The sequence below is a fragment of the Haliotis asinina genome, chromosome 1 (assembly GCF_037392515.1).
Source record: "Haliotis asinina isolate JCU_RB_2024 chromosome 1, JCU_Hal_asi_v2, whole genome shotgun sequence".
In the NCBI taxonomy this organism is placed as follows: Eukaryota; Metazoa; Mollusca; class Gastropoda; order Lepetellida; family Haliotidae; genus Haliotis; species Haliotis asinina.
In genome coordinates this window covers 102,787,152-102,859,240 of record NC_090280.1, presented here as the reverse complement: position 1 = coordinate 102,859,240, position 72,089 = coordinate 102,787,152, and the positions used below count along the sequence as shown (strand labels likewise).

At 41.9% G+C, this 72,089-nt stretch overlaps 2 protein-coding genes across 2 annotated transcripts; one reads left to right on the top strand and one right to left on the bottom strand.

The window, feature by feature from the left end:
* Positions 1–15,115: 15,115 nt before the first annotated feature.
* LOC137257357 (cytochrome P450 4F4-like) lies at positions 15,116–43,986 on the bottom strand. The gene is made up of 12 exons (XM_067794686.1): positions 43,708–43,986; positions 42,878–43,025; positions 41,202–41,374; positions 40,483–40,607; positions 39,413–39,475; positions 37,065–37,188; positions 20,744–20,888; positions 19,777–19,906; positions 19,141–19,336; positions 17,883–17,965; positions 17,190–17,255; positions 15,116–16,696 (listed from the first exon to the last, which is right to left on the bottom strand). Exons 1-12 carry the CDS (start codon positions 43,870–43,872, stop codon positions 16,585–16,587), a joined length of 1,530 nt encoding a protein of 509 aa, XP_067650787.1. The 5' UTR covers positions 43,873–43,986; the 3' UTR covers positions 15,116–16,584.
* A 243-nt stretch (positions 43,987–44,229) lies between these two features.
* Positions 44,230–66,089, top strand: LOC137257350 (leucine-zipper-like transcriptional regulator 1). Its single transcript, XM_067794674.1, has 20 exons — positions 44,230–44,489; positions 47,256–47,318; positions 47,997–48,053; positions 49,380–49,459; positions 51,257–51,365; positions 51,616–51,754; positions 52,402–52,541; positions 52,995–53,141; positions 53,456–53,621; positions 53,861–53,953; positions 54,750–54,836; positions 55,119–55,230; positions 55,438–55,502; positions 56,088–56,204; positions 56,621–56,780; positions 57,407–57,585; positions 58,156–58,305; positions 58,793–58,846; positions 62,760–62,840; positions 63,018–66,089. The coding sequence occupies exons 1-20, from the start codon at positions 44,347–44,349 to the stop codon at positions 63,159–63,161; spliced, it is 2,286 nt and encodes a 761-aa protein (XP_067650775.1). The 5' UTR covers positions 44,230–44,346; the 3' UTR covers positions 63,162–66,089.
* The last annotated feature ends 6,000 nt before the right edge of the window (positions 66,090–72,089 follow it).

Below are 72,089 nucleotides of genomic sequence, written 5' to 3'. Positions count from 1 at the left end.
TTTTGTTTTGTTTTTTTCTAGGACAAGACATAATTACCTTTTTCGTGAACATCTGGCGTCATCGTGGAGTTTCAGTTATCCATCCATTGTTTTCACCGCTGTTAATCCCTTTAAGGCTTAAAGCCGAATCTCCGGGTAATAGCGGCGGGCTATACTCTGGGTTTCGTGTTTCATATGTATGAATTATACATGTGGATGCACTCTGTTTATGAGGATTAGCAATTTCTGTTTACCGAACCGCGGCTCTGGTTTCAAGACGAAATATATTTCACTAGTAGGTTCGATGGAAATATAGCTGAATATAGTGTTTGAATGAAACAGATAGAATGTCCAAATACTCATTCGTTACTACGTATCACAGAATGTTTAATCCCGTCTCAGCGGAAGTACTTATTCGACAGAACACAAAACGAACATGTAGCACAACTCGGTGATGGTGTTCGTATGTTAAGCAAATTGCCCGGGTTCGATTTCTCACAATACGTAATCCGTATCTCCTGTGCTTGCTTGGCTAGAAAATTACTAAAACGGCGTAAAACTATGACAGCTAACAGTCTGGGAGCGAAATAGTCCAGTGAGATTGTAAAGGTTTTTAGTTACCCAGGAAGCTTCATGCCTATGACACCTACCTAATTATAGTTATTACACAGACTTACGAGTTTTGCATTGGCTTTGCTCTCAGGGGTATTTGCAGGAAGTTAAAGAGTTTCCTATCCGTATTTTCAACAGGGTACCTCCCTGGCTGATGTTTTACTGGTCAGTGGTCTCATTTACTTACACTCTCGGCCACCTTCCGTCTCGTATCCCCGGTGTCTGTGCACATACGCGAGTGAATACTGTTTCACGCCGATTGCAGCAACATTCCGACAAAATCACGGCGGGTGGAAATATTAGAAATGGCGTCACACACGTCATTATATGTTGTAGTGTGGAGCATTTCGACTCGGGGGTTTTCTCAAAGGTTCATAAATTTCTAAAAACAAGAATGTTCGCAAAGACACGAGTGCCTGCGTGGCCTGGTCATATATACCTAGGAAACCCATCCTGGGAATCCAATCTTTGACGAGAAGAGATCATTGGTCTATCTACTACTAATGAAACAAGCATTAACTTTTGGACTTCATATGTTTTATATGCTAATGTGCAACACCACCCCCACCTCCAACCGGCCCTGCTTTGACGATATATACCTCCAACCGGCCCTGCTTTGACGATATATACCTCCAACCGGCCCTCCCTTGACGATATATACCTCCAACCGGCCCTGCTTTGACGATATATACCTCCAACCGGCCCTGCTTTGACGATATATACCTCCAACCGGCCCTGCCTTGACGATATATACCTCCAACCGGCCCTGCTTTGACGATATATACCTCCAACCGGCCCTGCCTTGACGATATATACCTCCAACCGGCCCTGCCTTGACGATATATACCTCCAACCGGCCCTGCTTTGACGATATATAACTCCAACCGGCCCTGCCTTGACGATATATACCTCCAACCGGCCCTGCTTTGACGATATATAACTCCAACCGGCCCTGCCTTGACGATATATACCTCCAACCGACCCTGTCTTGACGATCTCATCACTTCAAGAGAGATGTACATTTCTAAAACTGATAAGTATCCTTTTGTGACTCTTTCAGTGTGTCCATTGCATGAAAGTATCAAATGAAAAGGAGTCAGAAGCAGACGACAATGAACTACAAGTGCGTTGAAGGAACTGTAGAGCTTAGGTCTAGCTTATTCGGTTTGTTTTTCATAGAAACATGGACATTACATATACATAATTCATATATACTCACCACATCTGGGACGCGCATTAAGAAATCGCGTTTATCGATCCATTCGTGAATCGACGAAGTGCTGGCTGTACACCTCTCTTTACAGTGTAAGGGAGATAATCCCTCTCGGACTCGCAGAACAACGCCGTTCATAATTACCTGCCCCTTGCCCATTAGCTTGACACCGTAGTATATAGATTTAGAACCTTCACTCACACAACATGCACACATTTTATTTCCGTAGTCATTTTATAAGAGGGAAACTTTTCACCAGGGAACTGGCCAATAATGATTGTACTGTCAACCGTTTAAGAAATTGTTTGAAGCACCTTAGTATCTTCACCGCTGTTTCTTGTTCCACTTGTCAACATGAAAGAATCTTGGAGGAATGTTACGACAGCATTACGAAAAGCTCATTACAACAAGCCCTACATAAAACAACACATATACATGTAACGATCTTTTGTGACATTTTAGAAAGGGTTCCCGTGTGTTTGAAAAACATACACAAATTCCAATAATCTCAATTTTGCAGAAACGACGACAAGAGGACATTTTGTGCGGGGAAGTAAAAAGCATCTTAGAGGCACTATATTTTGGGAATGATTGCTCGAGATTAGAAACACAAATAAATATGTTGACAACCTGATCAAGGGGACGTGTGCCTCTGCTTTCCTTCAAAAATTCCTTTGTTTGTCCTGGGGTATAACAATCTCGACAAAATCCGTCCGAAATCTTCCGAAAACTTTCGGGTGTGACCAACCCTGATCCCTGAAGATTGAGGGAATGTTTGCCCCCCTAATTCCGCCGACTCGACAATTGATCTTTATATTTGAAGGTAAGCACAATGACTGACTGTGAGTAATTTGTAAACAAACACGCAGAGTAAAAACAGCCAACTGTAAATACGTGATTTTATAGGTTGACCAGCTTATGTTGGTTTGGTGAATCTAATTAGGACAAGTCTTTGCATAGTTGTGAGTGACACGTAATGTATCGTGTGAGTGAGTCTTGTTTTATGCCAATTTTAAATATTATTAACAATTTTAAGCGGAAGAACCAAAAACATGTTCATACCGATATAAGAAATACAACCCGACGATTAGTCGTGACGAGCTAACAACTTAGCCACTTAGAACTATGGGATAATGACACTGAGATGAAAATTGATAGATCTCAGAAGATTAAAGATTTCGCTTGTAATGGGCACTCGGTATGAAGCCCATTTTTAGAATCCCCCTCCGTGACATTGCTGAAATACTACAGAACACGACCTAAACATAAACTCAGTCATGTGTTGTAGACGAGTGTTCAACGTGTATGAGACGAACGTGTGTGGGCGCAGGTGTATGATTTGTTGGATAACGTTGTACAGCATTCAAGGCATACAGCAGAGATCTTAACGATTCTGGGCCAGAATGCCTGGTGACTAATATTTAGAGCAAGGTTTATTGTCGCCGAGGTATAATGTCATCGCTTCTATCCAGCCAGGTAGTGACTTCAACAATATGGCGAGGTTGATGGGACATATTTTAGTTCGGAGTACCCGATACAGGATCTCAAACCAGTATGAACTAAACGCGACGTAAAATGTGATCAATTCACTCTCTCGGAGATAACAAATTCTGATGAATTCTGGAGCAGAAGCGATTGAAACTACCTGGCCACCGAAGTAAGAGTCGGTTGCCTGTCGAAGAATCGATTTATAACGGTCGCCGTCAGAAGAAACCTTCTCTCACAGAGTTGGTTTCTGAAACCCTCAAGTACGCTCCTAATCGGACCGGAAGTTCAGGCTCGCTGACCAGGATGATGTATGTCATCGTATTAGTAGCAAAGATTGATGCTCATGATGTCAGTCACCGGATTGCCTGGTCCAGTATGTTATTTACAGACCGCGGTCACATGGCTTGAATGTTGCTGCTGACAAAATAACAAGACCTCTTTAAAGGGCTAGTGGGGTAGTCTAGTGGTTAAAGCGCCCACTCGTCACGCCGAACACCAGGGATCGATTCCCCAAATGGGTATATGCGTGAAGTCCATATCCGGTGTCTCCTGCCGTGATATTGCTGGAATTTGCTGAGAGCGGCGGGTACTCACTCACTATTCAGGACAGTGACCTTTACAGAACATTCATTAGATCGATATTACAACCTCAATAGAACAGAAACTTTGTATAACAACCATCGCCGAATCCATTCGTGTTTCCCCCAAGGAACATTGGGCCCATCAGAAAGTCATCAGCATTAGTACTGCGCTAAACCCGTCTCTACAGGTCTCCAATCAGTTAATTATGTACTTAATTAATACCCACAAAACCGCTGATTGCACTGAAGGGCATGATGCGTGAACGCTAAACAAGTCTTGATTAAGGCAGATACGACAGAAAGGTTAGTGAAAGAGATTCACAATGGCAGGAGCAGACCTTGTCCGCCATCATGAGGACTGTGATCTGTGACAAGCGAGTTCTAATCCCTCCAGAGAGGCGACTTGCTGGATGATAATCCACAAAACAAATGCCATCTACACAGACTGTGTCGGTGGTGTTTGACAAGTAAACATCAAATAGCACGCGAGAATCTCGCCAATGTCTGCCTGCCTACCTGGGACCCCTTCCAAAGGGCACGAACGAGCAAGGGCCCCTGCTTTCGACATTCCCAGGTGCAAACCTTTCCGGCTGGAATTCCTGAAGAAACAAAATCAAAATGTCTCTGCTCTACAGGTGGAAGACTAAAGCTTGGAAAAATGCAAACTGTGCTGAGTACATTCCCGTATAGGATACAGCCATGGCTCACGAAGACGGGTTATTTGGTGCGACAGGGTGGGCCGAGAGTCTCGCGCGTAACGTTGCATATATCGGACTGTAGCCACATGCTTGCTGTAGTCGCTTTCAGAAGCCGCACCTAAATGACATTGACAAACACAGGTGAGGGAAATGCAAGGGTTAGTTTTAAAAATAAAGTCTGCTGTTGACACATATTCCCTATAACGGAAGAGAAAGTGGTTGCATTTGATTCCGTGGCTTAATGTTTCGTAAGGGTTAAGTTGTATACCAAATCAGCCAGCCCGTATTGCATCTCGCTAACGTATTAAAGGTCAACGTAAAACACAACTTTTCAGATTCTGATACCTTTAGGTATGCACTTACCGAAACAAATCATCAATAATGTCTATACAACCTATAAAGTTATAAAAAAAACGCAATGAAAAAAAAGCCCGCGAAATCGGAGTTCAAACGATTCACTAAACTTCCCCCAGCGTTGGGGAAAAAAGTGGTTTCAACAGCTATGCTGCCCTGCGCCCATAACGCATGCGCAGTGAATAGATTCGCGGAGCTTGAAACAGTACGCATGCACAGAGTATGAGATCGTGAGCAGTAGTCTAATCTTGGTTGTGTACACAAACAAATAAATAATCTACCCGTTACATAAAAAAAACACTTGTTGACTGTTATAAGCAGCCTCTGTCACAGAGAAAGCTCAATGTCTGGTTTATTGACACCTATAAGTCTACCTGCCTGTCTGTTAAAGACAATATGCAATACACAGCTTCAATCATTGACTATATGCAATTTGGAAAAATAAATCGTGCACCCGAGTTCTGTCTCTGCCGAATTATGCAATTAGGCAGGTGTGATACTTGAACACATGACATGTTTTTATGTCTGTGAGTTGCAAACAAACCACATCAATTTTTGAATGGTGCAAACTGGTGCAAACTCTTGTCAGTTTAAAATCCTGCTTTTGTACTTGGACAAATGACACCATCTCTCCTGAGATGATTTTTTAATTGATCGAACGCAAATTCAGAGACCATATATTTACAAAACCCAACATCTCTGTATACATTCTTTATGGATAACAACTTCTTCTAGTGTATATGGTTTTGTTTGACAATGGTATATGAATCCATACTGAAACTACGCATCAAGTACAATAAAGGTAGTTGTTATCCATAAAGAATGTTACTTTCTTGTGACTCGCCATACTTCTAAAATGCCCATCGAACAGATCATCTCTCTGCACACACAATGAGCCTTCAGCGTATCAGCAAATGAACCAGCCAAAGGGAAGTCGTCGTTACACTTGAGTGCACACCCACCCACTATGACTGGGTTCGGTCCCCCGAGGGCTTCGTTTCGAGGGAAGTAAGCCCAAGTATAAAATATTGCACTTTTGAATCGCGATTGTACGCGTATAATTTTGTTTATTTGTTTTTATAAGCAGCAATGTATATTACACGTCATTAATAAGTGGTACTTGTGTTTAATTATGTTCGATTTTTTGGTTGCATGTGACCTTCAAGTAACGAAATGATGTCCGCGTTAGAATTGATCTAATCCATGCTTGTCGTAAGAGGATGCGGTGGTCAGGCTCGCTGACTAGATGAACACATGTCATCGTGTCAGTCAATATCACTGTCAAAAACAAAATGCATAACCTCTAAAATGTGGCTCTGGGCTAAACTCGTTTACTGACAGGCCTTCGTCGTATGGATTGGAGAGCGAGAAAGAATACTTGCAGGTAAAACAATACACACACACACACACACGCACGCACGCACGCACGCACGCACGCACGCACACACACACACACACGCACACACGCGCGCGCGCACACACACCATTGATTTCTTGTTGCGGAGTTTGGGGGTTGGTTGAAGTTCGGGGACATGTTTGCAGCGTGACGCAATATTCCTTCGCGCTCATAACATCACTCATTGGGTGGGCTGGTTCATCTGGTTCAGACTTGAATACCCACGGGCCAGGTCTCATACACATACGTCTAGGTTATTGCTGCATGTGGCGTTACAGTACGAAACAACTAAACCCAGCAGACCAAGTACAAATATGTATCAGATATTATGGTACATGTGCGACTCTGATAGGTATGTCTATACTCTGTGTCTCCTCGTCAATATACCTGCCAACCAACATCACTTCCTGATTTGTTTACACGCTTGTTTCACATTTCTCCACGAATCACTGATTGGTCTGGTCTGGAAGTATTTAGTATTTTCTGGTTCATTGTTTCAGTGCCTCCAGCAAGCGGACATTTTCTTATTTCATAACCTGTTTCAAAATAAGTTCTGTATTTTTCAGATATTAGGGGAACAGTATCCATCTTTCTCAGCATCCATTCTTCCAAGAATTGCAAACAATCTGATACAACAGTAATGATAGTACATAAGAATACCTGCAGATGTGTATTGTCTGGAGTGAATTGCAAAGATGAGACATATTTTATGTCCGCTTCTAAAGGCCTTCCCGAGGGCCGAAGATAGGTTGTCATGTTCTAAACAGAACACGGTATACACAATGAAGTGTTATTTACTATTCGTTGAATAGCGGGAGCAACGACCGGTTAGGTCCGAAAGAGTCCGAAAGATGGGGTGGGAGGGTCAAGCGGTTAGGGTCGATGACTCGGTGGCCTGTCAACAATCTCCCATGTCGTGGAACTTCACTCGAAATTTTACTCACCGGATTGTCTGGTCCAGACTATATTTATTACAGGTTGATATTTTGTTTGTTATTTTTTCATATTTGCACATTTTTTTCAAAGTACAGGTCACATATTACATGCTGTAATCAACGAACTAGATAACAAATGCATGCTCTTAATATTTTCAAGAGAATATGCAGGGTTCAATTCAAGAGAAGCTATCCTACTTGCACCAGGCGCAACCTGTGACAAGCTGCACCAGCAAAGCTGATCCCTGTTTACATGAATTGTCATAGCCGAGAAGTGTCTATGAACAGCATTGTTTCGGAGCCAGGGTGTAGGCAAAAGAGGAGCTGATGTGTATTTACCGTTAAGTGAAGGTGCTAATATCAGAGTCTATACAGCTATAAACATGATACATGAATATTTCTCTACCGTCTTTGCTTATGTTCAGTGTTAGATTGTTAAGAGAGTGTAATTTCTGTAATATGTATTGTTATTGATTAAGTGACAGTTATTCTTGGGTCACAACGTTCAGTGTTTTCAGTGATAGTTATTATTGGATCACAACGTTCAGTGTTTTCAGTGATAGTTATTCTTGGATCACAACGTTCAGTGTTTTCAGCGATAGTTATTCTTGGGTCACAACGTTCAGTGTTTTCAGTGATAGTTATTCTTGGATCACAACGTTCAGTGTTTTCAGTGATAGTTATTCTTGGGTCACAACGTTCAGTGTTTTCAGTGATAGTTATTCTTGGATCACAACGTTCAGTGTTTTCAGCGATAGTTATTCTTGGGTCACAACGTTCAGTGTTTTCAGTGATAGTTATTCTTGGGTCACAACGTTCAGTGTTTTCAGCGATAGTTATTCTTGGGTCACAACGTTCAGTGTTTTCAGTGATAGTTATTCTTGGGTCACAACGTTCAGTGTTTTCAGTGATAGTTATTCTTGGATCACAACGTTCAGTGTTTTCAGTGATAGTTATTCTTGGGTCACAACGTTCAGTGTTTTCAGTGATAGTTATTCTTGGGTCACAACGTTCAGTGTTTTCAGTGATAGTTATTCTTGGATCACAACGTTCAGTGTTTTCAGTGATAGTTATTCTTGGGTCACAACGTTCAGTGTTTTCAGTGATAGTTATTCTTGGGTCACAACGTTCAGTGTTTTCAGTGATAGTTATTCTTGGGTCACAACGTTCAGTGTTTTCAGTGATAGTTATTCTTGGGTCACAACGTTCAGTGTTTTCAGTGATAGTTATTCTTGGATCACAACGTTCAGTGTTTTCAGCGATAGTTATTCTTGGGTCACAACGTTCAGTGTTTTCAGTGATAGTTATTCTTGGATCACAACGTTCAGTGTTTTCAGCGATAGTTATTCTTGGGTCACAACGTTCAGTGTTTTCAGTGATAGTTATTCTTGGGTCACAACGTTCAGTGTTTTCAGTGATAGTTATTCTTGGGTCACAACGTTCAGTGTTTTCAGTGATAGTTATTCTTGGGTCACAACGTTCAGTGTTTTCAGTGATAGTTATTCTTGGATCACAACGTTCAGTGTTTTCAGTGACAGTTATTCTTGGGTCACAACGTTCAGTGTTTTCAGTGATAGTTATTATTGGGTCACAACGTTCAGTGTTTTCAGTGATAGTTATTCTTGGGTCACAACGTTCAGTGTTTTCAGTGATAGTTATTCTTGGGTCACAACGTTCAGTGTTTTCAGTGACAGTTATTCTTGGGTCACAACGTTCAGTGTTTTCAGTGATAGTTATTCTTGGGTCACAACGTTCAGTGTTTTCAGTGAAAGTTATTCTTGGGTCACAACGTTCAGTGTTTTCAGTGATAGTTATTCTTGGGTCACAACGTTCCGTGTTTTCAGTGATAGTTATTCTTGGGTCACAACGTTCAGTGTTTTCAGTGATAGTTATTCTTGGGTCACAACGTTCAGTGTTTTCAGTGATAGTTATTCTTGGGTCACAACGTTCAGTGTTTTCAGTGATAGTTATTCTTGGGTCACAACGTTCAGTGTTTTCAGTGATAGTTATTCTTGGGTCACAACGTTCAGTGTTTTCAGTGATAGTTATTCTTGGGTCACAACGTTCAGTGTTTTCAGTGATAGTTATTCTTGGGTCACAACGTTCAGTGTTTTCAGTGATAGTTATTCTTGGATCACAACGTTCAGTGTTTTCAGTGATAGTTATTCTTGGGTCACAACGTTCAGTGTTTTCAGTGATAGTTATTCTTGGGTCACAACGTTCAGTGTTTTCAGTGATAGTTATTCTTGGGTCACAACGTTCAGTGTTTTCAGTGATAGTTATTCTTGGGTCACAACGTTCAGTGTTTTCAGTGATAGTTATTCTTGGGTCACAACGTTCAGTGTTTTCAGTGACAGTTATTCTTGGGTCACAACGTTCAGTGTTTTCAGCGATAGTTATTCTTGGGTCACAACGTTCAGTGTTTTCAGTGATAGTTATTCTTGGGTCACAACGTTCAGTGTTTTCAGTGATAGTTATTCTTGGGTCACAACGTTCAGTGTTTTCAGTGATAGTTATTCTTGGGTCACAACGTTCAGTGTTTTCAGTGATAGTTATTCTTGGGTCACAACGTTCAGTGTTTTCAGCGATAGTTATTCTTGGGTCACAACGTTCCGTGTTTTCAGTGATAGTTATTCTTGGGTCACAACGTTCAGTGTTTTCAGTGATAGTTATTCTTGGGTCACAACGTTCAGTGTTTTCAGTGATAGTTATTCTTGGGTCACAACGTTCAGTGTTTTCAGCGATAGTTATTCTTGGATCACAACGTTCAGTGTTTTCAGTGATAGTTATTCTTGGGTCACAACGTTCAGTGTTTTCAGCGATAGTTATTCTTGGGTCACAACGTTCAGTGTTTTCAGCGATAGTTATTCTTGGGTCACAACGTTCAGTGTTTTCAGTGATAGTTATTCTTGGGTCACAACGTTCAGTGTTTTCAGCGATAGTTATTCTTGGGTCACAACGTTCAGTGTTTTCAGTGATAGTTATTCTTGGGTCACAACGTTCAGTGTTTTCAGCGATAGTTATTCTTGGATCACAACGTTCAGTGTTTTCAGTGATAGTTATTCTTGGATCACAAGGTTCAGTGTTTTCAGTGACAGTTATTCTTGGGTCACAACGTTCAGTGTTTTCAGTGATAGTTATTCTTGGGTCACAACGTTCAGTGTTTTCAGTGATAGTTATTCTTGGGTCACAACGTTCAGTGTTTTCAGTGATAGTTATTCTTGGATCACAACGTTCAGTGTTTTCAGTGATAGTTATTCTTGGGTCACAACGTTCAGTGTTTTCAGTGATAGTTATTCTTGGGTCACAACGTTCAGTGTTTTCAGTGATAGTTATTCTTGGGTCACAACGTTCAGTGTTTTCAGTGATAGTTATTCTTGGATCACAACGTTCAGTGTTTTCAGTGATAGTTATTCTTGGGTCACAACGTTCAGTGTTTTCAGTGATAGTTATTCTTGGGTCACAACGTTCAGTGTTTTCAGTGATAGTTATTCTTGGGTCACAACGTTCAGTGTTTTCAGTGATAGTTATTCTTGGATCACAACGTTCAGTGTTTTCAGTGATAGTTATTCTTGGGTCACAACGTTCAGTGTTTTCAGTGATAGTTATTCTTGGGTCACAACGTTCAGTGTTTTCAGCGATAGTTATTCTTGGGTCACAACGTTCAGTGTTTTCAGTGATAGTTATTATTGGGTCACAACGTTCAGTGTTTTCAGTGATAGTTATTCTTGGGTCACAACGTTCAGTGTTTTCAGTGATAGTTATTCTTGGGTCACAACGTTCAGTGTTTTCAGTGACAGTTATTCTTGGGTCACAACGTTCAGTGTTTTCAGCGATAGTTATTCTTGGGTCACAACGTTCAGTGTTTTCAGTGATAGTTATTCTTGGGTCACAACGTTCAGTGTTTTCAGTGATAGTTATTCTTGGGTCACAACGTTCAGTGTTTTCAGTGATAGTTATTCTTGGGTCACAACGTTCAGTGTTTTCAGTGATAGTTATTCTTGGGTCACAACGTTCAGTGTTTTCAGTGATAGTTATTCTTGGGTCACAACGTTCAGTGTTTTCAGTGATAGTTATTCTTGGATCACAACGTTCAGTGTTTTCAGTGACAGTTATTCTTGGGTCACAACGTTCAGTGTTTTCAGTGATAGTTATTACTGGGTCACAACGTTCAGTGTTTTCAGTGATAGTTATTCTTGGGTCACAACGTTCAGTGTTTTCAGTGATAGTTATTCTTGGGTCACAACGTTCAGTGTTTTCAGCGATAGTTATTCTTGGGTCACAACGTTCAGTGTTTTCAGTGATAGTTATTATTGGGTCACAACGTTCAGTGTTTTCAGTGATAGTTATTCTTGGGTCACAACGTTCAGTGTTTTCAGTGATAGTTATTCTTGGGTCACAACGTTCAGTGTTTTCAGTGACAGTTATTCTTGGGTCACAACGTTCAGTGTTTTCAGCGATAGTTATTCTTGGGTCACAACGTTCAGTGTTTTCAGTGATAGTTATTCTTGGGTCACAACGTTCAGTGTTTTCAGTGATAGTTATTCTTGGGTCACAACGTTCAGTGTTTTCAGTGATAGTTATTCTTGGGTCACAACGTTCAGTGTTTTCAGTGATAGTTATTCTTGGGTCACAACGTTCAGTGTTTTCAGTGATAGTTATTCTTGGGTCACAACGTTCAGTGTTTTCAGTGATAGTTATTCTTGGATCACAACGTTCAGTGTTTTCAGTGACAGTTATTCTTGGGTCACAACGTTCAGTGTTTTCAGTGATAGTTATTACTGGGTCACAACGTTCAGTGTTTTCAGTGATAGTTATTCTTGGGTCACAACGTTCCGTGTTTTCAGTGATAGTTATTCTTGGATCACAACGTTCAGTGTTTTCAGTGATAGTTATTCTTGGGTCACAACGTTCAGTGTTTTCAGTGATAGTTATTCTTGGATCACAACGTTCAGTGTTTTCAGTGATAGTTATTCTTGGGTCACAACGTTCAGTGTTTTCAGTGACAGTTTTTCTTGGGTCACAACGTTCAGTGTCACAGGGTCACATTTCGTATCACGATATTTAGCATTTAGCCGCACGCCTTTAAGGTAGCGCTTTAGAGTTAGCTCCCTTTGATGTGTTTCGACTTGCCGATTGCAAGGTTCCACACTTCATTGAATGATCAAGAATCAGTGACTGTGTATATATACGGCTGGTTGTTGTGCTGACACACAACACACACACACACAGACACACACACACGCGCGCGCGCACACACACACACACACTGGAGTTGTCATCATTCTACACCTGTCTACCTCTTCGTTTGATTGTTTGGTTGTCCAACACTGACCTCTTGCCGTGTAACTTTATGTATTTATAACTGTTTCTCACTCTCAAACCAAGACGTTGCTGATTTGCCTCAGCTGCATAGCATTAGAAACCTCTATTGTGAATGGTTGTGTTTTGCTGTCTGGTCAATACATAATATTGAATATTTTTAGACTTGTCTGTGTTATATTTTGCTGATTCTGAGGGGATTTCGCATAACAATTGTCACCGCAAATTATTAACTGTAACAAGATAGGGACTATATCCAAAACAGGTAGTACATTACGAGTCAAATAAGGTATGCAGTGATGACCAAAATTTTGTAAATCTATCATGAGAGCAGGTTGTAAAATCTAAACATTTTGAGACATAATAGTCTTGGTAGCAGATTCTGAAAAAATATTCTTTTGATCTGGATTGTTTGTTTAGTAAAAAGCAAAATTATAAATCAAAGGATCATTTCGATTTTCCCTTTTCCAAATAGTATGGTTTGTGGGGCAAGTTGAATTCTTATTCCAGCATCAGACATGAGCCACTCTTCAATTTTCTTCCAAAGTCATTGGAAGTTTTACAATAGCTACACAGGGATCAGTCACTGGCTTTTATTTTATGTTGACAATAGTTTGTGCCTAAGATATTCTGTACTCTGTGTACATATAAATGAAATAATGTTCTCCAATCTGATTCATCAACATTAGATTCAAGTATGGGTTCCCATTTTAAATCTGACGCTCATTTCTTGAATTGTGACAGCTGAAGATTGATATAAAACAGCTTGCTACCCTTATCAGACTGTAACAGTTTATGAATGTAGTAAGGTGGTATAGGCATTTCTAAGTGGTCTGAGTTAAGGGTAGCAAGATTATGATATTTGTGTAGGTGTTTCACACAACTGATCATACTTTGATAAGATAAGAAATTGGCATTGCAATGAAATTTAGTTACAAATTCATTAAAATCTAAATATTTTCCATCATTATCCAGTATATCTTTGACTGACCTTACTCCTTTCTTGTACCAATCTGAGTAAAAAGGTGTTTGATTACCAATAATTAGTTTGTTGTTGAACCAGAAAGGAAATGTCAGAAATTCCTCAACACATGGTGATTGTTCCAATAAGGTTTCAGTGTAATCTGCCCAAGCCCAATAAGTACATTGCTCCAAAAAGGATTATTCATATTGTCTGCATATTCTCTTATTTGGCTTGAACTGATTTCAAAGAAACTTACTGGTAGTGGACAGAGGAATACAAAAAAAAAAGATTTTGCAGTTTTGAGTCTTTTAACAAGATTCCTTTTATACAAGAAAAATTTTGAGACTGGATTGTTTTAAAGATAGTAGTACTCTAGTTCCTCCATCATTATGAGTACACTACACTTTCTCTCTTTATTTTGTCAGCCTTTTCACCCCAAATATATGGAAGACAGTTTCTTTGCAGTTCATCAACTATACTCTGAGATGGATTTGGTAGCATTGAGAAGAGATGGTACAGTGTAGGCAAGAGAAGTGATTTCAGTATTGTATTTCTTCCTAATGGAGTTATGTCCCGTGTGACCAGATTTTCATTAAATTTGATATGTTTTGTTCTTCATTATAATTTTTTTCTACATCCAAGTCTACGTCAAATTAAAGCTCTCTACCCATTCTCAAGATTCCATTTGTTACATAGTCTATGTTTTGATCTCTTTTTAGATCTGATCCATACAGTTTTACATTTTTCAATGTTAACTTTGTCCTGAAAACCCGGCAAAGAAAGTTAGTTCATAAATTGTTATATATAAAAAATTCTCAGTTCCATCAAGAGTAATAGATTATCATCTGCAAATTGTGAGAGAATATATTCAATGTGTCCAATTTTTACACCCTTAATATTTTTGTTTTTTCTCAGCATAATGGCGAGGATTTCAACACACAAAATAAAAATGTATGGTGATAATGGGTCACCTTGATGACAGCCACGTGATATTAGAGAGAAAGGTGTAGCAAGTCCATTCACAAGTACTGGGTATACAAGATTTGATATCTTTGCAGAGTATATTTATCCATTTTTTTATGACTGGGAAAAAATTGAAACAAGTTACTGATTTATCAATAAATCAATGAACTGTGTAAAAAGGCTTTTTCAAAATCTACTTGAAGAAGAAAGCCTGGAATTTGATAGGTTTCAGTGTAATGCACGATGTCATAAATAAGCTGGGTGGCTTCGCCAGTATAACGGCCTGCCAAAATTGATAATCGATCGATTAGTTAAGGATTATCAGTCTCTGAGGTCCAACTCCAAGCCCGATCTTAATGTGTCTCAGACACTGCAGTTGGCCTGCAGTGTGGCTTCCCCTTGGCGTACCATGAACTTTGAATGCTACATTCCTGATTTACATAGATTATGTTTCAACAGCTGCTTTATGTCCTTGATGCCCAACAGAAGAAAGGGTAACATACCAGGCAGTTTGGTTAAAAGCATCTTCCTTTCAGATTAAAAAGCCATACACATTGTTCAAACTGGCTTGACTATAAAACATGCTTTTCTCTTCTTAACATACAAGAGAGAAAACAACAGTATCGGTTTATTAAACAATTAGAAAAACAAAACATAGAGCATTTATCAATATTATAATTTTCATAAGAACAATATCAATACTGACATGTTCGAATAATAAAATACCTTTATTATCATCACAGCATTAAGTTAAGTCCACCGGATTCACATGATACAGAACATTTGGCTTGACACTGCTGGACATAGGCCATCAGAGTTTCAGAACAGTCATAACTAACACATTCTCATTGGTGTGTACAAACACAGAATCAGTATTAAGATTTGTAAATACATCCAGCAACTTTACATGAGAGACAGATATGGAACTGTCTTGGGACATCTGCTGTCACTTTTTGTAATGATATGACCAGTTTTAGACAGCAGTTTCAGTGCATGAGGTTAGATCAAAATCAAACACTGCCTGATGTTGAAATAATCTGTGGATAAAACTACCACAATTCTGCGATATGTGCTGCAAAAGAAATTTGTGATTGGTGAGTGTAATCTAAGCACTGATTGGTCCGAGCTGTCAGAGGTTTGTCTCTTGTCGCCTCTGTGAACTGCTGATGATGTAGATACGGTTGCAGTGATTGTGATGACAGTTGCAGGAATACAAAATGGGTGTGTATAAAACATTCAATCATAGAGCACTCATTCTTAAGTGAATTAAAGTCTTACCATGCTATATATGCCTATCAGAGCATGTGACCCGTTGAATCATGAATATGATATACATACATAAGAAATAACAGTAGGTATTACAGAAGATCATGGCAATTTTTGTTCCTAATATATATTGTTTTTTTATTTGAAAAAATACTTGTAAGATTGACCTGTAATTGTGTAATGTTTTTCCAGTTCCAGGAGAACAAACAGAAAAATTAAAGTGAGCTGCATCTTAATACTTTACACGGACTAGAAGATACGTAAAAATGATGTTTGGCATGAGTGAGGCAATTGTTGATAAATAGTCAGAAGTATTTCAGCCAGATCTGGAGCTGACTCAGGAAAACAACCAGCGGTTCCGTCCTTCAGGGACGATTATAAGCGATAAGCAAGGTCAACAACCCAGACAACCAAACCATCCTTTAAGAATGTTGCCTGCTGGTGAAAACACATACTGTATGACACTGATTATGATAATGCATGTTCATGATGAATTAAACATCAAGTGAAGATTTAGTGTGATCTAACTGAGTATGTTATAAAGCATGAGAACCTAACTGGAACTGGACAGAATCACAATTACTCAATGTGCAATCCCTGAAGTGGAGGTGGGGCTTGGGTAATTGGCAGCCCAGCTTGATCAGGGCATTAAGCTTACATCTAGTTAATGGGTATCAAAAATATGTGCTGAAAATGTTGCAGTTTCACTAACAGCACTAATTAGAAAGTCTACAGACTAGAACCTTTTCAGAGAATCCACTGAAACAACTTCATTTAAAGATGAAGAAAGTTGACCGACAACTGGTTTTAAGTTTATGTGACCTTGACTCTGGGAATGGCTTTCATTCGGATTCCATTCTCGGCTCTCATCACAATGTCCTCCACTTTCCTCACTGTTTGGTTCTTGTCCAGCTCCAAGCGGAACCTAAATTTGGCATGGAACAGAATTGTTTGACTGAGAAGCATCTCTATGCCTGCAGCTTCTAGTATGCCACTCAAACAAAAAGTGGCAAGATAGCTGGAAACATTAAATGCAGGCATTTAATGAAAGGCAGCTTTGTATTGAGATGTGATAGGTAAAATACTTATACCATCAGGCAAGAAGAGGGTTAAGCAAGTCAATGTTTTAAATTTGACTGACTTGGGTTGGATTTGAACTGCTGTCCTAAGAAGTGAGTGGTGCTATGTGGTATAGGTTTGAGTAATAGCAAATGGAGTTATGTGCCCTTGTTGCAAACTCATGGGTGGGGGTGCATTAATATTACATGAGGAGACAAGGAGTGTATTTGGAGAGTGAGTGGGTATGTATTTTCAGTGTGGGACAGGATTTCTTTTGTGAGAGAGTTCGGCTGTAGTTTGAAAGTGGAGGTCTACATGATTGGATATCTGCTTCCTGTTGATGAATCACCAGTACTGACCTGTGTATCACCCTAGCAAGGGCAATCTTCAGTTCATGCATGGCAAAGTTCTGACCGATACAGTTCCTGAAACATACAACAGCATCAACCCCTGGCTTGGTACACAAGTCACACATTTCTTTCTCCAGGGAATAGTAAACAATCCATATGTTCTTCTTTATCCATAATATTTATGCTAAGATGCTAAATAATGCAGAAGACTCTGTGTTATTGTTGAAACAAATATATATATAGTTGGTAGTAGAAATACAAAGTTTATACTGCCCCATATTGTTTAAGTCAATCACAGATGTAATCCAAAAACGTAAAACATAAACCATCATCAAACTGCATCATTTGTATTTCTTGCAACATTTACCTGAACAGTGCATCAGTTAGCCCTGAGTGATGATTCTTTACTTAGATCACCAACACTGTTGTTTGTTTTCTGGACAAGATTAATCGTAATTATCCCTAGAAAGTATTAAATCTGGCATGACAGAAAAGAAATGCAGTTTGCTTTACCACTATATATAGTGCAACTGTTTTTGCCTGTTTAGCACTGACCATATCTTTGCTGCCAATAAATAATAACTGTTGTGAATAACAGAAGAATTCTACAGTCTTCTACTTTTGAGTTGTGAAGCATATTTTCAAGCATATACCAGTATATAAGCAATGACATTCTGTTCTAGTTAACAAAATCTGGCCTACCTTGGTCCAGCGGAAAAAGGTACGAAGCTGTAGTGGTCTCGACTTTCGGCATTTTCAGGTGCAAACCTCTCAGGCTGGAACTCCTGAGGAAGACAATGTACAGATTCATGGCAACATATAGTGTGCGCAATAGTTTCCAAATTTTGCTAGCCACTTGTACCAGATGTGCTTGAAAGTTACAAACCCGCAAAATAATTCACAAGCTTGAAATCTGTATGTAGTAACAAAGCAAGAGAATACTGTAAAAAAGGTAAAATACCATCAAATGGAAATAAAAATTGTAAACCAAAAGTCACTGTGTTCTGTAATCTGAATGGTTGAAAAACATGATCAAATGGCATTAGATTCCTGGAAACTACAAGACTATTCACGGCGTATTGACACGTAGAAACCTTGCAAACAATTGTTTTGTTGAGTCATCAACAGTGGTGACATCATTCAAATCATATTGTGACGTAAAGTCAGAATGATGTCACAAATGAGCAACTCCAGATGCTACCATGGGCACCAGCTGAAACGAAACAGCTGCTAATATGATGAACATTTTAATCAGGCCATAATCTTGCATGATTTAAAAGTGCATTATAACTTTACAAGTCGGAGAGAGTGATATATACACTAAATGGCCCCATGAAAAGTCTCTAGCCAGTCAGATCAGTGACAGAGGAGATTAACTGTCCCAAGAGGATCTTTGCTTGTCATGGGCTAGTGGGACAGTGGCTATTTCACACACTGATTACATATCTTCATACAGCACACGCTGTTATGTCCATTATGCTTTAACGTTGTACTGGTAACCATGGCAGCTACATGGCATGTGCTTGTAGTGATGTTGCTATGTGACAGTAATGATGGAATGACAGGAATGATAATAATATATGGATGAATAACTTCTTTATTAAAGCGAGAACAACATTTTGGTGTAGATTTTAAAACCAGTATCAAGCAAGTAATGAAAAGAATAATGATTGTGAGGCCCGTTTCCCAGTGTTTTGAATAAATGCTATCCCACATTTGCATATATTTTTATTCTGTCCACCCGTGAAGATCTGGTCTTTGGCAACCTGTACTTGCAATACAAGGTGACTATGCTTGTCAAAAGATGCGACAAACGAGACTGGGAGGTCAGGCTCGCTGACTTGGTTGACACATGCCACTGGTTCTCAGTTGTGCAGATCGATGATCATGCTGTTGATCACTGGGTTGTCTTGTCCATTGCCATCAATAATGTTTATATCATGATTCTAACTAAACTCACCAACGAGTTGGGCCAGATGACTGGGTTGTGGTGCAGATTGTAGAGGACCACACTGACGATAGTACCCTTGGGGACTTCCTGGCCATCCACAAGGATGGGCTGGGTTATCTCCCTTTGTATGAATGGCACTGGAGTGTGGAGTCGGAGACTCTCCTTCAGACACATGGTGAGGTAGGGCAGGTGTGGAAGATCCTCCCTGGGAAAAATTACGTACATGCTACACAGAAACCAGGCCCCAAAGTAAAAGAGGGAAATTTAATCAGCTGCCAGTCAGAAGCTGTAAACGGCAAATCTGAAGCGGTGAAGCCGTAAACATTTCAGACTTGAATCAGTTTGTCAAAGGTACAACAAAAAGCAGATGGAGAGGGAAGTAACTCTCCAGTAAGGGACCGATTGTGATTGTGACCATTGTGATATTATGGTCTGCATGGTGACATGATTTCACCAAACTGTCGAAACTGTGTACTGAAAATCTGGGAAGTTATAACTATGTCTTGGTGTTGAAAAATATTGCAGATAATATCTCCATAAAAAAACAAAAACACACGCACAAGAAAAATGACAAAAACACCAACATTACTGATCATGCATATTCTTCCTTGACCCTGACTTCAAGTTTCTACCAGTTACACGTACATCTCAATATCAGTGTTCTGCTTCCGGGACATGAGGTCCTCGACCTCCCTGTATACAGCTTCCTGACACTCCTGGTGTTCTGCCAGTGAGTACAGAGTCCAGGAGAGGGCACTAGCGGTCGTGTCGTGACCTGAGAAGATACAACATGGCAACATTACAAAATGTTCAACGACTCCTAGTTATTTACACACCAATCCAGCAAAGAGCAGTTTATATGCCACAAGGCCTAAAACCATTAATCCATTGTTCATCCATGTTGGCACTGATGACGATAAGGATGTCTATGAAAGACAACATCTTAATTCAATGAAAGCAACATTCTATAGAGACGATACATTTATCAAGCACACAACCACAGTAGACAAGGGTCATAATGATATGCAGCTTCAAGGGAGTAAGTGAGTTTTTAGCAACATTCCAGCAATATCCTGGCAGAGGACACAAGAAAATGGGCTTCACACACTGTCCCCATATGGCTAAGCTTCAAGAGACTGACAAGGGCAGAGGTGCCAAATGCAAAAGATTACTGTCTCTTCTTTGCAATAAATTTAATAATTAGATGACAACAAATGCATCCCAAATCCTCTTTGATGACACAAGAATTTCACTTCTGTATGTATTGACCATATAATGTCAGTGGTTTCATCGAGAAAAATGTGATATGATGTAATCAATTGTACATGATGTCACAGACTGTTTAAATGACGTCATCAAAACAAGAGTAGGCTGCATTAAGTGAAGTTTCTCTGCAGGGTTGATATTTCATACTTGTTTCATTTTCTCTACTAAAATGTCAACAAGCAACATATGGCGTTACCTTCTTTGAAGTAGAAAAGAATATGTCCCAATGGGCGTCCCTCTCCAAAAGCTTGGAATTGATGCCAGTCATTCACACAGGACAGATACTCTATAATTCTACATGGTACCACATTGCCAAGTTGTACAAGTGTGGGCAGACATCTCTCACCTTCAAACAGGAAGGTGTCTGTTTCATCACGGATCTCCTGCGGGGTCAGTCCCTCCCCGTCATCATCCCGTGCGGTCAGCAGTATGTCCAGGAAGTCCATACAGCGCCGTCTCTTGACCACATCCTGCTCCACTGAATGGGACAGCTGACAATAAGGATGTATCTAGTCAAGGACTGTATCTAGTCAAAGTATCTGTCTACTGAAGGCATGTAACTTGTGAAGGCATGTAGCTAGTCAATAAATGTTTCTTGTGAAGGCATCTACGTAGTCAAGTCATGTGTCTAATCAAGGCATGCATCAGGTCAAGGTGTGTATCTAGTCAAGGCATGCATGTAGTCAAGGCATGTACCAAGGTGTGTATCTAGTCAAGGCATGTATCTAGTCAAGGTGTATCTAGCTGAGGCATGAATCTGAGGCATGCATATAGTCAAGACATGTATCTAGTCATGGCATGTGGCTGTAGTCATGGCATGCATATAGTCAAGGCATTTATCTAGTCAAGGTGTAGGAAATTTAGGACCCGTGAAGGTCCCGAGGTATAATAGGCCTTCAGCAACCCATGCTTGCCATAAAAAGCGACTATGTTTGTCATAAGAGGCGACTAACGGGATCGGGTGGTCAGGCTCTCTGACTTGGTTGACACAGAGACCATATACCGATCGGTATATAGTCCCTGGTCGACACATGTCATCGGTTCCCAAATGCGCAGATTGATGCTTATGTTGTTGATCACTGGATTGTCTGATCCAGACTCAATTATTTGCAGACCGCCGCCATATAGCTGGAATATTGCTGAGTGAGGCGTAAAACTAAACGCAATCACTCATTAGAAAATGTAAGCGCATATATATTTTCGTGAGGTATGTGCTTTTGCTGTGGGGGCAGAAGAGTTGCGTCCCTTGAGGAGCGAGGCGAAGAAAACACAGAAAGCATGGACATAAAGAAAACACATGGACAGCTCATCGCTGAACCTCGAAAGTATCATTGATAATACTGGCATGTTTGAACAGGAAAAACAAACGTATCAACACACTTCATTGTATTTCCTGCAAATAAACTCCTGAAATAATTCTTTTAGTTCTTTCACGAACACAAGGCATGTATGTAGTCATGGCATGCATATAGTCAAGGTGTTTACCTAGTCAAGGTATGTATCTAGTCATGCTATGCATATAGTCAAGGCATGCATCTAGTCATGGCATGCATATAGTCGAGGCATGTATCTAGTCAAGGTGTTTATCTAGTCAAGGCATGTATCTAGTCATGGCATGCATATAGTCAAGGCACTTTTCTAGTCATGGCATGCATAGAGTCAAGGCATGTATCTAGTCATTGCATGCATAGTCAAGCCATGTATCTAGTCAAGGTGCTTGTCTAGTCAAGGTATGTATCTAGTCATGGTGTTTATCTAGTCAAGACATGTATGTAGTCAAGGTGTTTATCTAGTCAAGGCATGTATCTAGTCATGGCATGCATTTAGTCAAGGCATGTATCTAGTCAAGGTGTTTATCTAATCAAGGCATGTATCTAATCAAGGCATGTATCTAGTCATGGCATGCATGTAGTCAAGGAATATATCAAGTCATGGCATGCATATAGTAAAGGCATGTATCTAGTCAAGGTGTTTATCTAGTCAAGACATGTATCTAGTCATGGCATGCATATAGTAAAGGCATGTATCTAGTCTAGGTGTTTATCTTGTCAAGGCATGTATCTAGTCATGGCATGCATATAGTAAAGGCATGTATCTAGTCATGGTATGCATATAGTAAAGGCATGTATCTAGTCAAGGTGTTTATCTATTCAAGGCATGTATCTAGTCAAGGTGTTTATCTTGTCAATCATGTATCTAGTTGTGGCATGCATATAGTAGTATAGGGAATGATAGTCCGAAAACACTTTTCAAAAACCCCTCTACAAAGCCTCATTTACTAAATGAGGCTTTGGTGGGACCCTTAGCTCTTGATACTATTGCCCCTACTACAAAGCCACGCCATCACGTTTACCGTGACTTGGCAGGCGGTAACACTGTGCCGTACGGTACGATCAATAATTCTTCTCTTACAAACCCCCTACCCGGCCCATCCCTCAAGTAGTACAAGTTAGGTTCGTCGGCTTTCATATCCACTTTATCTATGTTGTAAGTTTTGACTGACCATATAGGATCGGTGGCTCGCTTACGGTTATCGCCCCCTATGTTATGTTTATATCGATGAAACAGTTTAACGTGAACCGCCTACGATCTCTTTGGTGTTCATAATAAAGGCTTGCTGGGCTTTTTGTATTCCCTGTGCTATGTACTTTTTTTTCTCATCCTCGCTGATAGCAGACTTACGAGACTTGGATCGAATATCTTGTTTCATTCCGTTATATTTTTTGAGTTCAGAGAGGATTGAACGAAACTCCTCTTCTGAGATCTTACTGTCAGATAGTGCCGTGGAAATTCGCTCACTCACTGTGTTTAGCTTTGCTTCAGCCAGAACCTTTATCTCGTCGTGTTTCAATGCCTTACGATTAAGTCTGCGTGATACTAACTTAAGCGCCAACCCTACCAACCCTGTCACCCCAGCCGTTATTTCAATACCTAGCACTATAGGTGCAGCCACGATGGTGGTTAACAACCCAACGCCTGCCGCCCCTAGTCCCATGCTGGTTGCCATAAGGGTAGTGTCAGCCCCATCCACGATATTGAAAGCTCTATTGTACTTTTTACATAGTGCTTTCCGCGTGTCACGGTCTTGTTCTAGTTGACGTTTTACATCACATAACTGCCTCAAGCGGAACCCATCTACGGTTTCCAACGTCTTCGCTACTTCCTCTACGACTGGGTACAGACCCATCCTATAATATATATTTTGAAAGATATTTTAATTGGGGTTCAGTTAAAAATCTATCAATGTATTTGAAGCCTACAAGATCTAGACCATCAATCAGGGTAATAGGTGAGAGGCTAATAGACTTTTCTGTTGTAATAAAAACCCCACTGAGGCTTATTAAGCGGTTTATAGGGGCCCCGTGGGTATCCTGTTGTATAACAATACGACAATATTGGCCTGTGTGTTCATCAAACCAGTGTATTGACACCCCGGGTAAAATTTGTTGTTCTTTTGAGGTGTTTTCATTACCTAAATAGAAAAAGAAGACTTCTATGATGAGTGTGAAAGGGGGGGATATATCAAGATATACGTTATAATGATTATTGCGAAATGGTAATTTATTTGTTACTATAGTCCTTAACCTATTTTTCCCGGGACCAGCAGTTATCATGATTAATGACCTCTCCGGAATGAAATCCCCGACCCAACTACCGTTGTTCTTAATCTTAGAGATCACCCCATTTTCACCTATTGTGATATAAGGTGAGGCTGGTGTTAAGTTGACCAGCCATTTGGGTTCTTTAAAATCTGATAACGGCACCCGTTTGTACACGTTGTCTTTGAAGTGCAGGATGTATAATTCATCTTCCTCACCAGGCTGATCGAATCCCTCTGTATCTCCCAGGTCGTTAAGTGTAGTGTTGGGATGATGACTAGTCATTATTATACTATTATGATATAATTTCCAACTGGTTTTCTGATAATAATTCAGGGGTTAACTTTATACCCATGAAGTGTATGTTGTCAGGCAGGAAGATATTGATTAGTGATATCTTATTTTCCACGATCACGTTGACCCCCTGCAGACTGGTCTTGGAGTCGACACCCACCCGCACGTAAACGTTGCAAACTTGATACTGGTGTCGTTTCACCCACCCGAGTTTGATCCCCTTCACGATCTCGACATCATTCACCGATGGTTCCCCTAGGTAGACTTTGATGAACAGTGTTGAGTTTGCCGGTAGACTCTCTAGTATCTTGACCACGCCTTCGAATTCAGACACCAACTGCAATTTCACGTTTTGTATGGCTGGTTTACTCGATAGCATGTGGGCTGCTATAGTGTTGACTGGGCTGACGACTATGCTACGTCTCTGAGTTGGGACGTAAGCCACGAGCAGGGTTCCATTGTTCACGACTTTGTTTAGGTGGTTGTCTTTGTTATCCGTGAACACGTAAGGGGAGACGAGTCTAATATTGAGAAACCATTTGTTATCGGGTAACAACACCCACTTGTCATCTTCGGTGAAGACGAGCATATATGGTTTGTTTTTGGCGACTGTAGTGCTCTCAACATCGTCCAAGTCGAACAGTTTACCCCCGAACGATGGGTATATTCTCCAGTTGTCATCACCGGTGTTGACGAGGGCGTACTTAGTGTTGACTGTTGCTCCTGTGGTATCTATCATATCACTTAGGGTTCCACCGGAGGAGACTTCAACGCGTTTGTAAATGTTGTTTTTCAGTTGCAAGGCATACGATTTACCATCTACTCCGGGAGCGTCGAAACCGCGTGTGTCTCCGAGATCGGAGATCCCGATATTGACACATTTTTTCACTCCGGGCCCTTGTGCGCTGGTCATGTTACGTGAAGCGTTAAGCTGAGGTATCCTATATTTACAGGATTATGATTTATATCTAACACCGATATTGTCAGCTCAGGTATGTTGCCCTGGGTTAATCTCTTATACTGCCGTGGTGAAAATGACTCGGTTCTACCGTCGTTGAATTTCTCAGTTTTCACCGGCACTGCTCTCAATATAGTGGAAGGGTGGCCTCCTTGAATGTTATACGTTGTGCTCACCTGACCGAGATGAATGTATAGCTCTCGGTACGGTACTAGGTCGGGTAACTTCGTGCCTGTGACGGTTGTTGTTGGTATTATCTCGTCAGGAGACATACCGAGTATCCTCGCTAATGGTCGGCCTAACCTCAAGGAGGTTCTTCCGTTGTTGATTAACACCACTGTACCGTTCGAGTCGTTCATCTTGAGTTCGGCTCCCAGGGGTTTGAAGACCTCGTCGTTTAGAGAGCACACGCTGTAGTAGCCGTCAGTTATCTGACTGCGAGTTCCACTGACGAACAGCTTATTGTTGCTGATATTAATGTTAGTCCATTGCGGTAGGTAGGTGATATCGCAGAGTGCGACTTCGAGTTGACCTGACGTGTTATCGATCGCGTGCGTCAGTTGAACGGCCTCACCGCTCGTTATTCCTGGAAGTGTTATGTACATATTATAATATATGAATTATAAATTATAATATGGATTTAGCACACTTGAAAATCGTGGTGAATGCAGATGGTACGGGGTTTAAAACAACCTTTATTGATATCTTTGAAAAGTATGTCGTGTCCGTTAATAACGCGCAGGCGGTGGTAAACTGGAATCAAAACCCAATGCAGTTTTGGCAGAACCAACTCAACTTTGCTGTGTGGTGTGCGACGACAGGGTCGGGTGTGAAACCAGACTACGGTATAGACGAACTGAGTAAGGCGGTTATTTTGTTTCATATTTATTATCAAACGAGACGAATATTGAAGGAAATAAGTGCTCCTCTTCCCCAAGATAAAGCGTGGAGTATGACGAATAACCCCTATGATAGACGCGCTTATGAACGTGTTTGTGGGGAGTTTGAGATTCCAACGAATAAAGACTTTCGCCTTCCTGGTGTGAACCATGGTCTCGGTATAGTTCTCGTGTACTTCTACAGGTCCGGAAAATATTATGCCGGTTCTAAAGATGGTTCATACAACCCAAACCGGCATACATTTACAGGCCCCACAACGAATGAAAAGATCCATGTCAGCTGTATAAAGCAAACCAGTCCTGATGCAGCCACAGCCTGGACTAAAATGATCTCAAAAACATCGAAAGGATTCACTCGTGCTGGTACAATACGCTTGAACGACTCGATTCGAACGTACGTGTGGGCGCTGTTGGGTGCGCAGTCGATGACGCGTTCTAACATCCTCGGTAAGGGAACTGCTTACGACGCTCAGACACAATTCGTTTCCAACGTTGAGGATGCTATCAATTCTCCAGTTGATCTCCCGAGGGCTATCGACCGTTACCAAAACGTGTTAGAATACGCCAGATCGAAAGTCAATTACGTGTTCGGCGTGGGGTTGTACATGGCCCCGAGTGATATGCAACTGAGAATAAAAAAAGTGGTGGGTTATAACAACAAAATAGTCATAGCCACGGCGGACCAAAAGTTGGGTATCAACCCCGATATTAACACCCCCTATATCCCACACATCCCACCACGTGAAAAGGGTATAGTGGCGCCACCCCCGGAGCCTAAAGTTCATGTGTCCCCCACACACCCTCATGTGCATGTGGGGGTACAGCAGCATATTGATAATAAAACAGCCCTAGTGGTTGGTGGGGTAGCTTTGGGGCTTATTTGGTTAAAGATTTCTTAGCCGCTACGTACACCAGACCCGCCACGGCGACGATGGCTGCCCACAGGTTTTGACTGAGCCACATGGCAGTTTTAGACAGAGCGCTCAACAACCACGAGACGATGCTACCCAGTATGCCGGGAAGGGCTTCGGCGGCTTTACCAGCCAGTTTAGCTAGGCCTTCCCCGAGTTTTTTAATCCAGTCTTTAACACCCCCACCGCCAGGGGGTGTGGGGGTAACTCCCCCACCGGCAGGCCCCACAGGGGTTCCCCCCGTCAGTGACACCACCAGGGTTGATATAATGAAACCCAATGCAGTCAGAATGCTGGCGATGGTGATCCCTTGCTCCCGGAACAATATCCGAATCCTGTTGGCTAAAGTTGTATCCTCGTTCAGTATTCTATCGATTGTTTCACGAATACGACTGATCTGGGATCGAAGCTGTTCACGATTCAAGGAAGCGGATTCCAATCGTGTACGTCTCTCGTCTTCTAAATCGCGTAGTCGTTCATTGATACGGCGCTTCATATCATCGTTTTCAGTTTCGTTGAGTTTGGTTTTTTCCCTAGCGATGTGCTCGTCGATTTCGTTCAGTTTCCCCATGTTGTTCACGAGTTCTCCACGCACGCGTTTCACGGCTTCGTCTAAGCCGCGCAGTTCCCTTACCGGAAAGTCAAACCCCGGTAACGGTTTGTCCCAGTAGGTGCTCAACAGTTTTTCTATGCTGTCTGAGGCTTCTGTAGCACGCTGTGGTGTCATTTCATCTCTAGTGGTGAGGTGGGATCTGGTAGCTTGCAGATCTTCTTTAACGGCCTTAGGTATTGCACCACCGTAATCATTCATGTTTAGATTTTTACGGATAAATTCAACACCATAGCGGCTGGCTAGAGTTGACAAGGCCAGTGGTTTTTTATTGCTCTTGTTAAAGAGGTCAACCCCTGGGTCAGACTTAAGGCGTAGAACACCCTTTGTATCAATAAAAAAATCCTTATGGTATCGACCCTGTGGTTCAACGTAGTTTTTATCTCTTCTTAAACTTTCGAAATAATCATTTACCGTTGTTTCCAAGAGTTCTTGGTTCAATGGTGAACTAGTAAATGAGGTCTCCTGCTCATCATCGAATGCCTGGGCACTAGCGCCCGGCATCTCATCCATAGGTATGTCTTCATCCATTAGTATTAAAAATATATTTCTTTTATATAACAATGTACGGTAGAAAATTAGATCCTTTCAGAAAATTGAGAGAGCCATTAGGTGCCAGAGCCGTGCGACAGTCGGTGACCATCACCAACAATCCCAGCAAGATAGACCAGAATCAAACTCTGCTGGTTAGATTTCCAAACCTTGGTGAGAATGACCTCATTGTACCAGGCACTGTTCGACTGGCGTTCAATATCACGTTGGCCTCCGACAACGACAAACGCGAGCTAGTGCGGAACGTGGGTCGAGCTATCATCAAGAAAACGACCGTCAAGATCAGCGGTAACGAGGTACTGAGCATCGACAACAGCGACGTGTTTCACTGCTACAAGGATCTCTGGAAAAGTGAGAGAGAACGAGTCAATGATGTGTACCAGGGTATCAGCAAATCAACCCGGGCGCGCATAGGATACGTCTTCACGACAGACCAGCTAGACAAGCTATCGGACGGTGAAAAGGCCATCGCTCTAGCATACGGGAATCGATTCTGCGTGCCGCTCGACTTCGAGTTGCTCACGGGACACGCGCCGCGCTGGGTGATAGGCTAGAATACGAGCTCACGTTTAACGACTATAGCAAAGTAGTGCGTACGCCGAACGGTGATGAGGCCAGTTATTCCATAGACAACATCTCTCTGGAGTTCGACATGGTCACTAGCCCGGAGCTGGCCAGGCAGGTTCGAAGCCAGTACTCTGGGAAGATGGCTATCCTGTACGATCGCGTACTGAGGCATAGATCAGTCGTGCGTGATAAGAGCGACACTGTGTGGAATATCAACCTGAACGTGCCGGCGCGATCGATGAAAGGTATCCTGGTCGTCCCCGTGGAGGATTACGATCCATTCCGGAGGGACAGCGAGAAGTTTTTCAACCCCGAGATTGAAAAGGTGGAAGTGACCATCGAGGGCGTGCCCAACCAGCTGTTTAGTCATGGCATGAGACCACACCAGCAGTGGGATGAGATAAAAAAGCTACCAGTGGGGGATTACATAACAAAGGACCTGGACCTCGGCTCCGTGCAGATCGGTGAATACCTGACCACCAAGTACGCCCTATGGTTGGACATGCGATCCACGGATGATGATAAACTGCACGGTAGCGGGCGTCGTATAGATAACGGCAGCGAAGGGATAACCATCCAGATTAATAAGAAGGCCCAAACCGCTGGTAAGTTGAAATTATATTTGTACGTAATTATGGACGCGCAACTTAATATAGACAATGGGAGATTTGTGCAAGCCATCTACTGATGGGGGGTACCCCCCCACACCCCCCAACAATAAACTGCCCCACACCCCCCTGGGGTTACCCACTGACCCACACTGCGCTATCATATGCGGGCAGACTGGCTGTGGGAAGACCGTTTTCGTGTTGGATATGTTGGAGGGTTACTACAAGGATGTGTTCGATAACATCGTTATCATGTGCCCTACTCTGGGCATGAATAAAACGTACGCGCGACCTTGGGTGATGACGGACCCGGACGTACACAAAATCAACCCTGGAACACGCCTGCAGGACTGGTTGAAAGCTCTTCACGAGAAATTTAAAGGGGAACCGACGCTGTTTATACTGGACGACTGCAGCGCTAATCGCGAGATAACAAAAAAGAGAGACATGCTATCGTACCTGGCCTTCTCCGGCCGGCATGCAAATCACAGCGTCTGGGTGCTAACGCAGAAGTTCAACTCGGTGTTGAAAGACCTCAGGGAGCAGACGCGATGGGTGGCCTTATTTCACTGCAAGGACAGGGATTCGTTCGAGGAGTGTTTGAGAGAGAACGATGTGATGAGTAAATTAGAACGGGAACGGGTGAAGAAACAGCTCGCTGAAACTAAACACGCTAAGCTCGTACTAAAGACCGACCAACCAGTAGCATATATAGTATGCTAAAGCTAAGCAAAGCTAAGCTAAAGCTAAGCAAAGCTAAGCTAAAGCTAAGCAAAGCTAAGCAAAGCTAAGCAAATGCTAAGCATAGCTATGATATTTGAAGTATTTGTCGTGTGCAACTTAACCTTCATTTCTCTGTGTTTTGTTTGTATCGGGTATTATATAGTTAAAACTAAATCTTACTTGTTATATTATAAGATGGAGTGTGAGGAATTACTCGAACAATTGTCGCCCGCAGGCCCCACTGATGACAAGCGAGAGAAACTGGTGGCGTTGGCTGTTGGTGGCAAAGCCAAACATTACTTTGGAGACTACACCCCGGATAAAATTCACAAAATGTCAGCCGAAGAAATCGATAAGCTGTACGCTAGATACGAGTCCCGGCTCGGAGCAGAAATGACAAAGACAATAGGATCGGCTATGACCCAGATATACACCGGTATTGTATCACACTTCCTTCCCATTCCACCAGAGCGCCGACTTTACCTGTGGGAGGACCTCGAGAAAGACCCTTTTATCGAACACGCCGTGAGCTCTATCAGCTGCGGGCTGTACCACAAATATGGTATGTTGTTGGCTCCAGTGACGGCGGCGATTATCACGGCAAAACATTGTCAATTTGAGAGAAAGAATAATAATAATAGTATAGATGGATGCTGCACAGGAAACCCCAGTGAGTCCCGAGGTGACGGAACCAGTGAGTCCCGAGGTGATACCCCCAACAGTGGAGACCACTTCAACAGTAACCAGACAGAAGAATCCTAAGAGAGTAGCTGCCGGTAAAAAACGGTGGTGTAACCAACATAAAGTGACCAACCCCCGATTGTTGTTGGCTGTAGGTGTAACTGCTGCCGTGGTTATAACATGGTTATACGTGGGGGTACCCTCCCACAGTGAGCCACCACCCCCCACCCACAACAGTGGGGGTGTGGGGGTATCCCCCATGGTAGACCCGCATATCATGTTATAATTTAAAATATTTTATATCATATACATAATGTCTGAGGGGAAAACGTTCGTCAACGACGCATACCACGCCACAGTGGTAGCTAGTCTAGCAGTAGGGTACGCTCGGTTAACTAAAATGGTGCTTAAACAACCAACTATCAAGCTAGATTTCAACCTGCAGGATATGGGTATGCTCATAATGAACCTTGGTATGGCGATGGCCACAAAAGACATCCTAGTAAAACAAGGAATAATACCTGATAATATAATGAAATAAATATAGGGATGGCCACGATAGCTATGATGGTCGGTGGGGCGTTAGTGAATGCCCTGGCATTTTCCGGGAGTAATTTCCTCTTCTCGAAACTACGAGATGATCACGCGGCTGAAATACAGGAAGAAAGGAAGCGACACGATCTCGCTACTGAGAAATTACAAAGAGCACAGGCCGAGTACGCTAAAAAACGCCTCCAGAGGATCGATTTTATTAACGAACAACTCACGCGTGAAAACCATGCCGTTCAAACATTCAACGATGTTGATGAAGCAATGAAAGAATACTATCTACTAACTGGTAAACAATTGGAACCGCTCAATAAACCCACACTCGCTCAGTACTACACACCATCCAAGGGGCAAATGAATCGTGAACTGGGCTTCATAGTGTTGGGTATAGCAGCTACTGCGTTGGTTGCTAAGCAATTAAACTAAAATACCTATATAAGTAAACATGAGACCCGCTCCATACCGATGTGAATATATACTTATGGGGAAGACCGAGGCCTGTGGTAGGAAATGCAGGAATCAGGGGTTCTGTTGTTTCCATATGGGAAGTCCTAACTACACGTGTTCTGTGTGTGGTATCGGGGTTAAAGGACACTACTGTTTATGTAAAGCTCACGGAGCGAACGTAGTCAGACATCAACTCATATACGAGAATAAAAAAGGCTACATAAAAGAACGTAGGCGACTGCTCAAGATAGCCACTTAAGAGTTACCTCCCCTTACTGTGAACCAATTAGACATTAGTTCTCTTAGGTGTACACACGATGTCTACTGTGCGCGAGCTCAAGAGGGTCGCAAAACAGAGAGGTGTTATCGGGTATTCTAGAATGCGGAAGCCAGCATTGTTGAGATTACTAGGTTTAGAAGTCCCTCCTACGGTAAAACAATTAAAAGCTCAAGCAAAACAGCTTGGACACACAGGTTATTCAAACCTGGGGAGAGCCGGGTTAACCGCATTGTTATCACATGCCCCCGTACCCACTGTAAAACAACTGAAAACCGAGGCACACGATTTGGGTTTAGGCGGGTATTCCCGTATGAGGAAACCACAGCTCGTAGAATTATTACAACAGAATAGAGCTGTTGACCTGCAGTTCGTTCGCACTGAGCGCGCTGTAGGCAACTATTTGAGAGGTTGGCGCATGCTCGTCGATAGAAACATAGACATTACAGATATCAAGCCTCTGATAGCTGATAAGGTCAACCAGGAACTAAATAACCTAGGAAGTATCAAGTTTCAGATCACGGTGAAAATGTCGCTCGATAAGGAGGGCACCACAGGGGTCACTGAGTATGTTCAACCTTACTTCCGAGGCAAACAAGAGGTCGTCACACATACAGAGACCATTGACGCATCAATCGATAATAGTTTTCAGCAGATACGAGAATACCTAGAACGCTACACGCACATGGGGTCCGGGTGGGCTGTAGATAAAATCGATAACGTCTATCTAGACATAGCTAACTACGTGCCGTTCAGAGGTGGGTCATACCTAGCCTTGCCTCCCTACTATAAGAACAAACAAGCCATAGTAAACGTTAAGAATAGAGGAAACGATTGCCTGAGGTTAGCTATCAGGTCAGCCTTATTTCCAGCTGCCACTAATCCGAACAGGCCTTCTAATTATCCACAAGACGATGGGCTTAATTGGGATGGTATAGATGAACCCACCCCCATATCCCAGATCACTAAAGTAGAAAAACAGAATAATCTGGCTATAAATGTCTTTGGACACGAAGGTAACACAACAATAGTACACAGGGTCAGCCCGGTGAAGGATCGCCAAGTTATTAATTTATTCATGATCAAGCGAGGTGAAACGTATCACTACACGTGGATAAAAAATCTCAGCCGGTTGTTGCACGACCAGTCGAAACACGTTGGGGAAAAACACTTTTGTGTACGATGCCTACACGGTTTCAGTCGGGCCGATTTATTAGAATCCCACCGGGAGGATTGCCAAGGTGTGGGGCAGACGGCCATACGAGTCGACATGCCTAAGGAAGGCGAAAATATCCTAAAATTCGACAATCACAAGAATCAAATGTCTGTGCCTTATATCATATACGCCGACTTCGAAGCCTTGGTGGTAGGGGAATCATCCCCCAGTGGGAGTTTCACCCACAAGACACAAGAGCATATAGCCTGCGGTTTTGGATACATCGTCGTCCGTTGTGACGGGGAAACGAAAGCTCCGGTAGTGTATAGGGGTCCTGACGCGGCTGAAAGGTTTCTAAAGTGTTTGCAGGAGGAAGAAAAAATTATTAGGAATGCATTGTATAAAATCGCTCCCATGCGTATGACCCGAGCCGACAGGCTAGCTCACGCTAGTAGCACTAAGTGTCACGTGTGTGACTCACCGCTTAATGGTGATTCGGTGAGAGATCACTGTCACATAACTGGTAAGTATAGAGGCGCCGCTCACAACGCGTGCAACCTCAAGCTTAAAATCAACCCTAAGACAATAAACATTCCCGTTGTCTTTCACAACTTGAGAGGGTACGACTCACACTTGATCATGCAGGCCATCGCGAAAATCGATGGTAATATATCGTGCATCCCCAACAACATGGAGAGATACATCTCCTTCAGCTTAAACGGACTTAGGTTCATTGACTCGTTTCAATTCCTCCTGTCGTCACTCGACAGTCTGGTCAAGGCTAACAATACCTTCCCTATCACCGATCGATACACAGACGCCGAGACTAGACCCCTGCTTATGAGGAAGGGTGTGTACCCATATGAGTACATGGATAGTTGGGTCAAGTTCACCGAGACCAGACTACCTCCTATCGACTGCTTTTATAGCAAGCTGAATGAGGCGTCCGTCTCACGAGATGATTACTCGCACGCGACTAACGTATGGAATAAACTGGGTTGTAAGAACCTGGGCGATTATCACGACCTGTACTTGAGGACAGATGTACTGCTGTTAGCCGACGTGTTTGAAACGTTCAGGCGGACCTGTTTAAAGCAGTATAAACTCGACCCCGCATGGTATTACACCAGCCCAGGTCTGTCGTGGGACGCCTTGCTTAGAAAGACCGGAGTTAATTTGGAATTGCTCACAGATTACGACATGCACCTATTCATTGAGAAAGGCTTGCGAGGTGGGATTTCCATGGCATCCAAACGATACGCTAAAGCAAATAATCAATACGTGAAAGGTTACGATCCTAACAAACCAACCAATCACATTCTATACCTCGACGCAAACAACCTGTACGGCTGGGCCATGAGCCAGTATCTACCTACAGGGGGATTCGAATGGGTACCCCACGTTGATGTTATGGAGGTTGCACCAGATTCGAACAAAGGGTATATCCTCGAAGTTGACTTAGAGTATCCCAAGGCATTACACGCATCGCACAACAGCTACCCCCTTGCACCCGAACGTATGAGGGTTAACCCAGACTGGATGTCTGAGTACCAACATAACTTGTCAGGTGGGCGTGTGACAGACGTTGAAAAACTCGTGCCTAACTTAATGAATAAGACCAAGTACATCGTTCACTATCGCAACCTACAGCTGTACCTGTCGTTGGGTATGAGGCTGGCCAAAATACACAGGGTGCTCATGTTTGACCAGAGCCCATGGATGGAGCCCTACATCAGAATGAACACAGACCTACGAAAAAAAGCCACCAGTGATTTCGAGAAAAATCTCTACAAGCTCATGAACAACTCGGTGTTTGGTAAGACTATGGAGAACCTGAGGAAACGCGTGACCGTGAAGCTGGTTAGATCTAGTGAGGAAGACAAGCTCAGGAAATTGATAGCCAGTCCGGCATTCAACCCGTAGCAAGATATTCACAGACGACCTGGCTGCCCTACACATGAAGAAAAGCCACATAAAATTCAACCGACCTGTTTACGTGGGGATGAGCATCCTCGATTTATCCAAACACCTGATGTACGACTTTTACTACAACGAGCTCAAGAAACAGTACGGCGACAGGTGCGAAGTGCTGTACACTGACACGGATTCCCTGCTGATGGAGATTCGAACCGAGGACGTGTACGAGGACATGAAAAAACACATCGATTTATACGACACCAGCGACTACCCTAAGACCCATGCCATGCACAGTACGGTAAATAAAAAGGTCCTAGGTAAGATGAAGGACGAGTGTGCTGGCACGCCCATAGCCGAGTACATAGGTTTGAGGCCTAAGATGTACTCCATACTGAAAGCCGACAATAGCGAGATCCGGAAGGCTAAGGGGGTTAAGAAGTATGTGGTGAAACAACACATCAAACACGCCAGATTCAAGGAAGCCCTGTTCAAGACCCGTACCTTTAGACATAAAATGAACACACTTAGAAGTGATGGACATAAGATATACGGACTGACTATAAACAAGACGTCCCTATCGCCTATGGACACGAAACGTTGGATAGCTATTGATGGTATAAACACATACGCGTATGGACATGAAAAAATTTGAGGCTATTTACTACAGCCCGCGTGGGTACTGGAAAGGAGCTAGCGCAGTAGATAAGCTAGCTAAACTAGCGCGAGTACCCCCGGAGGAAGCCAAAGCGTGGCTTGAAAAACAAGCCCTGTGGCAGATCTATTTGCCGGCACCACGCTACGTGCCTAGAAGGAGGTTCGGTATTAACATACCTAATAGCATTCACCAGGCAGACCTACTGTTCCTACCCCACGATAAGAGGTACAAGTATGCCTTAACCGTAGTGGATGTAGCCAGTCGTTACAAGGAAGCCGAACCCTTGACCACGAAAGATTCGGCCCAGGTAGCCAGAGGATTTGAACGTATATACAAACGCAGCCCACTGACGTGGCCAACAGAGCTGCAAGTTGACCCCGGACGGGAGTTCATGGGTGCCGTGTCACAACTGCTAGCCAAACACGATACAAAGGTCAGGCGTGGCACGGCCGGAGCCCATCGCAGCCAAGCCATAGTTGAGAGATTTAATAGGACTTTGGCTGAGCGCTTGTTCGGCTATCAGTATGCTAGGGAGATGACCACCCCTGGAAAACGATCGACTGAATGGGTCACGAGGTTACCCAAGGTGGTGTCGGCAATCAACCATGAAGTCACCCGTCTCACCGGTAAGAAACCGGCAGACGCTATCAAACTAAAATCAATAGTTGCAGAGTCGGCCGCTCCATTGCGTGGGAAGGAGAAACAGATACCGGATAGGGCCCTAGTGAGGTATCTATACCAGCCGGGGGAACACGAGGGCGATAGCCGTAAGCGAGCCACCGATCCTATATGGTCAGTCAAAACTTACAACATAGATAAAGTGGATATGAAAGCCGACGAACCTAACTTGTACTACTTGAGGGATGGGCCGGGTAGGGGGTTTGTAAGAGAAGAATTATTGATCGTACCGTACGGCACAGTGTTACCGCCTGCCAAGTCACGGTAAACGTGATGGCGTGGCTTTGTAGTAGGGGCAATAGTATCAAGAGCTAAGGGTCCCACCAAAGCCTCATTTAGTAAATGAGGCTTTGTAGAGGGGTTTTTGAAAAGTGTTTTCGGACTGTCATTCCCTATACTACTCATATAATCAAGGCATGTATCTAGTCATGGCATGCACATAGTCAAGACATGTATCTAGATGCAATTCAATTCAACATGATGTAACAGACATAAGAATATTCAAATACATTGACATATACTTTTCAAGCAACACTAGCGCTTGATAATGAAAGGCTGTGTTTGTAAGTCAAGAAAACAAAGGTACCAATGCTCTTCTTCTGTTCTCTATGATGTCCTCTGCCACACTGTGAACCAGATCGCAGCACTTCTGGAACTGGCGTCCGCTCGGAGTCAGCATATACACCCATTTGTTGTGTAGCCATGGCTTGCTGAAACAACACTGTGTTATGTAAATAGTGGCTTGTTTTCGCTCCACATAAAAGTGATGTATACTGTTATATATAGGACATTTATATAGTACTATAGTCCATCCCACATGCATGCTCAGAGCGCTCCTTTGTTTTTCCCCTCGATCACTGGATGTCAATTGCAACTGCATCATATTGCCAGTATTATCAATCTTAATTCTCTACGGATCATACAACTAGGCACTCCGAGTTACTGTGATTTTCCATCATTTCGAGGTACCCATTCACAGCTGGATAGACTGGGACACGTAGTCACACACTGACCATGCTTTCTGCACATTGATGTACCTGCAGTTGGGTGTTTACACATGTTCATGTCACACAGTGTCCATGCTTATGGCACATTGATGAACCCGCAGCTGGGTGTTTGCACATGTTCATGTCACAAAATGTCCATGCTTACGGCACACTGATGAACCCGCAGCTGGGTGTTTGCACATGTTCATGTCACACAGTGTCCATGCTTATGGCACATTGATGAACCCGCAGCTGGGTGTTTGCACATGTTCATGTCACACAGTGTCCATGCTTACGGCACACTGATGAACCTGCAGCTGGGTGTTTGCACATGTTCATGTCACACAGTGTCCATGCTTACGTCACACTGATGAACCCGCAGCTGGGTGTTTGCACATGTTCATCTCACACAGTGTCCATGCTTACGGCACACTGATGAACCCGCAGCTGGGTGTTTGCACATGTTCATGTCACACAGTGTCCATGCTTACGGCACACTGATGAACCCGCAGCTGGGTGTTTGCACATGTTCATGTCACACAGTGTCCATGCTTATGGCACATTGATGAACCCGCAGCTGGGTGTTTGCACATGTTCATGTCGCACAGTGTCCATGCTTATGGCACATTGATGAACCCGCAGCTGGGTGTTTGCACATGTTCATGTCGCACAGTGTCCATGCTTATGGCACATTGATGAACCCGCAGCTGGGTGTTTGCACATGTTCATGTCGCACAGTGTCCATGCTTATGGCACATTGATGAACCCGCAGCTTGGTGTTTGCACATGTTCATGTCGCACAGTGTCCATGCTTATGGCACATTGATGAACCCGCAGCTGGGTGTTTGCACATGTTCATGTCACACAGTGTCCATGCTTATGGCACATTGATGAAGCCGCAGCTGGGTGTTTGCACATGTTCATGTCACACAGTGTCCATGCTTATGGCACATTGATGAAGCCGCAGCTGGGTGTTTGCACATGTTCATGTGGCCACCATCCGGTAATTTATCAATGGATTTATTGGTTCTTTAAAGTGCACAGGGTTGTACACTATGGATTGTGACAACACGAATAGAGCTTGCACACAAAGTTGACTCCAAGGTGTTTACTCCTGGTCACAGGTGGGCTCGATCCTGGTACCTCCACTCTTGATGGATCACTCACCTGGAACCTTAGGTAGCTTGCCCACCATGCCCACATTGGGTATTTTTATGTCATAAATTTGATTCACAGACAGTGTTTAACAGAGCACTCAACAATATTCCAGCTGTCTGACAGCAGTCTGTACATAACATGCCTCATCCAGTTACTCCATATGTGATGTTACGAGCAACAGTTCACACCATGGAGGTACACATGAAATCTGACCACTAGATCCATTTGGTCATCACTTACAGCCAACAAACACTGCTGAACATTTCTAACCTGAAATCACCATAGGAACATTTTTCTCCTGCATGTCATAACCCTAAATCATCCGTTAACAATTTTTCTGCCTCATGCACATATCACCTGTATCTCATATGATCAGGTTTACAACCATGCCGGAAGTGACAAACCAGAATCTACTGGTTCTCAAGTGACAACAGGCCAAAACTGTGTGCTGCCTTCTTTGTTGACATAGATGTTGCACATATTTCTTATAGATGGTTTGCAAAACATTTTCTCATGATTATATACCTAGTCTTGTCATCACTTATCTTAAGACCTGTATCTTTCGGGAAGTTCTCACACAAGCTGATGCACCTCAACATAACTCTTCAACAAGTCATTAAACTCGCATCTGTGCTGCAGTAAATAATGAACAGTTTCACCAAACTGTGAATCGTTAATGTACGATGATGCACACACCTTGTTAAATACAAAAGTTGAAAATATAATGTCTCACACCTTACATTTTATCAACAATGAACACATACATGATACCCAGGAAAAAGTCACTTACAAGAATCTGTCAGTGGCCAGGTGGGAGAGGGTGTTAACAGCATTCACATAGGGGTGTTTTGTTCTGAAGTGGAAATCAAGCATTAGAACTCTATATGGGAAATAAATATCACATTTTGGTAGATACTGTAATACCAGGCTCTGTATGTTTGATCGAAAATGGTATTAGCTGAAGTATACTCTGAGTGCTGTACTTATACTATGGGTACATAATACATATGCTGTACCTTCCAACACAGTACCCCGGTATAATATATTCCTATCTTGCAGTTTACGGGATTTACAGTAATTTGACTGAGTCCTAAGAACCTGTTTATTTTTCTTATTCAACAAACTTCAAAATGTGACATTAACTTTTGACGATTGCACAGTTTTTTACTGTAACTACTTTCCCTGAGATCCGCTGATAAGTTGATATTAGTCACTTTCGAATGCCCCTCTTATTGAACATCTGAGATGACTTTGAGTCTGTTGAAACAGTTGGCAATTCTAGTTTGTGTCAAACATTGAACTGCCAACAAGCAGCTTCATGTAATTCATACACTCACAGAGGCAAATCTGTGACTGCGTACATGCATGTTTGTTTGGGTGTCTGTGTGAGTGCTGGAAAGATTTCCTTGAGGAGAATTGCCCATCCCCAACATCTGGACTACATCATTTATTTGCAGCCAAAATCCTTGATCCACCCTGCATTCAGGGTGTAAAATCAAAGCCCCAGTTAGCGTGTGATTAAGCAGGTGCTCTCGCTGGCGCCATTTGGAATGTTGATCACACTCATGTACGAACGTGCAAAGTTTCTTGTGATTTTCCTTATTACTGACAAATCCAACAATATTTTAACAAGTTACACATGTTTAATTGAAGTCATTTCTGTAAAATTGATAAAATAAATTCATATTAATAAAAATAAGTTTTGTGTGTATTTATTGGAATTGGACATTGTGTCAATTCCAGTGTAACTGTTGGTGATAATTGTCTAAAATGTGCATCACACTCCATTAATATATCATAAGACACTCCTCAAACATACCAGGCACTGACCTGATGTTCCAAACACAAAAAAACACTCACCCGATGTTCTGGCAGTCCGTGTCATATGAGAAGGCACATTTTAAGATGACATCCAGTGTGAACAGACTGACCTCGGTGAATACTTCAAAATAGTTGTCCTGCTGTGAGAACCTGTCCATCTTGCTCTGTCCAACAGATGATGCCTCCGTGAGATTCACTCAAACCAGTGAAATAGTGGTAAAACAACGTATGAAAATCGTAAATCACTGATCCAGATTACATTCTTTCAGAGTGAAAATGCCCAGAATCTTCAATGGACAGTGGGTGATTTAATGCAGCATTGACCATGTGTTGTTGTAACAAGGATAACCTTGTGGGTAAAGCACTTGCTTGTAATGACAGAAACTGGGATTTGATTCTCCATATGGGTACAACATATGAAGCCATCTTCTGTTGTCTGCTTCCATGATATTGCTGGTATATTGCTAAAGACTGCACAAAACCTCACTTACTCATTTGCTCACTTACCAACTCTTTGTTCTATGTTGCCATAAATGTGAGATTATGGTAAATAAGTTGTATCCAGAAAAAGATATGATCACATCAAACAGCCAGATAAGTCTCTTTGACTTGGCTGATAGCCTGTCATCTGAATTCAAATCATTGCACTGTAACAGAATCCCTACTGAATTCTCTGGTCCTTTCTTGACTATTCAGAGGCTGCCATAAAGCTGGTATTTTGTTGATAACAAAATCAAACAACAAAACAAGTTCAGTACCAGAAGGATGTCCACAGCTCTGTTTTTGATGGTGATGTAGGGTCTGAGGATGTCAAAGTGGAAGGCAGGTGTCAACATGCGTCTATTTCTTGCCCACTTGCTTCCCTTGCTCAGCAGCAAACCATCGCCAACCCATGGACGAATCAGGTTGTAGATCTGTGCAGCTTTGGGCTCTGCAATATTTACACAAGAGAAAGTCAGCAATTTGCTGTGCTCAAATTATTCTTTCTTTTACTCACCCATGACCAGGTCTTCCATATTTCAAAATTTGATACACAGACTATGCTTCTCAAAAGATAAGGTTGGTGGTTAACATAAAAGTTCAAGCAGAATTGCAAAACATATTTTTTAATGAAAATTGAAACTGTTGTTATGAGGATAAATATGGTTAAGAAATAACATAAATGACCAGCATGAAATACATTGTATCTAAATCTTAAAAAGCGATGGAAAGAATTGTACACATATAGATTTTAATCACTTAAATGGGCTTTGGTAATGAACATCATCTCAGGATGTAACATATGCCACATCTGGGATTTCACTTTCTTAGTAAAGTACAAATTCTAGTACTTTTTTTGAGTTGAGTCCCATCCGGGATTTGAACCCACACCCTCAAGAGTCAGGCGCCTAATTGCCAACACACAAAGTCAGCCATCTAACCCGCTCAGCAACCATGACTTCCACAAAAATGAAAGTCTAGACTGCTGTCTTTCTGTACCCCTCTGGTAAGTGGTAATAGGCACAGCTCCCATGGCCAAAAGATATGATTACACAATGCCATTTAAAAAGTGGTCAAATGTAACATCAGGTTGTTGTAAATGTACTAACTGAAAAAACACCAACTTCTTTCACTTGAATTATGTTTGCCAAAACATTCATCCATTCCTTATATTCAGTCTTTAATTCACTAAAATATACTGGTACAGCCATGATAAAGAAGACCCATTTCTTCATATGGTCATAGATTATCTGTCATGGCAAATTATTCAAACTGATATCCTAAGACAAAATGAAGTAATCTCTGTATTATGCTGATTACCACAAATGTATGTAAAATTGTATAGATGGCATGTCCTAGCATTATGATACTTGCAAAATGGATATTGTACACATCAGTGTTTTGATCCTGCCAACTGTGTGGGTTTGAACATGAAGTGTTTCATCACAAAATCATCGTCTAATGTAGGTTCGATATCTGCTAGTCATGGCACTGTAAGATAACATAATGATGTTCCATTTGTGTGTTGTCCTTTACATGCTCATGGAAGTGTTCATATCCCCTTGTCCCTTCCTAGATCTCTTATCTTAAACTTACAGTCAACACAGCCTGTCATCATACTAAGAGATACAACTCTGCAAAGTAAAATACAGCACTTCCAAACCTGGGTCATCTGTATTGATCAAGGAAAAGGAGTTATTTGTGACTAAAAGTTCTTGTAGGAAATTATGGTTGGTTAGTTGGTATTAGAGTTTTAGGGCAAAGCATGATAAGAGGCCTATTTGCACCCAGTGTGGGAAATGAACTCTCAAAGTCACTTAACTCCCTTGCCTCAGTTAGAAGAAACTGTCTGTGACAGCAGATTTTGATGAGTGTTCGATGGCTACCTTTCAGTGTCATTTACCCTGTTTCAGGATGTACATCTTGACTTGGTGCATAGATGGAGATAACCAACCTGATGTTTTCAAGATGGTTTTCACAGTATCCGGATGGTTGACCACTAGCATAGAAAGAAATGGACCAAGCCATGCCAATGAGCAATATGGAAAGTTTGTCGTCATCTGTCGCTGGAACTTCAAGCCCTCTTCATTAGGTCCAGGGAACTGGAAACAAGGTTTTAATATAAAACACTCCAGTGTATCATTAAATAAATACTGGAATCGTGTTGTGTGTTGATGCAGAAAGTGCTCACTGACCATGCAACTTCTAGACCAGTCTGTAGGTGACTGTATTACCCAAATTAAATGCTCACTGACTACATAGTAGACGGCAGACGTGATTGTAAATGCTGTATAGATAATGTCACTGACTAGATACTGTGATACCCAAGAGTAATCTGTATGATTTCAGTTTGAGAGCAATGAACACTCAAAATCAGAACAGGTGAGTTTGGTTTTATTCCAGCAACAACACCGTGGGGGACACTAGAAATGGGCTTCAAGCATTGTACCCATATAGCGAATCCAGCCTGGGTCTTTGGGATGACAAACGAAGACTTTAAAAACTAGGCTACAGCAGCACGCCAAACTCTGAATGGAAAGAATTCCTTCTGTTCCCCCATGTTCTTTCTCCCACACAGATTAACAGTGATAACCCTAAGTGTTCAAACCTATATATTGTACTTAATTTGGGTATATATATATATATATCAATTACAAAATATTATTTGGGGTCGGGGAACGGGAGGAACTCTTGCCCCCATGCAGACAAAATATTTAAGCAGTCTACGTATCACTCCATTAATTTAAATTAACTTCTTGATCATGATTTAAGAAATCCATTTACCCGTCCAAGATGCCCCCATATCGGATTTTTCTCATCCTGAGGAAACTTGTTGACAGCTGCGGCGTATCTCCTGAAGCTGAGAATGTTCTGGGCCAGCTTGATGGCAGCGTAGATGATGGCGACGAGGAAGCCGATGGAAACCGTCACCGAGAGGAACGCTGACATTGTCGGTGCTTGAAGTGTATTTAGCTACATCAACATCCTCGGACTTTGAACAAGTTGATTATGGGCTAATCGTAAACATTTCGGGTCGTCTGCTAATACTTCCGGGTTATCTTTGAGTAGATTATCCTCAAAACACATGTTGTAAAGGCGTCATAAAACATTTCAGATTATTATGGATGTCGATAATTACAATTAAATATTAGTTAACGTATAAATTTCTTATTATGTATGATTTTAGTATGTAGAAAAAAATGGTTTTAGTATGAAAACAGTTAGACAAAGTAATATATGTAGAAACAGTTTTACCAACAGTAGTTTACAAATAATGATTTTTAACCAATCATGGTTACGGAACGTATTCATTCCGAGTGACAGGTGCTCGGAAATCAATTGTGTCTGGTGGAGAAAGTTTGTGTCAAGTAGATCTGTTTCTGTCATTTTGTACGGATCTGTTAAGCCAAAAACTGAATCAAAATGGCAATAGCCAGACCACCAGGAATGGAATTCGACCATAACTGGCCTGAAAGTACAGAGTGCCTGACACTAGATTTCGGGCCATTTGAAACTGTTCACAGATGGAAACAAATGCCCGAGTGTGATGAATTTGTTGGTGCGAGGTAAGTTGGCAAGTTTACTCGAAAACGGTTCCCCATATTTTCAGTGGTTCCCTTCGTCTGATCAGGCAGGAAATTTTATTTTACTAGACAACATTTTAGCGTAAATAACCTACCCAACTACGTTGACCCAAAGTTCTTAAAGTAAGTTAATGCTTCAAAGGATTAGTGGGTGGCAGTCTCAACTATGTTAGAGAATTAAATTGTGTCCGACATGCAAGATAAGACAGATGGCAAACTAACACACTGTCGGAAATAAAACAAAACAAAGCAAAAAGTATGACTAGCTGCTGAAAACAATAGATCAGACTCTTCATGGCAATTAAGTCACTGAGCCTGGTATGACAAAAGACCATCAACTCACCTGGCATGAAATGCATGTGCCGTTTACTGCCACCATGGGCAATTTCCAAAGATGTTTTTTTGCTTTTTCGTGTGTGTTGAATATATCTCTTCTATTCATTAACATCTTACATGTCTATCATTCTTAATGTTTATCATGTTTAGGTTTAGATATATAAAAGAGTATGATACCCACAGGAGAGCATCATATTAAATGTCTCATAATATATATGAGCATGACAACCAGAAGATTGATAGTACTGAATATTATTTGTAAACTGTTGCAACATGCTGAGTACATCTATAGTTTAATTCCCTAAAGGGATTATCACGTATTAGCTGATATCTCTATCACCGAGCGCAACTCCAACCATCGCCTGCTACACCCATCCTGGTTTTGCTTCTGAGATGACCCTTCCTACCTGTCTCTTCTAATAGTGATATTGAGACTCCATGGTGGTTACATGCTTTCTAGTTTCAGCATGAAAGTTATTATTTTTTACATCAGCTTTTGTTTATAATGAAGCTAAGCCTGATTTCAAAACGGGCATTTTAAAAGTGTCCTTTGTGATACAAGATTGTCGCGTACTAATTTGCATAAAGTCATGATTTGTTCCAAAGAAGTTGCTTTGAACTTTGAAAAGTTTTCATTTCTGCACTAATCACTCCTCTGTAAAGTCCACTTATTCTGTTTTTCTATCTCCTTACCACTGGAACTCAGAGCTCCAGATAAAATTTCAAGTGATTGGGTATTTACTGCCATGTCTGTTTATGTATGAGTAATGGCTCTTAAAGGTTACATGCAACCAAGAAATCAAACACAATTGTCACTTATTCATGACATATAATATACCTTGCTGCTTGTAAAAAACAAATAAACAAAATATTAAGCATACAGTCGTGATTCAAAAGTGCAATATTTTATACTTGGGCTTACTTCCCATGAAATGAAGCTCTCGGGAGACCGAACCCAGTCATAGCGGGGGAATGTGCACACAAGTATAACGACGGCTTCCGACTGGCTGGTTCATTTGCTGATACGCTGAAGGCTCATTGTGTGTACAGAAAGATGATTTGTTTGATGGGCATTTTAGAAGTATGGAGAGTCACAACAAAGCAAGATTCTTTCTGGATAACAACTTCTTTTACTGTACTTGATGCGTCGTTTTAGTATGGATTCATATACTGTTGTCAAACAAAATCATATACACTACAAGAAGTTGTTATACATAAAGTAATATATAGAGAGATGTTGGGTTTTGTAAATACATGTTCTCTGAATTTGTGTTCGATCCAGTCAAAAATCATCTCATGGCTGGAAACTGCAATTTTTCCAAGGACAAAAGCAGGACTTGAAACTTAACCTCCTCCCGAGTGAGGTACTCTTCTAGACAGAACTCAGTCATGTCATATTCATTTCTCCACATTGCTTGCATTTGTCAAGTTGAATCTAGGTCGATGTAACACGTGTTCTCATTGGACAGAATAAAGGGAGATAAATCTGCTGCCATTTTTTGCCGCTAGGGGATTTTATGAGAACCTCAAAATATGGCCGTATTAGAACAGAGGTTCATAGGAAGATATGACAAGTAACCTCTGTGGGAAGAGAATGAGGACTTGGGTGCACGAGTCATAAATCAATTTATTTTGTTTATGGCGTATAACCTGATAGGTGTTAAGTTCAAATTGCATGTGGCCAGTGATTGAAGCTGTGAAGCTGTGTGCTGTTTTTAAACACTCAACATGGATGTGACATGACTACTTTAGTAAACTCTGGACAGTTCCTGTGGCTGCATATGTATAAATAAACATTCTTAACATTCGCTAATGCTGTTGTAGAGTCTGGGCGCCTCGATGAATTATCATTCTCAGGTTTAGTTGATTGAGTAAAGTCCGCAAGGTATTGTAGGGTTTTAAGTGGTTCTCATGCGCTTTTTGTTCTCCCAGATTTGTAATTAATTGAGTAAATGTAATTTTTATTGATTAAAACATGCTCTGGGAACTGTAGTTAGGCCGAACTTAGTTAAACAGATTTTTTGCACTTTTACATATCAATTACATAAATTGTAGGGATAATGATGAAAAATCAGTGTCTTCCTATTTATGACAGTACTTTATAAACTGAATCTTCATAATATTATGTAATTCAGGCAGTGTCCATTTCAGGAGGAACTTTTCCACAAATTTATTTTGAATTGTACACATAAGGGCAAAACTGCTGTAAAATTTGTAGCCTCATAAACAGCGCAAGTCAAGTTAGTTTATCAATGGGTGACAGCTTGTAGCAGCATGAACAGTGCTTTCTGACATTGTCAATAAACGTTTGGCTTGTGATTTATGTGATTTACAGGGATGGATAATTCAGACGTTTAACAGTTAAGTGTTTCCATGGTTATTCGTAATGTCAGTATACTTTGTTTTGAACAGGAGAAGCAAACATACTGTTGTTGCCTACAAGGAAGCTCTCTATGTCTTTGGAGGAGACAATGGGTAAGATACAGTCATGAAAAGAAAATATGTCCACATTCCTGAAATGTATCTACAGCATTAAATTTTCACTTTTAAAAACTATTCACTGTTAGGACATGTTCAGTAACTTCAATAATTTCAGTACCTAGGGATTGAAGTGAGATTATGATTGAAATGGTGTTCAGGGTTGGAAGTGTATGGCCTTGGACTTTCCTTGTGTTTTTTCTGACACAAACTTGATGATTTGTTGGAATTTGCTGGACTATTGAGTAACAATTGCATGAATCTATGAACAACTCGTTTAACATGATCATGATGGTTAATGGGAATATCTCTGGTAATACCTACCATTGTGTATCTTGTGTATTTAGTGAACCAATATAGTCATGCCAAGCCCATTGGAAGATGTGAGAAAGTTTGTTTGACTGCCGCCATATAGCTGGAATACTGCAGAGAGTGGTGTTTAACTAAACTTGCTGAGAAATACTCTTTGTTTGACTCACAGATCCACCACGTTCACTTTGTGTCACTTAGCTTTACCGGTCCATTACTGCAGACACCATTCCCTCATTGGTTTCCAGCAGATTGGAATGTTTTCCTCAATGTCTGTTCCCTGTTTATCCATGTCAAACATCAGATGTTAATGTCAGAACTTACACATGTTAAAAATGTGATTTTTATGTTTGCTTTTCACTGCAGGAAAAATATGCTGAATGATCTGCTGAGATTTGATGTGAAGGATAAATCCTGGGGAAGGTTGGTATTAATTATATTCTCAATCTTTGTTTATTCTTTTGAGGCACCTGGGAAGGCCCAGGTTAGATTCAACACTGAGAAACCCATACTGGTCATAGCATGTGACTAACGGTATCATGTGCTCAGGCTTAACTGATTTATGTCATCCCAGTTGCGCAGAATGATGCACATTATGCCAGTCACTGGATTGTCTGCTCCAAGCTCAATATAATTATTTATTTCCAGACTACTGTCATATGGCTGGAGTATTGTTGAGTGTGATAGTAAACAGTAAAAAAATCAAAGCAAATTATTCGATTTTAAAGGGAAAGTTCTCATTTGTTGGTAAATTTCATACACATCCTATAAACAATTCTGGAATTATTTGTACATTGATTGTGGTAAATATGATGATCATAGAGTGACCAGTATCTGTTTGCTATTTGTAGGTTCAATTCCATTCTGCTTGCAACATTTGGTCTGTCTGAGAAAGAATACAATCCCAAATACTGTCAGCAATAATTTTTTATTTAGTTTGCTGTAGACATATTATTGAAGTTATTGATGATTGAAATAGAGATGGTGATGCCACATTCATGATGAAAATGAGGCCATGAGAGGTTGTGAAAAGGTCAAGGGTATAACAGTGGATATACAATACACAGGATTTTCAAGGATTTGTACAAAAACAAAGCCCAGAAAACCGATCTTATTTAGTGTCGGTATAGTAGTCTTTTTACCACATCATCCGAGACATGATTAGGGGTGGTGGGTTAGCCTAGCAGTTAAAGTGTCCACTCATCACGCTTGAGACCTTTGTTCAATTCCCACATGAGTATAATGTGTGAACAGTGATTGAAATAATTTTTCAGCTCAATAATTTTTCAACTCAAATATAAACGTTGCCTGCCCACATTTAAGTAACCCTTTCTTTTGATTGGTTCTTATTGAACCATGCGACTACAGATATCCAATCATAGCGTAGCTTACTAAGCCAGCCAGTTTTTGTGTTCTATTGCTATCTTTACTGGCTGAAGAGTTGTCCATGACATGACAGTTAAAATGGAATGATCGTCCTGAGAGTGAACTGAAAGTAGGTCATAAATATTTCAGCCAGACAATTGGGCTGGTGGAGGGAATTTCCAGGCAGCCTGACTCAAAATTTACCGGCCATGGGCAGTCAGGCAGGCTGTTATTTCGATCACTGTGTGTGAAGTCTTGTGTATCCTCATCACTGCTCATTGATGGAATATTGCTAAGAATAGCGTAAAACTCACTAAGAGATGGTGACAAATATTCTCAATTCAGACACACGAGAAAATCTCAACATATCTCCTTTTCTTCCAGGGCGTTCACCACAGGCAAGCCTCCTGCCCCACGATACCACCACTCAGCTGTTGTACATGAGAGCAGCATGTTTGTGTTTGGTGAGTACACTGTAACAGTGCATACTACACATACAGGAGACCCTGCAGGGGTAAGATCAAGACTGTACCTTTGCCGATTTTCTCGCCCAGAGTTACACATTTCTGGATAAGCAGATTCTCAGTTCAGAGGATGTGTTTTAGATATAATGGGGAGTGTGTTTATCTGGAGCTGGGTTTATGGAACAACAGGTTCTGGTTCAGTACAGCAGACAGTACATCTAATTGGAAGAATCTCCATTATTTAGGACTCTAGGAGAGTTTCCAGTATATCAGTCCAGATTAGAAGGGTTTCTAGTGTTACTGTAACCTAGTTCAGATCAGAAGGGTTTCTGATATAACAGAGTCCAGAATAGAAGAGTTTCCATTATTAAGGACTCTATAACAGTCCAGATCAGAAGGGTTTCCTTAATAAAATAGTCCAGATTAGAATGGTTTCTGGTATTATATAGCCTAGATAACAAAGGTTTCTAGTATAATATTGTCCTGATTAGAATAGGTTTCCAGTATAAAATAGTTTTGATTAGAAGGGTTTCTAGTAAAACTCTCCAGATAGGAAGGGTCTCTAGTACAATATAGTCCAGATTTGAAGGGTTTCTAGTGTAACATATTCCAGATTAGATGGGTTTCCAGTGTAATATATTCCAGATATGAAGGGTTTACAGTATGACATAGTCCAGATAAGAAGGGTTTCAAATATAAATTGTCCATATTAGAAGGGTTTCCATTATTAAGGACTCTAAGACTTAGAGTTGCCATTATAACAGTCCAGATTAGAAGGGTTTCTAGTATTAGCATAACAGTCTAGATGAGAAGGATTTCAAGAATTATATAGTCCAGACTGAAAGGGATTCCAGTGTATCATGGTCCAGTATGGAAGGGTCTTCAACATAACATGGTTCAGTTAAGGTGTCCAGTGTAACATGGTCCAGATTGGAAGGGTTTCCAGTATAGTATAGTATAGATAAGAAGGGTTTCCAGTTTAACATGGTCCAGACAAGAAGGTTTCCAATACAACATGGTCCAGATAAGAAGGGTTTCCAAATTAGCATGGTCCAGATAAGAAGGGTTTCCTGTGTAACATTGTTCAGATAAGGTTTCCTATATAACATAGTCTAGAATGGAGGAGTTTCCAATACAACATGGTCCAGATAAGAATGGTTTCCAATATAACATGGTCCAGATAAGAAGGGTTTCCTGTGTAACATGATTCAGATAAGGTTTCCTATATAACATAGTCTAGAATAGAAGGGTTTCCAATATAACGTGGTCCAGATAAGAAGGGTTTCCAATATAACATGATTCAGATAAGGTTGCCAGTCTAACATAGTCTAGAATAGAATGGTTTCCACTACATCATGCTCCAGTCTTGAAGGGTTTCCAATATAACATGGTCCAGATAAGAAGGGTTTCCAATATAACATGATTCAGATAAGGTTGCCAGTCTAACATAGTCTAGAATAGAATGGTTTCCACTACATCATGCTCCAGTCTTGAAGGGTTTCCAATATAACATGGTCCAGATTAGAAGGGTTTCCAATATAACATGGTTCAGATCAGGTTTGAAGTCTAACATAGTCGAGGTAAAAGGGTTTCCACTATAACATGCTCCAGTTTGGAAATGTTTCCAGAAAAGCATGGTCCAGATTAGAAGGGTTTAATGAATTTCATGTGTAGCCAAGTAGATATTGCCTGCTTGTCAGTCCCGAGACCTGAGTTTGACTCCTCACATGGCTATTATACATGCAACTCTTCACCATGTTCACCTTGTTTAGTAGTAACAACATCCATGTTTCCCAGGCGGCTACACTGGTGACATTCACTCCAACTGCAACCTCACCAACAAGAATGATCTGTTTGAGTACCGCTTCAACAACGGACAGTGGGTGGAGTGGAAATTTGACTTGAAGTAAGTCCCCATGATAACATATCATCTTAACTCATCTTCCCTTGATGTAACAGTTATGCTCTAAAATAAAAAGTTAGAGCTGTTCGTAATGTACATGATAATGATCAGCAAACCCCCAAAATAAGAGAAAAATATTGAAGTGCAGATATTTTGCTTGTTTTAAGTCTTGTCCATAATACCTGTATTATTTTTCGGTAAATTTGGAAATTTGTCCCTGCTGGGCTTAGATGTATATTTCACATTTCACCAGGACTCCAGTTGCCCGTGCAGCCCATGGTGCTGCAGTGTATGATGGGAAACTGTGGATATTTGCTGGGTATGACGGGAATGCTAGACTGAATGACATGTGGACCATCGCTCTGCATGGAGACAAGCGCTGCTGGGAAGAGGTGGGTACAAGTCACAGAGGTCTCCACCACAGACACAGATTCAGTGGCAATATCAGTGGTAAATGTCACAGACATGCATGGCCTTGGGCTTGAACAGTGAGATAATAAGAACATCTACTCAAAGTGGAGCTCCCCCTGACTCAATACTCTCTGGCTTCCTGCCTTAGACCCGAGAAGGTCCCAGGGTAGAATAGGCCTTCAGCAACCCATGCTTGCCATAAAAGGTGACTATGCTTGTCATAAGAGGCAACTAACAGGATCTGGTGGTCAGGCTCGCAGACTTGGCTGACACATGTCATCGGTTCCCCATTGAGCAGACCGATGCTCCTGTTGTTGGTCACTGGATTGTCTGATCCAGACTCGATTATTTGCAGACTGCCGCAATATAGCTGGAATATTGCTGAGTGCTGTGTAAAACTAAACTCACTCACTCACTTCCTTCCTTATATGATACCCACCTGATCAGTGCAAATCTGGGTTAAAATTGATCTTTAGCAACCCATGCTTGTTGTAGCACTAGACTAGGGGCTCGTATGATAAGGCTCGCTGACTTGGTTGACTCATGATGTTGATCACCTGATTGATTGTCCAAACTGAATTATTTATGCACTACTGCCACATATATGTGCCCTGTATGATGATTGCAGGTGAACCAGAGTGGAGACATCCCACCTACTTGCTGCAACTTTGCCTTGGCAGTGGCGCGGGACAGAATGTACGTCTTCTCAGGACAGAGTGGAGCCAAGATCACAAACAACCTCTTTGAGTTCAACTTTAAAGAGAAGCTGTAAGAACACTTATACTGTTTTACAAAATAGAAAGATGATTAACAGTAATTCCTATGACCTTTTTTAATTTGTAGGATATGATATCTGAAGCAGATATAGTGCAGATGCTCTTATGTTAACTTTTCAGAAGTTTAGTAACTTGATCTGTGATCCATGATTGCAAGATTTCCAGACCTTCTATGTACGGTTTTGAATTCACAAAAATATAAAGCACTTAAAATAAAGGCATAGTTTCATTTGATGCCCAGAGAAATGATTAAGTGGAGTTAACACAAACAGGATGTGAACATCTGCTAACTGAGACTGAAGGAAGTGGCTGCTGTTGTCCAGAGGACTACATTTGTTGTAAATCTGTTTTATGATCACCATGGCTTTAAGATTGCTTATATGACAGTATCCTGGTGTGTAGATTATTAAGAAATGCTTTGATAATACCATTGCTGTATTTTCAGGTGGACCCGAATCTCTACTGAACACATCCTTCGCGGTGCCCCGCCTCCCCCAGAGAAGAGATACGGCCACACCATGGTGGCATTTGACCGTCACCTGTATGTGTTTGGTGGAGCTACTGGTCAAACACTACCCAATGAGCTCCACTGGTCAGTGTGTACATCATGCTCGTATCTAGTCTGTGATAATAAATTGACATTGTTCCTGAATTGTTTCCTCCTTAGTTTCCATGTTTCAACTGTGATTTCTTTCATGCAGGAAAATGATGTTCAAAAGGCTTAAAAGCTGCATATGGTTTTATGGTGGAATTGGTTTTATGACTTTGATCTTTTTTGTTCAAATCAATGCAGATTGTATGGGTCATATCAATCACTAGAGTGTAAGTTAAGTTTTTTTAATTTTTCATACATTTTGTCTTCAAACAACTCATAACTAGTTTTGAAATGGTGATAATGTTTTGCAGCTTTGATCTAGACTCCCAGACCTGGTCGATCACAGACCCGTCATGTGACAGCCAGATTCCAGCCGGGCGCTTGTTCCACGCTGCTGCAGTTGTTGGGGATGCCATGTACATATTTGGGGGGACAGTTGACAACAACGTCAGGAGTGGAGAAATATACAGATTCCAGGTAGGACCAGTTTCACACCTGTGATCTGTTGTAACAGAAGTATGATAAATGTTAACAAAGATTCCTACTTCTAATCTGAAGATTTGGGCTTTGAGTCCCATCTCAAGACCAAAACATTTTGTGCTTTCTACAAAGTCCCGTAGTGTATAATCCTTCTGTTGGCTTTTAGTGAGACAAAGATGAACACATAGTACAAGATTCCAGAAATATGTTTCCTAAATAACCCTTTCTGTTTCCAGTTTTCCAGTTACCCCAAGTGTACATTACACGAAGATTATGGCCGACTTCTGGAGAGCAGACAGTTCTGTGATGTAGAGTTCATTGTAGGGCCAGTAAGTTCCCAGTTTCTCTGGGGAGAATTTACACTCTGTCAAGTCTGTTGGCAAACAACCACTTTTTACTTGGTTTGTGCTTCACTCAGCTTACTGTGTTGAGAGTATGTGTGTGTAAATAACGTAATGAGTCCATCTTGCTTTAACCGACGAAATATAGCTTGTACAGCAGTACAGCCATTTTGGAAGACTTATTTTCTCTTGGCATATCAAAGTTAGGCATGCACTTTGATTTGAAGACGAGACACAATCAGTCTCAAGTGTTACATGTATAATGTCTGTGCTGCAGCCATGTGATAGTCATGTGACAGTCAATGTGGATGCCCTGCAGTGCTGGCCCAGTGAATGACTGCCCTAAACCAAAACCACATGAAGCATCATAAAATCTCCCTCCTTGTCTCTGCATTGTCAGACTGCTTACACATAGTGGAAGATTGTGACGTTGTGACACCTACTAGTGCTTAGTTTTATGTCATGCATGAAGTGACATCACTTCTGAAAAGAATAGTGAGTGAGTATTGTTCTGGTGCTGATATTAGGGATATTCCAGCATATTAAACTCATGTGGGTCAAAAGAGAATATAGCAATAGACAATACTGAGTACTATTACTTAGGTGTGAATCAAATGTTCAGCATGGCCAGAGCATGGCAATTTATGTGAAGGGATGCTCAGACATTGGTTGGGTAGTTAAGGTAACTGGTATGGAATGAGAGGATGTCTCAATAGCAAGGATATTGACGACAGCGCCACACAAGTTCTACTAGTGCTGTGTAACATGGCTTTATGTCTTGCAGGAAAATGAGAGAATAGCAGCTCACATCGCTCTGATAGCAGCACGGTCGGGCTGGCTTCGTGACAAGACGAGAAGTGCTGGTTGTCTGGTAATGTCCTTTTTGAAATAACAAACATGCTTTGGAAAACAGAAGATGTCCCTACTATGTAATGTGTCAGATTGACATGTCAGCACTTTTACAGTTAGTTAGCAGAGAGTGTGCTTTAAGGTAATTGGTGAGATTTTCTGCTGCTATCTCCCTTAACAAGATCAAGCAATGAATAAAGAAATGAAGATGAAACTGTACACTTGCATCAATGTTTACTGTAGTGTATACTACGCATGATACCATGTTGTGAAATCTGTACATCATCCCATATCGTCCAAGCAGCAGTACGGGGAGAACAACCGTCTTGAAGTGGCACTCCCAGACGCAAGCCCCAAAGCCTTTGAAATGGTGCTGTCCTACATCTACACTGACCGAATCCACCCCACAAAGAAAGGTACGTCAAGGCTGTTCAGATGATCACTATGTGCATGTAAGTTTTAATGTTGATAATATAGAGGTTAACAACTAGTTTCTCACAGTTGTATATTCACTGATATATTTAAGGGGAGGAACATGCCTTTAGAGAGGGTAACTGTCTTCTACCTACGATTGACTTTCTAGTGATGTTTGGTAGTGGCATGTACCATTGTTTTTCCCACAGGTCAGGAGCCACACAGTAATGAAGTGATTCTCAGCATGATGGACGTGTACAGACTCGCACTGCAGGTGAGTCATCGTATATCAGACATGTGTCTGATGGGTGCATGTGTCTGTGGGTGAGTGAGTCTCTGTGTGTTCCAGGCTCAGGGACTGTCAGTTCATGTGGGTGGGAAGAGGGGTCTATCTCTAGGGGTGTGTCTACGGCTCTCAGCGTATGGGGGTGGGTGGATGGGCAGATGGGTAGATGGGTTTGTGTCTGGGGCTGGGTGTGTCAGGGTCGGTGGGTGTGGATGTCAGTCTTCTGGCTTGGCTTGGACCTGTGGGTGAGTGTGTCTGTAGGTATGTGTGCCTGTGAGTCTGGGACTGTCTCTGGTTCTGTGCTGTCTGTGTCTGGGTAAATATGCCTGTGTGCCAGTTGTGTCTGTCTGCGTCTGGTTGAATTATTTCATGTGTCAATGGACACTAGTCCAGCTACATCACGATATAAGGTGATGAGATTCAGTTAGTTGTGTGTCATATGCTCCTGTAATTGTTCATGAACTCGTCTACTGAGTTGTTCTGTCTAGAGTTGCCAGTTGCCAGTTGCCAGTTGCCAGGTGCCATGACACTGAAGACAGTTGTGTGACAACAGTGTTGTTTTTATGTCCCCAGTTCCACATGAGTCGTCTGGAGCAGCTGTGTGTCCACTATCTGGAAGCATGTATCGGACACAGGAATGTTCTGGTAGCCCTGAGGAATGCTGCCAAACTTAATCTGGATTTTCTCAAGGTAATTCACAGAGATAGGCAGGTCACATAAACTTGAGATTAGTTATAATCTAGTGTGTCTAGTTGTATTATCCTAAAATCACGTTAAAGGACTGTACTTCCAGTGTAAGCTTGTCATTTGTGTCTCATAAGCACTGTCAGAGGTTTATCATGGAGGTGTCTCTGTCTGATGTTGGTCGTTGTGCTACAGGAATACTTTGTAAGGCTCACGTTTAAGTTGTCTGTAACAGATGAGCTGTCTGATGTTATTGTTGAGTTGTCTCTATTCTAAGATAGCTGTCTGAGGTTCTTTGCTGAGCTGTCTGCAACAGATGAACTGCTTGATGTTATTTTTGAGTTGACTGAGTAACAAGGAGCTGTTTAATGTTTATTGCATTTCAATATCTGATGCTGATTATGGATCTCTTCATGTTCCAGGAATATTGTCTGAGATTCATTGTTAAGGAGAGCAACTACAACCAGATCGTGATGAGCAAGGAGTTCGAGACCCTGGACCAGCCTCTGATGGTGGAGATCATACGTCGACGTCAACAGCCGCATCAGCGGATGCTCGAGACCTACCAGGATCCTGTCATCAGTGAGTTCTTCCTGAACACATAATGTATTGTGATTTCTGGTTTCCACAGTGCTTGATCCTAGCCAGGGGATGCATTCTGTGTCTTGTCTACAGAATGTGGTGTATGCTTTTCTTCACTAGCTGTCTGCCAACTTCTCCAGTGACACCACTGGATCAGTGAGGTTGTAACTTCACATGTCCCATCCAGCCATTAATTTATCACTAATAGTTTGCATAAATTCTATCTCATTATATGGAAATGCCTGCCACAGCCACAATACTGGGAGAGTTATTTATCACCATTACTCAGTCACTTGTTCAGATTGTGATGAAATTCAGTGTTTGTTTGGTGAGTTTGAGTGGGGTTTATCATGGATCGTTTGTTTTTGATGCTCTAATGTTTTTATTCACAATACACCTTTGACCATATAAGCTGGCCAGGCCAAAGAAAGTGATATATCTTACTCTGTACTTCACTCATGCTCCTTCAGCACTCCCTCCCTCCCTCACTAACCCTCACTCTCCCTCCCCTCTACCCTCCTTTCCTCTGCCCCTCTTTCCTTCCCGTCCCCCCGCACCCACCCACCCAGTGACCCACTCACTCCCTCCTTCACTCGCTTATTCCGTTGTTACTATGACTGTTTCAGCCAACTCCCTAGAGAAGGACATGGACGTGTTCCTCAAGTCTGCAGGCCAGGAGTTCTGTGACATCACCCTGATGCTGGACGGCACACCCATCAGGTCACACAAGGCCATCCTGGCAGCACGCTGCAGCTACTTTGAGGCCATGTTCCGCTCCTTCATGCCGGAGAACAACACAGTCACAGTAAGTGCAGACGTTACAGTCAAATACTGTTGCCACTGTGTGGAGATCATGTCAGACTAATGCTGAATGTTGACACATACTTCACTACTGCATAGGTGTAGCACTTTCTGCTTTAGGATATCAGCCTGTAAATACTGTAAATAGAGGATTTGGGCAAGATGGACCAGTAAGTCATATTTAAGAACAACATTTAATATCCAGTTAATTAGCAGACCAGTAAATAAGGTTTATGAAAAGCGATCTGTGCCGTGAGGTTTCGGTGACATACTTTCAAACTAGCCTGACCTCCCAATCATTTCGTAATTTCTGAAGGTCAGATCAGGTTGAGGAGAGGAACTCCGACCTGGAGTGACCTGAACAGGTGGTAGTTATTGCAGTATTCAAGAACATATGGCTGGATGGGCCTTGGCTTGAAATATCCTCTGAAGGCATCGGGGACAGACTGGGTGGTAATTTCTTCCTAGAAAAAGCCTATGACACTTGTCATCATATCCTAGCAGATTGATGCTCATGATGTTGATCACTGGATTGTCTGGTTCAAACTCGATTGTTTCTTGATTGTCTGTGCAGATCATCATCGGTGAGATGGTACCATCCCGCCAGGCATTTGACAGCCTCCTCCGCTACATCTACTACGGCGAGGTGTCCATGCCACCAGAAGACTCACTGTACCTCTTCCCGGCACCTTACTTCTATGGCTTCACAAACAACAGGTTACAGGTAAGTCTACTATACCACAGTTCTTGCTGTTAGAGATGGCAGCTAAACTGTTGTTGAAGATTGACTTTTGACTTTCTAAGGTACACATTTATAAAATTCCAATGATTGAATTCGGGTTGAAAAAGGGCACAGAATCTAGTTGCAGAAGGTATATTAATTAACCACTTCAGCCATCGGACACTTTAGGGATGAGGTGCCACATAGTGAAATCACTTACTACGTTTGTATGAAAGTGTGATTGACAGTAGCCAGGACTTAGTTAATGGGAATTGTAAGGTGGGCTGTCTCAGCATGTGGGACATGAATGTTGTTTTGTGTTGCCTGCAATGGCCGAAATATTCATCAGAGTTGAGTGAAATAATGCTGTGTATTCACTCTTTTTGTAAAAAATTATAGACTTTGTGACCTTTGTCAAGTATTATGAAATATTGTTCATGATTAAGCTAAATTATAATTACAATCATCATGGTGACATTTTTGCTTGCAGGCATTTTGCAAACACAACTTAGAGATGAATGTCTCCTTCCAAAATGTCATCCAGGTAAGTCCTGTCACTAATTACTAAATATGATCGCTCTAGTTAAGATTCTTACTCAGGTGACAAAGGTGTTCAGATGGGGACTCCATGTTCCTTGTTTTATCAAGTGACTTTATGGATAGATGCTCATTCACTCAGTTGAAAATCAAAAGGTTTAGTAAATTCTCTTCAGTAGCCATCTTGTTTAAGGCTAAAAGGATATGGTTGTCTGACTCGCTGATTTCGGTCATTGTATTTTGCCTGAGTAGATAGATGATCATGTTGTCAGTCACTGGATTGCCTGATCCAGATTTTAGAAAAGTATAATACTTTTTTTATAACAAGTTCTTTATTTCTATGGTGCGACATTTCAGTGCAGCTTCTTATACCGTTATCAAGCAAGATTAAAGCAGTACAGCACAGAACTGGCTTTTATACATACAACAGGGATTAAGTAGGACAACCTAAAGGAATGCATCAAAGTGATTAACAATAACAACAATGGGGTAGGTAATAATACAATAACAAAGGGAAGAGGCCAATGTTAGGCGGAACAAGGTATACATAGCAGATGGAGTAGGTAATAATGCAATAACAACAGGGAGGAAGCCAGAGTAGAACAAGGTTACATAGCAGATGGAGTAGGTAATAATGCAATAACAACAGGGAGGAAGCCAGAGTAGAACAAGGTATACATAGGAGATGGGGTGGTCAGTAATACGATACTGTAAATCACGAAATTTTTGTATCATGATATTTTTGCAAGTGGCGACCAAGACATTTTTGTGTCATGATATTTTTGCGACTTGCCTAATTCTCAAAACATAGCTTAGTTTGACAGTTTCAAAGCTTACTTGCATCTTAAAGTTCTAACTGAAATAAATCCAATCAAATCAGGCTTACACGGCATGTGGGGTGAAGCCAAGGTATACATAGCATGTGGGGTGAAGCCAAGGTATACATAGCATGTGGGGGTGAAGCCAATCTATACATAGCATGTGGGGTGAAGCCAAGGTATAGATATCATGTGGGGTGAAGCCAATGTATACATAGCATGTAGGGTGAAGCCAAGGTATACATAGCATGTAGGGTGAAGCCAAGGTATACATAGCATGTAGGGTGAAGCCACGGTATAGATAGCATATGGGGTGAAGCCAAGGTATAGATAGCATGTAGGGTGAAGCCAAGGTATACATAGCATGTAGGGTGAAGCCAAGGTATACATAGCATGTAGGGTGAAGCCAAGGTATAGATAGCATGTGGAGTGAAGCCAAGGTATACATAGCATGTGGGGGTGAAGCCAAGGTATAGATAGCATATGTGGAGAAGCCAAGGTATACGTAGCATGTAGGGTGAAGCCAAGGTATAGATAGCATATGGGGTGAAGCCAAGGTTTACATAGCATGTGGGGGTGAAGCCAAGGTATAGATAGCATGTAGGGTGAAGCCAAGGTATAGATAGCATATGGGGTAAAGCCAAGGTATACATAGCATATGTGGAGAAGCCAAGGTATACGTAGCATGTAGGGTGAAGCCAAGGTATAGATAGCATATGGGGTGAAGCCAAGGTATACATAGCATGTGGGGGTGAAGCCAAGGTATAGATAGCATGTAGGGTGAAGCCAAGGTATACATAGCATGTGGGGTGAAGCCAAGGTATACATAGCATGTAGGGTGAAGCCAAGGTATACATAGCATGTAGGGTGAAGCCAAGGTATACATAGCATGTGGGGTGAAGCCAAGGTATAGATAGCATGTGGGGAGAAGCCAAGGTATACATAGCATGTAGGGTGAAGCCAAGGTATACATAGCATGTAGGGGTGAAGCCAAGGTATAGATAGCATGTAGGGTGAAGCCACGGTATAGCTAGCATGTGGGGGTGAAGCCAAGGTATACATAGCATGTGGGGAGAAGCCAAGGTATAGATAGCATGTAGGGTGAAGCCAAGGTATACATAGCATGTGGGGAGAAGCCAAGGTATAGATAGCATATAGGGTGAAGCCAAGGTATACATAGCATGTAGGGTGAAGCCAAGGTATAGATAGCATGTAGGGTGAAGCCAAGGTATAGATAGCATGTAGGGTGAAGCCAAGGTATACATAGCATGTAGGGTGAAGCCAAGGTATACATAGCATGTAGGGTGAAGCCAAGGTATACATAGCATGTGGGGGTGAAGCCAAGGTATAGATAGCATGTGTGGTGAAGCCAAGGTATAGATATCATGTAGGGTGAAGCCAATGTATACATAGCATGTAGGGTGAAGCCAAGGTATACATAGCATGTAGGGTGGAGCCAAGGTATACATAGCATGTAGGGTGAAGCCACGGTATAGATAGCATATGGGGTGAAGCCAAGGTATAGATAGCATGTAGGGTGAAGCCAAGGTATACATAGCATGTAGGGTGAAGCCAAGGTATACATAGCATGTAGGGTGAAGCCAAGGTATAGATAGCATATGGGGTGAAGCCAAGGTATAGATAGCATGTAGGGTGAAGCCAAGGTATACATAGCATGTGGGGGTGAAGCCAAGGTATACATAGCATGTGGGGTGAAGCCAAGGTATAGATAGCATGTGGAGTGAAGCCAAGGTATACATAGCATGTGGGGGTGAAGCCAAGGTATAGATAGCATATGGGGTAAAGCCAAGGTATACATAGCATATGTGGAGAAGCCAAGGTATACGTAGCATGTAGGGTGAAGCCAAGGTATAGATAGCATATGGGGTGAAGCCAAGGTATACATAGCATGTGGGGGTGAAGCCAAGGTATAGATAGCATGTAGGGTGAAGCCAAGGTATACATAGCATGTGGGGTGAAGCCAAGGTATACATAGCATGTAGGGTGAAGCCAAGGTATACATAGCATGTAGGGTGAAGCCAAGGTATACATAGCATGTGGGGTGAAGCCAAGGTATACATAGCATGTGGGGGTGAAGCCAAGGTATACATAGCATGTAGGGTGAAGCCAAGGTATAGATAGCATGTGGGGAGAAGCCAAGGTATACATAGCATGTAGGGTGAAGCCAAGGTATACATAGCATGTAGGGGTGAAGCCAAGGTATACATAGCATGTAGGGTGAAGCCACGGTATAGCTAGCATGTGGGGGTGAAGCCAAGGTATACATAGCATGTGGGGAGAAGCCAAGGTATAGATAGCATGTAGGGTGAAGCCAAGGTATACATAGCATGTGGGGAGAAGCCAAGGTATAGATAGCATGTGGGGGTGAAGCCAAGGTATACATAGCATGTGGGGGTGAAGCCAAGGTATACATAGCATGTGGGATTAATTGGCAATTGTGGCTGGAGTGCCCTATTCCGTTGTTTTTATCAGTTCATTGTAGGGGCAGGGAATGAGGTATCCTTGGTCTCTGTTGATTGAGGGCTTGTGTTGGTGGATTTGGCCTGCTTCTGTTAGTTTTCTTTTGGTAAAGTCCTCGAGGTGTTTTGAATATATTTCCACATTGTCCCATTCAATGTTGTGACCAGGACAGTTGATTATGTGTGCAGAGATAGCTGATGTTTTGGTCTGATTTCTGGGTTCATGCCTGGTGTTCCTTAATTCTGAGGTTTACTGGGCAGGAAGTTTCACCAACATAGGCCTCACCACAGTCACAGTTGATCTTGTATATAACTCCTTTGGGCTTTTGATGTTTGGAACTGTTCCAGTCACCGGCTTGGAGTAGAGTTTTTAGTGAAAAGGGTTCCAACAGATGACCCAGATTTGATTATTTACAGATGGCTGTTATGTAGCTGGAATACTGCTGATTTTAGTGTTAAAAAATGAACAAGCTGACTGTGTGATTGTACCGAGATAGTGTGATATGTTGGAAGTATCAGAATTCATAGTTAAGTGATCCAGTGGAGACTTCAGCAGTGACTGAAACAGAATGATACTGTATCTAACGTTTGGGGAATTAATACCAGTTCTTCCTGGTTCCAGATCTTAGAAGCAGCAGACAAAATCCAGGCAATGGATATGAGGAAGCACGCCCTCAATATCATAGTGCATTACTTTCCAAAGGTAAGCAGCTCTCAAAACACACTTCAGTACTTCCGTAAAGTATGTTACCCATACTTCTCTCAGGTGTGCTTCAGGCTCATGCCTTTCTTCGTTGTTCTTCATATTTTCTATTGAGACGGCAACCCTCTATTCCGGTTTTTGCTGGCGTTTATCTGAACTAGTGTGTGTTGGTTTCAGGTTGCTCGTCTCCCACAGATGCGCCGGCTTAGCAAAGAATTATTACTGGACATCGTTGATGCCCTAGCAGACGACATGAGCGAATCTCGACTCTGCCAGGATATGTCAAGTGCCAGTCTTAGTGAATCCAGCAGTACTTTATGACTATGGTAGGATTATGGAGCACAATGACAGAAGCTGACAGTGTCTGGTTTGGTCCCAGACGTTTCCCAGCACATCCGGTATCACAGTGTGACTGTTGTAATGATGGTGGAACTGATCAGTTTCAGACATTTCTAGTCTCAGTGTCCAGAAGCAGTCACCGACTGTTATGATGGTGGAACTGACTGGTTCACACATTTCTGTCCTCCTTTCAGCTGGATTGTTACTCACAGTAGCTGAAATCAGCAGCATGCGCATGCTCACATCTGACAATTCAGCACAGGTTTCTCAAGTACTGGACCAGTCAATACAGGTCTTGCATTTCTAGACAGTAGTGATAAACTGCTGCTGCTGTGTGGAGTGACGAACTGATGTGACTTATGGTGAGAAACGTGTTGAATACACGTATACAGGATGCACAAAAAGTGATGTGGTATTAAATACTGCGAGATAAAGATGACATACAGGAATTGACGCGGTACTCAATGGTACTAGATAAGAATGACCTACAAGAACTGGTATACTGAGTCCTGCAATATCAGGATGACATAGAGGAAGTGATGTTTTACTGAGTATTGCAAGATGAGGATGTGTGAACAAGGAGTGTTTATATAGGATGTACAGGAAGAGGTATACGGAGTGCAAGGTAAGGAGGAATTTGTCATGTGTTTGTACCGGACAAACAGGAGGTGACATTGTACTTAGTATTAGAAGATATGGACCAGCTACATGAACAGGCATGTAATCATTTTTGTGATTTTGTGGACTTCATCTTATTCACTTCCCCTTCAGTATGAGAGAGCAAACACTGAAGTCAAGACACTTTTGTATCTTTCATAACTTACATCAGTAGAGAAAGACAAAGATGTTGGAAGCCGACTTTATTTCATCTTTCACAGAAATTGTTTTTTTGAAGAAGATATGAGAATTATCGTGTTGTTCAAACTGATGGAATGAATAAAGTGCTATTCAAGGATCTCGGAAACTCTTGAGGGGAAAGTTTCAATTACTGCATCCACTGTTGCCAGAAACCAGTGTATTTATCTTCGTCAGTATGGGAGGGTATTTAATCGTCTGCTTTGGTCTAAGTCAGTTTTTTGCTGCTAGTCTTGTGGAATGTGGCTACACTTTCTGTGGCTAGTGAGAGACAATATTCCCCTGCTGACTGTTAACAAGGGAGTGGTTCGAGTCACACGACTGTAGACTCACCCTATTGTGTATTAGATGACTCACCATGGGTTTGATCTCACCTCCATCCAGAGGAAACACTGTATGGTTAATGTTTCATTGGTGAACAGTCACAGGGAACACTGTTGTAGCTGTGCCTTGGATGTCTTAAGTACCTCGGGTGAGGAAGTTATTTCAGTACAATGATGAAGCCAAGGTATACATAATGATTTCTGATCATCACAGCGAATATGTTAATGTTGGTTTCAAAGAGTATAATACAAACACTGCCAAACTTTGATGTGTCAAAGTTCTCAGACTTACTTGACTTTGTTATTTCCATGTTATGTCAGCATTTGCAGTCATGTCAAACCTTGGAAAAAGTGTTTTTTGAGTAGGCACACCGTTTCGCTGAACTTAGAATCTCATGGTTTATTTACACCAGTTTTGTTATTTGCACTGATTTTCTTTCCTCGGTGGAAGAAATAGTGCCCATGTGATGTAAAATTTGGACAAAAATGATTGGAGGCTGTTAGGCCAATCTTGTCACTTCTGTATATTCATCATTTAGTGTTTGCAGTATCTTCCAAGACACTTTGAAAAATTCTAGCATTTGATGGCAAGAACTGCTTATTGCTGGATGTTTTTCTGAGATATGCATTGCCATGGTAATGTAATTATCCTCATGTTCTTAGATGTTTTACAGCCACTTGTTCATACATTTCACAAATACATACATGTGTGTTACCACGGTTACTGAGAAAATGACATGTTGAAATACTGGATATCTGTGATATTTGTGTTATACTTCAATGTCTTGAGAAGTTTGCATGATAAATGGGAGGGTTTTATGTGCTAGATACTGCATTTCTTGGTACGGTTAAATTATTTTGAGACAATAGTTATTAGATTCACCCTGTACCAAAAGCATATGTATGATGAAGAGTTTATCTTCAGTTAGATGATTTGGCTGATGGAGGATAATGGGGGTTTGCAAGACTTATTATCAGATTATGTGTTAAACTGAGAGGACCACCATAAACAGCACATATTTCTCATCACTTTATAAATAGAAAGTGTTAGATACATTTTCAGAATCCAAGGGAGTTAAGAGTATGTGAATATTCTGAGAATCATAATGACATCCCTAAATGACAAAAATGTGAATAATTACCATCAATGGTGACATCATGCAAGTAGTATGTTGACAAACTTGGATAACAACTTCTTGTATTTTGTAAGTGCAGTGTTTCAATACCGATTCCTGTACTGATGTCAAGCAGCAATGACAACAATACAAGAATTGGTATCAAAACTTCTCGCTCACAAAATATATTTAGTTGTTATCCATAATATATGTCTATATTGTATGTGTAAACTTCTAGAATGCCACTCAGTGATGACGTGCACATCTTTAACCTCATGAAGGCTTGGTGGGATAGCCTAGTGATGTAAGCATTTCCTCATCACGCCGAAGACCCACGTTCCCGATATGGGTACAATGAGTGAAGCCTATTTCTGGTGTCCCCTGCTGTGACAAATGTTGCTAGAACTCAACTCACTCAGCTTCATGTAAGAATGCAATAATGGTTCACAGTCCAGGCTGTTCCTTGACTTAACAGTATGAGGTATCTAAGTGCACATTAGAAGTTGACTTGTACCCAGCATGTAACTATGTTCAAGATGCAGTATTACTATTATCACACTGATACAGCTGTTAACACCCAGCATTTATTGTTGGTCAATAAAATGATGTATACTTCAGTGTTTTATGTGTTTTTATTCTAACATCTGGGTTTATCATACATGACACTTTGACCATCTTGACGGAAGAGCCAAGAAATGGTGTAGTTTGTACATGCAGCGTTCACGTTGACACAAAAACCTGAGTGTTTCACACAAGTATATCTACTTTTCAAGAATTGGAAATTTTAACTATAAATTGTATATTTATATACTTATCCTATCTCACGATTTGCACTTCTCTCTTTTGCTTCGACGCTGAGTGGAACGAATTAGTACTTTTCTGTAGGCCTCTCTTGTCCATATGCCTGTGTTCCCCAGGCTGCTCTCCTTATAGGACGTGTCCCTTAGCCCATGCAGAGCATGCCGCATGCCGCATGCCGCATGCTCCTCTATCTACCTACTTGACTACCTCAGAGAGATCATTCTTTTCTTTTCTGGGGAGGCTGGGTGGGCATACATCGCGTGAGATAGGATAAGTATATAAATATACAATTTATAGTTAAAATTTCCAAATTTTTAAACTTATCCTATCTCAAGATTTGCACTTATCCCATGGTTGGATGGCGGGTAGCAGATTACCCTATGTCTCAAAGTACTGACAGTATTACTGTATAGGCTAATGACAACCGTAGGTAGCAATGAACAAGAGAGGTCACATTCAACTAGCATAGAACCTATACTAGTGGTGGGTTCTCCTGAACCCCTTGGCTTACAAGGCGCCATCGCTCCCAAGGAGTGGGTACTCCTGAGCAATGTGGTGTTCGGCCGCAACCCTCGCATGTGCAAGGAGACGCAACTAGGCGAGTCATCTCACTTTGGCGCGATTTATCAGAGTACCCCCGTAGATAAAGTCTTATGACTAGTAATTGGGCCCGTACCTGCTTCGAGACGGCCCCCCAGACCCCATCACAAAGAGGGGAAAAGGAAACTGAATCGGAAACCTCACAAGTTTAACGTTCAGTACCAAAACACCACCACATGGCTTCCACTACTTACCACAGTATGACCACAAAGGTGTGCTAAGGAACTTAGGAGCTATGAATGCTACAAAATCCGTAAAGGAAATTGGGAAGGACTCACTACACTGACGTGATTGCTCCAATGAGTAGAGGTCAGCAAGCAAGATTGTTGAACTCTTCCACATCGCAAAAACTACTGTAGATCCGTATAGACACTAATAGTAATCACCCAATAAATTGAGTACAGAGTTCAATTCCCAGAAGAATCCAGAACAAAACTCAGAAACAAAGTTCAAAATTTTATTCAGTATGTACACGAGAAAGAAAGCATAAACGCAATCTTCCTCATCTGCGTTGATGGGCCGATGACAGCTGCTGGGCCAAGACAAGGGGTCCGAACTGGGTGGCAGTCCCGCAAAAGCATACGCCTTCAGTATAGCAGCACGCATCCAAAAGGATAAGGTTGTCTGTGAGACCTCAGCCTTGGATGTAGATGACAGCGGGATGAATAGCCTCTTACGAAGACGGCTGCGATCTTGGGAGGCAGCTAGGAAGATCCGTAGAGCTCTGACAGGGCAGAGAGATAAATCTTCCACATTATCAGGCCCAAGAATTGTTGACAAAGGAGGGATAGTAAAAAGTCTATCTGGTTGTCCTGGTAACTGTTGTTTTGCGACAAAGTCGCAACGCAATCTCAGAAATACTCTGCCATGCCGTTTTGTTCAAATTGCACATGATTCATGTCAAGTGCATGTAACTCTGAAATACTAAAAAGAAAGTTTAGAACGTTATCTGTTCAGACTCCTTATCATGTAGTGGTTCATAGTCAGTGGACACTAAATGACGGAGGACAACTGACAAATCCCATGCAGGAGGTTTGAACTTCCTGGACTGGTCAGCAAGTCTGACTGGAGCTCAGGAGTAGTAGACACTTTGTTCCTTTGTTTTGGCAAGAACCGAATTAATGGCAGCCAAATACGCTGGCAATGTAGTACCTCTAAGCTTCCTCATAGTTCATAAATGCTTTAGAAATTCTGCAACGACTTGAGGTGATGCAGTTGTGGGAGAAATAATTCCTCTAATACCACAATAATGTTCAAATTTCTTCCATTTATTGTCATACAATGATCGAGTTGAAGTCCTGTGTGCAGAAGTTACAGCTACAGCAACGGCATCCACTGCCGAAATAGCACAATTGATAAAGGGTAGTGTGCGATGAATAGTCATATCCATATGTGCCAATTCCCCATCTTCCACAAAGAAAGGTGAAGCAGCGCATTTGCCACATAGGGTAGAAATATCCTCGTCAACTGATGGAGACGAAGCCAACACAGAAAACCCATGGCCGTGAGCAATGGATGGCATAAACTTGGGTGAAGACAAACCATCCTTCACGCGTTTCAATTTCTTAAACGCATCATCTAATGAACTTTTCATTTGCAGAATGGACGGTCGTGGTGGCAAGGTAATGGTCGATAGGTCTTTATTCTTCAGAGCATAAGAAACATTAAGGTCATCCAGAGATCTGCTCACCGACTGTTGAAGCTTTTCAACAATCCAGGCAAGTACATGTGAAGGTTCTACTAAATCGAAACTACCCTCTGGGATAGAAATATCGGAATTATTTGGAGAGCCGGATGAGGGTTGATGAGACACACCAGTGGAAGACAGGTTACCAGTTGATGCAACTGGAACTGAACTTGACGTAGTCGAAGCTTGACATTGATTCCAAGCTACTGTAATAGCCAGAAGCATTGCATTTAAATCTGGCCCTTGAGAGGAATCCTGATTAGGGTTCCATGATTCAGGTAGAATTGTCGCCCCCGTAATATGATCCAAATCAGTTTGACGTGAAGGAGAGCGATGGTCCCTGGAACTATACCGGCATCTGGATGGGGAGCGAACTGGTGAAATCAAACGAACCGTAGCATGTTGACTAGTCAGGGAGACAGAAGGATGGGGTGACCTAACTCGATCTGGCGATCTTGATCGATTAGTACAGCCTGACCTACCATCCCGATGGGATGACCTTGAGCGAGCAGGTGAACCTGAACACTGAGAGAATCGGGATGAGCCGACGAATCAAATTGATGAGGCAAACCAGTTCGTGTACCTGAATCAATTTGATCCCATGACTCACTTTGTCTAGAACCCATGGTTCGAGAAACTGCCACAGTATGATTAAGTGAAGACGAACGGTGTACTGAACTGGTTCGGTGATGTGAAACATCATGGAAAGGTGAACCAACCCGTTCACACAAACCTGTACATGGTGAATTGAAACGGCCATGAGAATTGATTCTATCTGGTGAATTGATTTGGCCATGTGAACTGATTCGATCTGGTGAATTGATTCGGCCTGGTGAATTGATTTGGTCTGGTGAATTGATTCGGCCTGGTGAATCAGTCCGGCGACGTGAATCCAAACGGGAGGAAGAGCCGATGAAACCATTTGAATCAATACCTGTTTTGGTACGATCAATAGAAACAGACTGACGACCAACACCACTCTGCTGGGGTGAACAAGACCGCTCAGTCGATCTACGACATGGATTCGAGACAAACCGGTCAGGCGATCTAGACCGACTAGAACTTGAACGTTCCGACAAAACAGATCAATGAATCGAACGTGATCGCCTTGAATGACTTTTTGGTAATGCAGGTGATGCAGATTGGTGAACCGAAGCGACTGTTGTCACGTTTTGAGACGAGAGGCCCTAGAAACCAAGAGAGTAGACTGCAGATCAGGGGAGACAGTAGATACTAAAGGTTTATCCATAACAACTACCCTAGAGCCGGCCTGAGACGTTGAGCCGGCCTGAGACGTTGGTGAAGAATGCGTCACCAAAAGCTTCCGAACATCTTCCGAAAGGTAACAATCTGAAGAAGAGTCCAAAAAATCCTCCGCCTCGGAGAGCGCCTCGTGAGGGTAGGACGATCCAGGCATGGTGTCTTGGTAGGAGTGGGGCCTTTGTCAACAGATCCATTCCTAGCTCTATCTGCAATCTTCCAAGCACAACCCCGCTTATAAGCCTTTAAATCTTCAGTTGATAAACCTGCACACTTCTCACAACGTTTCTCCCAAGAACAATGACCCACACAATCAACACACGATATGTGTGGGTCCAAAGTCGAAAAAATAGTTTACACTGAGCGCAAAACTTACGCTTCTTGTTTGGAGGATCTGTATTCCTCATAATACAAAACAACTCAAACTCTATACAAGAACTATGATACGTCCACTCTGTCGTGCAACAAGAAGAATGATCTCTCTGAGGTAGTCACGTGGGTAGATAGGGGAGCATGCGGCATGCTCTGCATGGGCTAAGGGACACGTCCTATAAGGAGAGCAGCCTGGGGAACACGGGCATATGGACAAGAGAGGCCTACAGGAAAGTTCTAATTCATTTCACTTAGCGTTGAAGCAAGCCAGAGAAGTGCAAATCGTGAGATAGGATAAGTTTAAAAATTGATATTTTCTATGTATGCAAAGCATTTTGTGTTCTGGGAACACTGAGAATCATGTATTTTGAGCAAGGTGCATGCACATGCAAGATTCTGGGGGTTATGTGTTTTAGGAATGCAAGTCTGTTTTTTTTCCTACCACAAACACCGACGTGAAAGGGTAGATGATGGTTGATTGGTTGTTTAACGTCGCACTCAGCAATATTCCAGCAGTATGGCAGTAGTCTGTAAATAATAGAATCTGGACCAGACAATCCAGCGAACACCTGCACATGCACTGATCTATGCATTTGGGATACAATGTGTCAACCTAGCCTAGTCCACCCCATGCCATTGGCTGCTAGTTACAAGAAGCATGGGTTGCTGAAGACCAATTCTAATCAGGATCTTCGCAAGTTGAAAGGGTAAGACGCCAAAGACACTGTGTTTGATTTGAATGTGCAAACTTTGTGTGAATTCCCTTCTGGTGAAACTCTCAATGCTGCACAGAGCGAAAGAGCATAGCCCGTAGCCTGATCTGCGACCCTGTACCCAGTTTGTGACACATGAGTGTGAAACCTTGGTTTACCTTCACAGAGATCCTTGGTCCATCAACTCCACACCATCATTATGGGCTCTACCACAATAACGGCTCACGTCAATGTGTATATCCTGCTTCATTTTGCAGGTACACTTTGAACAAACAACAAAATACTAAATGATGATGCTTCTGGTACGCAAACAGGAACTGGTAGCATAAGATCAGCAGTATTCCAGCTACATCATAGTGGCTTGTACGTACATCTGCACCAGACAATCCAGTGATTGACATACACGATGACCCTCGTTATCAGGGTATGAGGACACATGAACCAGGACACCATTTCTGTCATGCTAACCAATTAAGTGACCACTTTCTACCAGCATTGTAAGTTATCACATTGCGTAAAGGGAAATACAGGGTCTTACCAGTCCCGAGTAAGGTTGTATTCCCCGGGCCGAAGGAATGTGATAACGCATTTATCTAGCCGAATGTTTTTTACTAAATCAAAAGATAAGTGATTAAGTGACCATTTTCAACCAGCACAGGTTGTACACACCTGTGAAGAGAATTAGTTTTCAGGAATCTTTGCATGTCCTCTGTGAAGATCTGCTTTGGAACTGGCCCCAGCTACCATAAGAGGCAATCAGCTGGAGTGGCGGTCAGGCTTGCTGACATGGTTGATACATGTCATTGTACCTCAGTTGGGAAGACTGATGCTTATACTGTCAATTACTGTATTGTCTGGTCCAGACTTATCCTGTACTGTGTTATAGCCTGAGTATTGTTGAATGCAGCGTTAAACAATACACATACAACATTTAGTCGCCTCCACAACACCCAGGTAGTTAAAGGCCAAACCAAACATCCCCACGGACGCCCAGCATACACCATCAGAGGCTCGAGGAACAGTCACAAGACAAACTGTATAACTACTTTTACAACAGAACATGAATACCAAGCCATGACAGTATATATGACAAGATATTTAATCTATATATTCTGGAAGAAGAGTGAACATAATGAAATATCATGACAAGTGTAAATACAAAACCAGTTGAGTACAAATACCTG

Coding starts and splice junctions, on each gene's coding strand:
- LOC137257357 (XM_067794686.1), bottom strand. CDS start 43,872: ATGTCAGCGTTCCTCTCGGTGACGGTTTCCATCGGCTTCCTCGTCGCC. Junction 41,375..42,877: donor AACCATCTTGAAAACATCAG/GTTGGTTATCTC, acceptor TAAATATTGCAG/AGCCCAAAGCTGCACAGATC. Junction 17,256..17,882: donor CCTTTTTCCGCTGGACCAAG/GTAGGCCAGATT, acceptor TGTATGTTTCAG/GAACTGTATCGGTCAGAACT.
- LOC137257350 (XM_067794674.1), top strand. CDS start 44,347: ATGGCAATAGCCAGACCACCAGGAATGGAATTCGACCATAACTGGCCT. Junction 51,755..52,401: donor ACAAGCGCTGCTGGGAAGAG/GTGGGTACAAGT, acceptor TGATGATTGCAG/GTGAACCAGAGTGGAGACAT. Junction 53,142..53,455: donor CTACCCAATGAGCTCCACTG/GTCAGTGTGTAC, acceptor AATGTTTTGCAG/CTTTGATCTAGACTCCCAGA.